The 68,356-nt window shown below is 39.8% G+C and overlaps 1 protein-coding gene across 1 annotated transcript; it reads right to left on the minus strand.

Annotated features, from left to right (window-relative positions):
* Positions 1-35,124: 35,124 nt before the first annotated feature.
* TLNRD1 (talin rod domain containing 1) lies at positions 35,125-38,474 on the minus strand. The gene has a single exon (XM_036736996.1). It carries the CDS (start codon positions 36,961-36,963, stop codon positions 35,854-35,856), a length of 1,110 nt encoding a protein of 369 aa, XP_036592891.1. The 5' UTR covers positions 36,964-38,474; the 3' UTR covers positions 35,125-35,853.
* Positions 38,475-68,356: the final 29,882 nt, after the last annotated feature.

Genomic DNA, 68,356 nt, shown 5'->3' on the forward strand with positions numbered 1-68,356 from the left:
AGCCCAACTACAACTCAGAACTCTCAAGCTCAAGAGACCTACTAGCCCTGAGCCTCTCCAGTATTTGGGCTTACAGGTGTGTTCCACAATGACCAGCTCCCACTGGAGATCTTCAAAAGATTGCTTGATGAGTGAAGTCTCTGGCCTGACATTGACAAGATCCTTTTGGAAATGTGAGCTACAAGAGGCTGTTCCAGGATGGTGGGAACATGGATAGAGAGGACACCACAGTGAGCTTCCCATAGAGTTCCAGGACATTTTATCTTTACCTGACAAAAAACATTACCGCTTGTCCTTTCCAGTTATGCGGAGCTGTGCAAAATCAGTTGTTCTCCAAGGTATTGTCATTTTGGGCAGTTTGGTATAATAGAGTGTTCAACTTGCCTTCAAAAGATTTAGGTTTGAGTCTCAGTTTTGTTATATACTACCTGGGCAACTTTTGATTGGTCAGTTGACCTGTCTAAGCTTCAGTTTCCTTATTAGTGAAATGGAAATTGTAGTAAATGGTGTCTAAGATCCCTTTGACCTAATTATCTTTGTCACCCAACATTGAGTGAGACTGATAAGACAGATGTCAGATAGCAGATATAGGGCCATCATCAAACACAAGGGACAGGGAAGCTCAAAAAGGACAGAAGCCATGTCCTGTATTTCCCTTGCCACCCCCAGGACAAGACTAGGCATAAAGAGGCATAAAGTTAGTGCTTGACACATTCTTCTTTCGTTCATTTTCTTCAACATTTAAGTACCTACTATGTGCAGTGTACCATGCTAGCAGGGGGAAGTTTCAAAGACAAAGAGGACACAACCCTTACTCTTCAAAAGCTGATGGTCTAGTAGATTACAGAGACAAAGATGAGTAAGAATAACAAGTCACATTTCCATACTTCTTCAAGTTTTACAAAGTGCTCTTATCACAAAAAAAAAACCTGATTAACAGTGTGAAGGAGAGGAGGAGCACTAGATCTGGAGTCAGAGGACATGCATTGAAGTTGGCTGACTGTATGACTGTATGACCACGGGCAAATCACTTCATCTCTCTGTGCTTCCATTTGCAAAATGATAGAGTTAAATCCAATCAGATAATCTTCAAGGTCTCTTTAACTCTTTAACCTTTAACTCTTTATATGTAGGATGTTATGGCTGAAGATGGAATTCTAAGAATGTTCAGATTCACTGGCAACAGAGAACCTCTTATGAGAGTGTCCATTAGTTTAATAAATAAACCATTTGGTAGAAAAAGAAAAGAGTCAACACAAACATAATTTCCAGGTCAATATTGGTAATAGCCTAAAAATAGGCATTGTATATATGGTAAGAATATGTGTATTTGCTTTAAAATAGATTTAGGGTTCAAGTCACCATATAATTGGTTACATAGCCACTAGCACACATTCAGCTTTGCTGCTAGGTATTTTGTTTTTCCTATGTGTTCTTGTGCTACATTTGATTGTGTAGGAAGGAAAGAAAAAGATTTTACCACTGAATCTCTGGAAGGTGCTACCCAGACAACTCCAGGCGAAAAAAAATCAAGAAGGAATGAAAAAGATCACAGTTTTATCACAGCCTTTAATGGTATTCTTCATGTAGGATCTTTTGGTTCAAAATATTCTGAACATTTTTCAAAAGCATTCATCACAGGTGCGTTGGTAAGTGGAAGACAAGTGGCATCATCAGTTCCCTTTCAAGAATAGAAAAAAAAGAACTTGAAATGGCACATTCACCCCCTAAACATCAGGATTCTATATTCCTCTAGTTGATTAGCCAAAAAAGGCTGGCTTTAAACAATTGTGGAGGGTAGAGAGAAGAGGTCTCGTAAGGTAATCAATTTAATTCATCAAATATCCATTAAGAAACCACTATGTGTAAGGCATTGTTCTAAGAACTAAGGAAACAAAGACCAAAAATGAAACAAAACAAAACCAAAAGCCCAGGGCCTGTGCCCTCAGAGAGTCGTAATTCTGCTTCTGGACACCAGTTGTAAACAAATAAATGGAAAACATGATAACTTGAAGAGGACAAAAAGCACTAACTACTAGAGGGATGTGTAATTACTCTGGGCACCACAGTTAGGGGCAGCTAGGTGGTGCAGTGGATAGAGTGCCAGGCCTGTGGTCTGGAAGACTCATCTTCCTGAGTTCAAATCTGACCCCAGGCAGTTACTGTGTGACCCTGGACAAGTCACTTAACTCTGGTTGCCTCCATTTTCTCATCTGTAAAATGAGCAGGAGAAGGAAATGGCTAACTCCTCCAGTATCTTTGCCAAGAAAACCCCAAATGGGGTTAAGGAGAGTCAGACAACAAAAGAGGAGACCCAAGAGGAGGGGGTGGTCAACTTCCTTAGCAATACGAAGGATACAGGATAATTACTAGCACAAAGGATCATGGGAAGACAGATTTAGAATTCGAAGGAACCTTAAAAGGGAGGAAACTGAAGTCCAGAGAAGTTAAATGATTTGCCCACAGTGACACTAGTGTAAGTGGCAAAGCTGGGAACTGAACCTAGGTTCTCTAATTTAAGAGCCAACACTCTACTGCGTTGTCTTCAGAGGACTCTGCTCTACAATGATCCACCATCTAATAAATAGATGCCATCGTCATGGAACCTGTATCTCCCTACTTCACCACTGTTGAAAACCATGACTTGCTCAATTTCCGACTTGGGAGGAATCGATCCTCCTTAGGCAGGGGAAATGAAGGATTCATTACCAGACTAACATCTCAAGGACAAACCTTAATGAGTCAATGATCTGCATCTTTGACAATGACAGCGTGGAAGGTTTTCTAAAAGGGGATGCTTAATATGGTAAGCAGGAGGAAGTATCCATTACTGAATTCACTTTTTTAAATATTCCCTATATTCTATGTATCCAAATTCTTCCGCTGAATGAAATCCTATTAAAATAGATAATGTATTTGATTTGAATAATAACAAAAATTAGACAAAAAAAGCAACTTTGGCTTCCCCTGTTCTGATGCCTCACTAAGACATGAAGGTAATTCAAGGTTTTCAAAGGGTATGTCAGGCTATCAAAGGCTTTGACAACCTAAAAAAAGTTTCAAATAAATTCCTAGCAACATTCTACGTTGCTGTCAAAGGACACACCTAGATAGTTCGAAGAGGCCCAGAATTAGCAAATTGACACTACATAATAATTCTACAGACATGGCAACTTGGGAAACAAGTGAAAACAGACTTTAAATGTTTTCTTTTTAGCCACGTATACTTGAATACACATATTATCTCAAACCACAAAGATCTGATGAGTATATTGAAGGAAGTATCCTTGTAGGATCTGAATAGTGGTACACTTGTACAATTTTCAAAGGATATTTATTGATCAAGCCAGGCATGGTGGCGCAGCCCAGTAGTTGCTGTTACTGGAGAGGCTGAGGCTGGTGGATCACTTGAGGTCAGGAGTTCTGAGCTGCAGTAGAGATAAAGTTGACCTTATGGTGAGCCACATTCTTCCTTCCCCCAAGGCACCAGGAAAAGAGTTGGGGGGTAGGGGGGAGGGGCCGGGGAGACAGCTACCAGACTACCTAAGGAGAAGTAAATCAGCTCAGATCAGAAACAAGCAGATCAAAGCTTCCAGAGTGAATGAAATAGAGAAAGAAAAAAAGTACATTAAACAATCTTCGACATGTTAATGTAATCATAAAATGTCTTAAGCCACAAACATGTTTTGCTTTTGTTGCTATTATATGTAAAACCTACTTCAAAATTATTTTTATTCAATGAAAGGAACCGCTCACATAGAATGTGCGGAACACTTTTTTTTAAAGCTGCATTTAATATTCTGAAGACTAATTCTTTTGTTTATATTGCCCTAGAGAATGCTTTCTATACTTAGAAAACGTTTCTTTTGTAGCCAAGACCCTCACTGTTCTAGGTCCCTTCTTTGCATATTGGATATCTGTTGAGTACAGAATCCTGCCTGATTCTATTATGCCTTCAATTGTTCCTCATTCTGAAATGTCCCACAATCCCCTCACCCATCTCTTCATTCTAAAATACTAAAATTATAATAATTAGGTGGATTACTGTAATAAATGCAACTGTGAGAAACTGGTTTGCCTGAAGCAACTTAAATCAAGAGACTTCCAATTTTTGGTGAAGCTTGGGTGGAGCCCTACTTTGCTTATATTCTGGGAAAGGGGGAAAAAAACAAACTTGGCCTGAGAAACATCAATATATATCCATAAATAAAAGCCTGGATCTACTTTCAAAGACTTTTGGCAGTTTTCTAGTGGAAAGTGGTCTGCTTTCTAAAAGTTTCATCACATATCTCTAGGAAAACGTTTTCAAATATGTAACTGACAAACTTCATTTCATGAAAACAAGATGTCACTCCAATTTGAGCATTGCTTGATCCCAACCTATTCCTATGCTCTATTTATCTCCAGCCCTGATTTCTCTCCTCGATTCATATCCTACTTTTCCAATTGCCTACAGGATATCTTCAACGGGATTTTTCTGTCATTATTTCAAACTCAGTCCATCTAAAGCCAAAATCATCATATTCTCCCCAAACCTGTGCCTACCTCCTGACTTCACTATTTCTGTCAGTAGTATCACCTTAGATCTTAGGAGTTTTGCTCTTCCATTTCCACCCATATCTAATGTTTTCAAGTAGTGTTGCTTCTCCTATCCAAAACTTTGTTACATCTGTCTCTTCCTTCCCTTTACTTTGCTACTACCATGTTTAGTCATTTTTCATCTTCATTGACCCCATTTGGGATTTTCTTGGCAAAGATACTGGAGTGGTTTACCATTTCCTTCTCCAGCTCATTTTACAGATGAGGAAAGTGAGGCACAAAGGGTTAAGTGACTTGCCCAGGGTCATACAACTAGAAAGTGTCTGAGGCCAGATTTGAACACAAATTCTAGTGGGGCAAATATCTAGAGGGTCATTATTCTCAGTGCCACAAGATTCTGGTGGTTATTACACCTTTTTCTAGGTGTTATAGGTAAATCAAAGAAGATTCAGAAAAGCTGACTTTCCACTGAAATCTGTAACAAAATGATACGGATAGGAGACAAATTTTCATAAAAGTCTGAGGCACCTGCTGGCCAAATTAAGGCTATTGTAGCCAATAATCTTCTGTCTAACCATGCCCTTTTATAGTAAATAACACACTACTTCCCCCAAGAAAATATCTTCTTATCTGGCAGGAATCCAAGATCTGTTTTCTTTGGTGTTTTATGAAAAGTTCTTCCAGAAGATGAGTCTTTCTGACTCCAGGTCCAGCACTCTATGCACTACACCACCTAGCTGTCTTCCTAGCACCATAACCCTCATTTAGACCTTTGTCAACTCAAGCCTAAACAGCTACATTTGCCTTTGAACTGATCTTCCTACTTCGTTTCCTCTTCCTCCAATACTTGCCCTGCACACCCCTACTGGATTAATCTTTCCAAAACAGCACTTTCACCAAAGCCAGTATGGAATAATGGGGAAAACATTGGTCCTGGAATCAGAGGACATCTGTGTTCACTCCCACAGTTAAACATTTACTACCTATGTGACCCTGAGCAAATCACTTAACCTCCCTGGGCCTTGGTTGTCTCATCTATAAAATGAGGGGTTTAGAGTAGAGAGCCTCTGAGATCACTTTTAGAACTAAGATCTACAATCATGTTACTTTCCTGATCAAACACAATGCCCTCCCCCTCCCCCACTCCACACTGCCTACACCATTGTATTGGGAATCAAGATGAGCTCTTAGCACTTATTCAACCAAGTGCCCTTGAAGAGTTTGGCCTTTGTTTCCTTGATTAAATTAGGAGTCTTTGGTGACCTCCTTGCCTCAAGGGAAAGCCTAGTTACATGGGTTTGAGTGACATGTTTGTGACATCAGAGGCTTTTAGACCACGTGGGTTTAAGTCGCATTTTTGTAACAATGTTAGGTCATGTGGGTGAGTCTCATGTGTGATTCACCTTTGATCCTGAACAAGATATATAAAACCAGGAGTTGGCTTTCTTTTTTCGGAGCTCTGACCTGCAGCAGTAGTGATGCATGACTCTGAGCCAGCTGTTGTCAAGCTCCTGGTTGAACTCAGATGTTGGTAACTATGAATTGTAGTTGGTCTGTTTATAAATGTATGTTTGTAATTTGTTTGTATTTGCTCTGAAGTTCAGGGTGCTGACTTTTTCCCCTGAACTAAGTGAATGATATTCGTATGCTGGATTAAAGTAAGATCGTTAACCCCTTAATGTTGCTTTCTGTAAAGCAGATCAAAAGAACCTGGGCTTGCAGCATTCTGTGAGCTGATTGTTGTTGGTTTTACACCCCCACAGCAGCTACTAGCTGGATTGCTGAAACAAACATAAAGTCCAAATTCCTTAGCTTCTTCAAGGATCTTCACAATCTAGCCCCAATCTTATTTTTCCATCCTTTCTGTCCATTATTCCATTACACAAACCTTCTAGTTCAGTCAAACCTTGACTTTTTTCACTCTTGCATCTTTGCCTGTGATATTCTTCTCCCCTGAAAAGCCTACCTCTTTCCTCTTTAACAAAGTCATACCCATCTTTCAGGACTGGTTTCCTCCATGAAGCCTTTACCAGCCATCCTAGCCTGAATTACCAGCCCTCCTACTGAATCTCAATAGTAATGAGGTACAGCGATAGGACCTCGGGCAAGTCCCAACCTCCCTGTGCCCCAATATCCTTCTCTGTAAAGTGGGGGGTTACCTCTCACCCTTCAATAGTGTTTTGAGGTTCACAAGGTGTTTTCAGCATAACAATGCCAGTTGCTTATAAAACTCATGAGAGGAGGTCTATAAAGCGTTCTGCAACCATGAAGTGTTATTGACTCGGAAGCTTTCTTAATTATTATGAAAAGAATAGTATATAATAATGGCAGTACTATTCATTGGGTGCTTCTTTATTGGTCTTTCCCTTAGTTATCTTTGTTTGTCTATCCTATTTCTCTTACTAGACCAAGAGTCCTTAACCTGGGATCCATAAATTTGTGGACTTTTTTATATTCTTTTTTTTAAAAAATATTTTGATAACTCTATTTCAAAATAATTGGCTTCCCTTGTAATCTCATTTACATTTTACCTTACTTTATGCATTTAAAAGCATTGTTCTGAGAAGTCCACAGGCTTCCAATACTGCCAAAGAGGTCCATAAAACAACATCTGTGACTAGACTATAAGTTTCTTGAGAGCAGGGACCATGTTTCTTTGTATGCACCACAGGGCCTAGCAGGGTGCTTTTCACTATAGTAGGTGCCCAAGACATGCATATTTGATCCATGACACCAGACAGACACGCCCCTCCCACTCTAACAGACCTCCTTTCCAAGGAGGGATGGGAGGAGTGGGGCGGGGGGGGGGGGGGGGGGAGGGAAGGCAGTTTGTGAACAAATGTTTAAGCCCATTTTATCCATATTCAAATTCAGAAAAATTCTTTTTTAATACCAAACACCAAAGCTTCTGTGTCGACAAAACATAAAACAACCGCTTGAAGCCCAAATTGACAGAGGGACTTTTGTTTTTCAGAGATTAAAACACTCAGCTGCTCACTTACTCCTAAAGATGACAAAGCATGACTATCCATTACCTCAGGCTGCACCATGGAGAAGCTGAGTAAGAAATGACCCTCACTCAGTTCTGCGGATTGAGATCACAGGGGTTTTAAGGTCAAGCTGAAACTCTATTTCCATTTTTCCCCCTTTCCTCTTGGGCAAAAACCACTCTGAGAAAATCCTGTGTTCTCCCCTAATCAGGATTTCAGAGAGTCACTGCCACTCACCACAGTTGCCTTTCCTGGCCTGACCGGCTGTGCTGGGAATTTAACTGATGTCTCCACCCTAGCAGCATGTGGAACCAATGTAACAGAGAACAGCTCAGAGATGAAAATGGAGCAACTCTGGCAGTCCTAGCTGCCTGAGGTAGCCAATAAAAATGATCCCTGGTTGCAGCATTAAGCATTAAAGGGAAACAAATTAGCAGAAGCAAGTTCTGGTTTGCATCCAAACAATGCAAGTAAAAGTCATCTTCCTGACAGTTTGTACAGAGGATTACTGCTAGGAAGAGTGTTTGCAGAATATGTAGGGAAGCTGCAAGGGCCCCCAAAAGCCATGTATTGCAACCCCTTCGTTGTACAGATGGACAAGCTGAAGCCTGGGGAAATGAAATTACGTTCTCAAGGTCACACATATAATAAGTATTAAAAGGCAGGCTCCAAAACCTAGAACTCTCACTCAGAATCGATGGGCTTCCTTCTATCCTAAGCTGCTTCCATCTTAAACAAGCTAGGGAAGTGGAAGCAAAATCCTGAACTTTACTTAAACTTTATAAGCTCTATGGATGCGTAGGAAAGCAAGCTTTTGAGAGGGACCACAGCATAGTGGATAGAATGCTGGCCTTGGAATATTGAAGACCTGAGTTTAAATCATAATTAATAATAAATAATTTATAATAATAAGTATATCAATAAATAATAAATTAATAATAAAACTAATAATTAACTGGGGAGGGGGGAAGAGATGGAGCTTGTTTATATTCAGGTGCTTGAAGAACTATATTTCGTGAGAGGGATTAGACTTGGTCACATGGAGCAGAACTAGAAACAATGAGAAGTTACAAAAAGACAGATATAGAACGAACTTCGAGAACAATTTCCCAGCTTTTAATATATCCAGAAAGTGGAATGAGCTCCTCCAGAAGGTGGTAGAGTTCTTCTTACTAGAGGTCTGCAAGGTAGAATGACTACCCACTGAGGCTATTGTAGGGGGGATTCCTGGTCAGGAAGGGGTTGATATTTCCATCTCTCATAACTAGTAATTCTGCCTTCAGTGCACCAGGTTGATCCTTGATGTAGGATTTACGAGAAAAAAAAAGCTGAGAGGGATGCAAAGGCATGGACTGGTTGTTATTTTTCTGGTTGAGGGGGAACACCCAGACCTATGAAATCATCTGCTTAACCAAAAGTTCTAAAGCATTCTAATTCCAACAATTAAAGAATAGTTTTGCTTCTAAAAATGTTTCTAGGAGGACCATAGGATCATAGCTTCAAGGCTGGAAGAGATTCTAGGAGCCTAGATATCTAATCCGATGCCTTCATTTGACAAGTGAGGAAATGAGCCCCAGAGAAGTATAGTAACTTAACCAAGGTCTCACACACACACACACACACACACACACACACACACACACACACACACGGTAGGTAGGAGAGTCCAGATTCGAACCAACAAAATCAGCTGTTTTAAGGGCTTTTATGAAAGAGGAAAGAGGATCAGAGAATGTTTTAGCACAAAGATTATTTTTAGTGCTGCAGTAGGTCTAGGTATGGGCTCAATGGATCCCACAAGGCCAAAGGGTATCTGGGAGCACAAGGAAAGAGGTTCTAGGAAGTAAGAGAGTACCAAAGGAAAACTTCACTTATTTCAAAACTTTGGCTAAGGCTAGCTCTAACTTCCTTTTTCTTATATGTTCACACTGACTATTTGTGCCCAACCTGTGGTAGAGCATTCTGAGCTCGTATTGGTCTGATCAGCCACAGTCAGACACATTGAAACTTAACTCTAGCATAGTGATGTCATTTGGGTCCTCTTTGAGAATGAAGGACAACAACCAACCAACCTGCAATGTCACATAGTCTCTTCTTCCAAGACCCAGAAATCAACTGTTCCTGTAAGTTCTGATCAGTTCCATGACCTCTCAATTTTCTGATATCATATCATGTAGTCCTATTTATGTGTTTATGGTCCTCTATCACATTCAAGTTTGTGTCATATTTATCTGCATAGGAGGCCCAGCTTTTCAATACTAACACTTTACTGGTGTTGCTGTACAACTCTGACACAGGATGCAACCACTGCCTCCAAAGAACTAAAAATGTTCATCACTGAGGGCACTGAAGAGGTACTTCATGGACCTGAGCAGTCTGCAACTTTGCGAGGCACACCAAAGATGAACAAGAGCAAAGAATAACATCAAGAAAGCTTATGATGGAGGAAAAAAAGGACAACCTGGTCATGGGGCCAGAGCAACGGATGACTGGAGGACAACAATAATGTTCCTCTGATTCCATCACCATATTGGGAGAAATTGAGGAAGGCCTCCAGAGTATTGGGTGGACCCCTTGTAGTGAGTTTCTTGGGAGAAGATGGACGGAGGTACATAATAAGATGAGCAGGTACAGAAGGGCAGGTATGGATGGGCAGGTGTTGATGGGTTGGGATCTGTCTTGTTGGAGGGACTCTCAAATGAATAAGATCACAGATCCATTTGAATGTCCTCTCTACACTACTAGATTGAAAACCTTTAACGTCTCATTTATTTTTGTTTCTTCCCGAGGCCAAGCATAGATACGCTGCATAGAACAATGCCTAGAAAGATTTGGTGAATTGATGAATCAACTAATTAATACATAACATTCATAGATTAGGGACTCACTGCCTATTACCCTCTCATTCTTAGATATCCATACTTGTTAGGTACATTAAAACAACACACTTTGAGTGATGAAGAAATGTATTTCTATTTCACTCAAAGAGGTTCTCTTTGATCTTATCTACTTAGTAAACTACTGAATTCCTTGAGTCCTTAAGAGCAGGAACCATATCTTGGGTACCAAGTGTGGCCATCCTCTTGATTAAAGTGATAACACAGAGTTCAGTCCCCAGTACTATGAGTAAGAACCATACTCCCTAATTCAGTAGCATTTCATCCTGGGAGCTCCTCTTTGTGCCCCAGTTCATTATCAAAATGATCTAGGCTGGAACATTTAAAACAGTGGATGGTGATGTTCTACCTTATGTCAATATATGGGAGATAATTTTGGAGCTTAAATTATGCTGGGGCGCACCAGTGCGGGACTTAGAACAACGTGAGAGCGCTGGGATCCTGGAGGCTTGAAGAGAGACACAGAGGAGTGGGAGGATACCCTATTTCCATTTTGAATTCATTACCGAATAAAGGTCTATTATAATACCTCCCCTGCCTGGGATGGAAAATTCTTACCTTAACAATTCTGCATGCCACAAGAAGGGAATTTTTTAGGGGGCAAGAGAACCCACAAAATCCACATCAAGGTGGCCAATCTCTTTAGCATCAGAAAGCTAGGTGACATGATGCATAAAGTACTAGACTTGGAGTCAAGAAGAAGAGTGAATCCTGCCTCTCAGACCCTCAGGTGGGGCTCTGGACAAGTTATTTAACCTGTCAGCCTCAGGTTCCTCATCTGCAAAACCAGAATAATAATTGTACTTACATGGCATAGTTATTGTCAGGATCAAGTGAGATAACATGTAACATCCTTCACAAACCTTAAAGCATTGTATGAATGTTAGTTATTAGCTCTCTGAACCTCTTCTAGGGAACTGCCTGGATCAAGTTTTCAGACTATTCCATGAAACTTTGTTAATGGAAGCAGCCCCAAAAGCAGGGAAGCCACTTCCTGAAAGAGGGTCCTCAAGATAAGTATGGATGCAATTTCTGTAAAATATAATTACTTCAAAAAAAATTGTTTAAGCTACTGAAAAAGCCTATTGAAAGTGCCCATTGCATTAAGTAGGTAGGAGATGCCATAGTACTATAAATGAGTCATCTTTTCCTCTGGCAGATTAAGGGGAAGCAAAATTTATTAGAGTAATTAAACTAGAAGTAATTCTGTTTTAAGAAGCTTATCTAGAAATGGCAACACAGCACACTGAAGTGGAAGGTAACCATAACATTCATGCACAGCTGTATATTCTAGGAGGTGGAAATGTGTCGCTCACATTCTTCTTCAATTGTTGCACAAAAGCGTGTCCATATAATGTGATTTCCTCAGTGTTTTATTTTAAATGGTCATACCCTGTGTAGAAAGGCAGGGCAAGAAACAGAAGTGGTGAATCTCAATTCCTAGGCTTTGTTTTAGCTGAAAATTAACATCACCTAATGGCATTTCAAATAAGATCAAAAAAAGGTTTTCAAATTTCAGCCACAGTTATGACTTTAAGCAATTTGCGTACTCTTCAGTACCAAATTCCTAAAACTCACAATCTTATGTCTTCACTATCTCCTTTTAGGTCTCAAGAGGAAGTTAATTTATTTCAACAGGAAATGAACCCATTTTTCCCTTCAATTATCACTTAATCTTAACAATAACACTACTGAAGCCTCCAACTAATAAAGTCTACCAACAGCAGCCATGTACAAAGATAGAAATAATTCCAAGCATGACTCATCCTCTCCCCTCCCCCTAGAATCTCCCCTTCCCATTGAAAACAGGCCATACAGAGTCATTACACTTGTGTGGGTCGAGCCACCAAGTATAATCTCAATAATTTCTTGTCAAATTCAGTTATGAGCTGGATGGATCGTCAAAAAGCCAAGTATTACATACCCTTTCACAGAATGAATATAGACTAATAACTATACCGGGACTGATTTTACGAGTAGGTGGAGCTGCTTATGTTGTAGGATAAATCCATCAATCAACAAGCATTTATCAGGCACTTACTATATGACTGGCACAGTACTAGGCACTAGGGATACAAATAAAAAGTAAATAATACCTAGTCTCAAGGAATTTACATTCTAATGTTCTATCCCTCAAGTATCTCTCCCACCCTTGCCTCAGAAACTAAAACTCTAAAATTTGAGATCCTTTGAATCTTCAAAACCAAAATAAAACAATCTCAAGGAGAAATTACACTGTAAGCTGGGGGACTAAACATGATTGACCATTCCATCTATAAAGTGGAATAGATTGATCACAGGCTGGCCCTTAATGACATGGTCCCATACCTGTGGTACACAGGAGTTTTTTGTTTTCTTTTTTTTAAAGGCTAGGGTTGGGTTATTGCCATGTCAAATCATATCTCTTCTCCAGTGGTCTTTTCACTTAAGAAAAGTGAAAGGTAGATCTCTTAAAATGTTTGGAGACCTGTCTTAAGTTTTGATTTCATTTTAAATGAAGAAGGTAAGGCCTGATGGTGATATGCATAAGACAGGGAAAGGGTAGGGAGTGCTGACGGGGGTAAAAAAAAATGCTGAAAAAGGAGTCAAGAGGGTGCTCAAGATGAACTTCACCAACTTTTCAGTTATGGCCTGATCGCCTTTCTATTCTCTCTTCGAGATGACAGGATCCTTGGGGTGGGTTTGTGTGTCTGGCACATTTTCATTAGTTGATGATACTTTAAACATTCATTCCATTTATCATCATATAGTGTTTATGATTTTACTGCATGGGTATTATTCTTTTATTTATTCCTCACATATCTTATTAACATTTTAAATCCACTTTTAAAAATGAAAACCACAGAGTCAGAGTCGTCCTTTGTTGGATATCCTATAACAAACCAGCACTATAATTTAGAGAACAGCAAAAATATAGACTCCAAATACCTTGAGGAATGACTAGCAGAATGTCATTCTATGCTCTCTTTTTAGATAGGTCTCATTCAGCAACACAGTTTTATAAATAACTCATTTCTCAGGCTAAGTATTATAAAAAGTCAGAGGTGAAAAGTCATGAATGCTTGTCTTTGTGCCTTCAGTATTTTCAATTTCTTGAAAATGAGAGTTGAGAAAGCTGCTGGTAACATAAGAGAGTAAAGTATTAAACATATTATAAAGTAAGAGTAAGGCCATATTTTATTAAAATTGATAAGAATATATATATATATATACATATAAAACACAACACTTCTATATGCCCTACAAACAGAAACAAAAACAACAGAAATGCACACACACATTCAACTAGTCAGGACTAAATTAGGACTGAAGCCCAGAACTCCTGACTGGCAGTTTGTTGCCAGACAATGCTGCCTCTGAGAATTTCTTAGTTCCACCCTTTGGCCCAATTATGCCTTTTCCTCATTGTCTAATTCTTTGGCTTCCTTCCTTCATTCATATGAACCTGCAGCTAGGAAGGTTAGAATTAGGTTAAGGTGGCTGCTTACCACTGTCGTCTTATTTGCTCCCTACTGGTATGTTATTGAACATTCCACCATAATCGAAATTTGTTTATGGAACAGCAAGAGTGATCTTTGTGTTAAAAACAATGGGATAGATGCCTAGAATTTATCCTCTTAGGCAATTCCCAAGCCAAGTGGTTAAATGGTCATTTTGGTTCTAAACGAACCCAATGGAGTAGCTACAATTCACTATGTGAAGAAAAAAAAATTCCCTCGCCAGGTGGTACATCATTTTGAATCTCCCCACAAGGGTGTAAAAATGCCCTGCCTGCTTGTGTTGCAGAAGATGCTGAAATAAATGATCACTAGTCTTACATGCTCACATCTAATCACAGGGACCTTGTGACTACCAGGAGTCAATCTGATTTTATTGTCCTGAAGAGTCTTAGGTTTAGAGAAGGAGAAAGTAGATCAGCCCAGGGCTCCTCAAGCTCCCTCCTAAGCCAAACCAAATCCTCCAAGTACCTAATTAATCTAGGTCCTCGGAGGCTAGAATTAAAGTCAGCTAGACCTCTTGGAGGCACATCTGGACTGCAACCAGTCCTTTTATGAGACTGTCCTAATATAAAAACATGTTCTTAAGGTAGCTTGAGCCAGACCAAACTCCAGGGATTTGTCAAGTTGTAAGAGCAGACTACCACGTACATCACTCAAAGTGATATCCCCAGGTAATCAATAGTGTATGATATAGATATGTCAACACATTTTTATTGTCCTCAGAGTGGAATTAGAATGTTTGGAAATCTCTTCATTGTTTTAAAGAGGGTAAGGGGATTCTATTTAACCATTATTACCATTTTTACCTGAAAATTTCATATGGTTGCTATTGTGCCCCAAGGCTGTTTTAAAAGACTTAGGGGATGGGGGAAGATTAGCTTTTTCTTTCCTACCCTTCACCTTTGCCACTATTAGATGTCAATTTTAACCCAAATGGGGGTCTGTCAGGCTTTAAGCCAAGCACAAAGAGTGACAAAGTGGTGAGTGGCTAGGTAGAGGCAGTGGGCCTGCTGTTCAGTGGGGCCTATGAGGAAGTTAGAATATTGGGGTGGGGGGAGGGGACAGCTTTATTATGATTCCAACAGATAGGGAATCCTTGTACTTGGGAGTCAAAAAGACCAAAGTTTGCATCAAACCTCTGACCCTTACTAGTTGTATGACCCAGGGCAAGTCACTTAATCTCAGTGAGCCTCTATTTCTTCATCCATAAAAAGAAGGAGCTCTTACTAAGTGGCTTCTAATGTACCTTCTAGCTCTAAATCTATTCTATGCTCTCTGCTATGAATAAATGAACATTTCTTAAAAAACAACTTTGCTAACATTAAACTTAGTTGATATAGTTTGGCATCTTGGGGTGTATGTGCTATGTATTTCTTGTTGGGAGGCAATAGGATGAAACAGCTGGCAATGTATTTGACTTGGAGTCAGAAGACTAGGATTCTCATCTGAATTTGGCCACTTGAACTCCAAGTCTGAGCTTTCTCATCTGTAATTATAATAATACTTGTTCTACCTGCTTCATGGAGTTGTTGATAAGATCAAATGAAATAAAGGACATGAAGTGCTACATGAACCTGAAAGCATGGAGAAGTTAAACTGTTATTACCATTAATTAACTGCCATCCCACCATGAAGATTGCACTTGACATGGGATGTTAGAAATTCAGTACCAGAACACTCCTGCCATTACTAATAAGCAAATAGAAGAAAATTGCTCATATACCATACGTGTGGTATATACACATCCCTAAGTTAATCCATACCTTCTACCTCTACTCAAGACCACCATTTATTTATTTATAGTTTAATAAGATCAGCTTAATAATAATAAAATAACAAAGCACATATCTCATTTTATTTTCACAAAAACTTTGGGAGGTAGGTGCTGTTGTTATCCTCATTTTACAGACAAAGAAACTGAGACAGACAGAGGTTAAATGACTCATCCCAGCTCACACAGCTAGTTAGTGTCAGAGACAGGGTCTGAATTGACTGAATCTGTCTTCAGGTGCAGTGGTATATCTACTGTATGCTACCCAGCCCTAAACCTAGACTACATTGAGTTCAGCCCCCTCATTTTACAAATGAGGACGCAGACCTAGATAGGTTAAGTGACTTGGCCAGGGTCACACAGCTAGTAAATGTCTGAGTAATTTTGTCACTTTCTATATGCCTACCCCTTTCCTATGTGTTTATACTCTAGTAGATGAGGCCTGCCATATGGAACAGATGAGTAACAATACAATGCAGGATGCAGAAAGATGCCAAAATAAATGATAAATATTTTAACTGGTTTAGGACATTCTCAAAACGGAAGGCTGGAGAGAACTGGAAAGGACTTGTGGAAGGATTTAGATAAAAAGGGAGGATGGGAAAAGCCTTCTGGGTGAGAGGGCATAGCTTGAGCAGTCCACTCATAGGTGCCAGAATGGGCAGGGTTTGTTTGTTGAACAAGGGGAAGGCTAGCATGAGCTGAGCAGAGGGCTAGTTTTGGAGGATAATGAGTGATAACAGTGGCTAGGTAATATGGGACCAGAACCCTGAATGCTGGGGTGGAGAATTTCCTCTTTGGAGGACCTTTGGTGATATTTAAGAAGGGAGTGTACCACGATGAAAGGAAGATTAATCTATGGTGAGGTGTAATATGGATTAAAGACAGGAAAATTTAGGAGAGAAAACATTTAGAAAACTATATTCATAATCCAGAACCAAGGCCCTAAACCAAGGGCTTTTTGTATCATAGCCTCCTTTGGCAGACTAGTGAAGCCCATGAATCTCTTCTCAGAATGTTGTTCGATGCATAAAATACATAGGATTGCAAAGGAAACCAATTATATTAAAATGTAATTATTAAAATATTTTTAAACCCATGGATCTGGGTTAAAAACTCCTATCCCAGATTAATGTAGTGGCAGAGAGAGACAAATGGATGTGAAACACATTTCAGAGGAAATATTAATAGAACTTGGTGATGTTGAATAAGGGGATAAAGGAAAAAGAAGGATCAAAAAATATGCGAGTTTTGAATCTGGATAATTAGGATGTCCCCCTTTTCAATGAGGGATTATACTATTAGCTCAACCAGAGTGCTGGAAACTACCAAAAAAAAAAGGCAGTAGAGGTAGGAGGTAGGAAAAAAACAGGGCCTCTGTTCCTCCAAGTGGTAACTAATCTGTATGGGATTGCAGGACCTTAACAAGTGAAGGACGGGACGTATGAAGAAATCTACCCATTTGTTCAATATCAATCAAGATTTTGAAAGAATACGGTGTTTACTTGGGGTCCTGAAACTTGGGGGAGGGGTGGCCAACTTGGAAAAGAACCCCAGCAATTAACCTGAACAAAGGGATAGGTATCATGCAATCTTGGAACCGGAAGGGTCATCGTCAATGAGGAGCCCTATGGGAAATATTAATCATAATAATAACGACACCTACTGTGTGCCAAGCAACGTGCTAAGTGCTTTATAAATATTAACTCACTGTTCCTCACAACAACCCTGGGATGTAGGTGCTAATATCCCCATTTTATAGGGGATAAAACTGAAGTGAAGTGGCTTGCCTAAGGTCACACAGCTAATATCTGAGAGTGGATTTAACCTCCAATCTTTCTGATCTTAGATCCAGAGCTCAATACACTACACTACCTAGGAGCTTTTAATTATTAGTAATTATGGCTATTAATGCTAGAAAATAAAAGATTTGGAGGTAATTTGCAATATAATTGTGTTGGCCAATTCTTAATGGTCTGAGTAAAATGAAAAGGCTGTGAAGCTCATAGTGACAGACTTCCTATTGTAGATTTAGAGCTGGAGGAGGCCCTGGAGGTCATTTTTGTCCAACCCTCTTGTGTGACAGATGAGGAAACTGGAGATCGCACCTAGGGTCACATTGCAAGTAAGCATCAGAAGTAGGATTTGAACCCAAATCCTCTGATTCCAAGTCCATAGTTCTGAATATATAAAGGTAAAGAAGTCAGCTTATTCAAGGACCTTCTAGAAGACTACAGAATAGAAGAAGCTGAATAAAAGACTTGCCAGAGAGCTTGAACTGAGCCCAACTGATAAACAGAAGAGGTCATCCTCTTAGGTGACTCCCGTACCTGCCCCAGAGAGTCTGCTCCAATGCCAGGCTATCCTTGCTCAGGATAAGCACCAGGAAACTGGATAGTTTCAGGAATTATATTTATTAAAGACAAGCTTCTACTCCTTAGTCTCTTTCCCATACACATTTCAGATCCAAAGGTGGCAGCTTAAAGGGAGAGATCTTAAGGAAAGGGAACATTTTCAAACTTTTGAGATAGCTCTTGAAACAATTGAACCTCTGGGCAAATGCAAGACTAGAGAGGCCTCTCAGAAAAGTTCCAGATCATTTTTTTGAAGCCTTACAATAAAGTTAGTATGGACATAACCCCACCCTACTCCACCCTCTGTTCCACTCCCTCCAACCAGAACTATTTGTCTTTGTACCCCTGATGCTTTGCACAGTGACTGGTATATGCCAGGAACTTATAAATGCTTGTTGCTTGATTGAAGGAATGGGAACAGTGGATATAATCATCAGGAGTGATTGCTCTAGACATAGATGAACCACAGAGACCATCTAATCCAACCCTCTCATTTTATAGATAAAGATACTGAGGCTCAGGAAAATGAAGTATCTTGCCCAAAGTCATACAGGTAGTCTTAGAGCTGCACTCTAAAGAAGCTATGGCTTCCTCCAGTATACCATAAATGACCTGCATTTTCTGATTCAAATCTACCAATATACCTTAACCCAAATGCCCTTTTCCCCAGTCAATGATATAAAACTTATAATTAGATCCGGAGGAATATTTTCTAGTGACAAAGTATTCAAAGGTCCAGCAGGTGCTAGGCTGGTATTTATGCTGGGTTGCGTACTACCCTCAAAATTCAAGAAGTCCCAGAACCAGATTGCCAACACCGAAAGAGAAGGGTCACCACAACATTGCACGATGGAAAGGATTTTGAACCAAGTTGGTCAATCAGGCTTAAAGTGTAAGAAGAATGTACTCTAAAAGATATCGGGAAGTACTTTACAACTCTGAGGATTATGAAACACTGAATGAAACTTTCAAAATTGTAAAAATCTCCATGTGAAGCTATTTGAAAGAATATAGCAAGCAGCTATTCATCTTGAAAAATTTAAGAGCAATGCCTCCTAGAATGGACTAGATTAAACATTCTCTAAAGGATTCAGCCCAAGAAGCTATGACAATTTGTAACCATTCTCTATAACATCATGAGTCCTTTTAATTATTGACACACAGGAAGAGACTGGATGTCTCTGATTTATTTCTGCAATTACATGCCTTTTCTCTGTGACGTTCAGAAAGACTTCCAGTGGCCAGGCAATTAATCTCATAATTTTCTAATATAGTATACTAACCTTAAAATAAATCATTGCATAATGTTTAATATATCTAAAGAACAAGCTCCTCTGCCCTTTTTATATTGTCCAGGCAACTACATGCTATGAATTGTTATTTCTTAAACGAAGAATCATCAAAAAATAAGGGTTTTTACAAGATGCAGTTTGTTTTGGTGAAAATATGTCTGTTAACAGACAACAAGTGATATTTAAATGTTTCCTTTACAAGATGAATTTTTTTTCAAAACTGATTTTATTGATAGTGTAAGGCTTTCTATGCTTTATCTTCAGTTTTATTAAGCCCAATAGCATTGTCAACAAAGTGAATTATATTTAGCTGTTGTTGTTAACAAGCTGAAAGTATGATGGAGATAAGTTTCCATTGGCCTGGAAATACCACCAAACCTCCTATGGTTATAGAGTGAAAAGTAAATAGCCTTAGTGGAGGTAAGATCACCAACTCTTTGCCCCCCAAAAGTTTACTCAGCAAAATGTACCAACATTTAAGAAAATATCGTGGGGCAGGAAGCTGAGAAATGGGAGGAGAGAATTTATTCTAATAGTTGATTTACTTATACAGGACTAGTCTGGGAATGGTACAATCTGCAAAAGTACTGTCAATCAACAAGCACTTTTTAAACACTTACTATGTGGAAGGCACTATGCTCTGCCCACAAAGAACTTACTTTTTAATAGGAGAGACAGCCTGTAAACAAATATGTAGATACAAGAGATATACAGGTATATAAATCTTTCTCTTGATATATATATATATATATATATATGTATGTATGTGTATATATGTATACATGTGTATATACATATACATGCATATACATACGCCTATATTTATACATATATATGTTAGATTGGAGGCCATCTCAGAAGGAAGGCACAAGCATTAAGGGGGAATAGTAAAGGATTATAGCAGAAGGTGGAATTTTTGTTGTCTGTTGTCATTCCTCCTTACTAGAAGACAACCAATGACATCATGATGTTAGGGTCAAGGTACAGTGTGTTCAACTGTGGCCGATCAGACCAACATGAATTCAGAAGGTTCTATCACAGGTCAGGCACAAAGAGTCTGTTTGAACATTTGGGACTGGGATGCCTAGATTTTCACAGCTCACATTTCCTTTCTTCAATTTTTAACTAAGACTTGAAGGAAATTAGGAGTAGCCAGGAGGCAGAGGTGAGGAGGGAGAGCATTCTAAGTGTGGGGGACAGCCGGCAAAAATACACAGAAATCAAGAGATGGGAGTTTAAGTAACACCAAGGAAGGAATTAAAGTGTAAGAAGACTTAGAGAGTTAGGATTCAGTCCAAAAATATAATTTTCTTTTCAGTAATGTGGATAATTCATGGAACCCTCTCCCCGTGAATTACTAGGTAAAAAAGGGAGTTAAATTATATTGACCCAAGATACATCTGTTGGATGTTAATAGGGATTTGAAACCTTGCTGCCACCATACTTACTCTCTCTCTCTCTCCACTCTTTGCCTGTGATCCTTGTCAGAGGCCTGTCTTTAACATCAATTATACGTTACATTAAACTGCATAACAGATTTTGTGGATTTTGACATTCTAGGATGGGACATCACCAAAATGGTAACCCAATCTGGAAATCAAACTCATATTTTAGAAATCAATAATAATTTACACTTATATCAGTTTGCAAAACACTTAACATTATCTCACTTGATCCTCTCAGTAATTCTATGAGGTTGTTATAAATACAGTATTCTCCTTAGCCTACAGATGAAAAGAAATCCGCTCCTACCCCCAAATCCTTTACCATGAACAAGAAACTCCATCTCTTGACTGGGCATTTTTTCCTTCATGCCTGAAACGTTGTCCCTCCTAAGCTCTATCTACTGACCTCCCTGACTTCCATTAAGTTACAACTAAAATCTCGCCTTTTCCTGGATGCCTTCTTCAACCTCTACTAATTGTAGTGCCTTCCCCTCTATTTATTAATTATTTCCTATTTATCCCATATAGAGCTTGTTTTGTACATGTGTTTGCATATTGTCTCCCCTACTAGGTTATAAATCGCTTGAAGGTAGGAACTGGTTTTTTTTTTTTTGTCTCTTTTTGTAACTCCAAAGCCTGGCATGTAGTAGGTGCTTAATAAATGTTTACTGGTTGATTGATTGACCTGTGTATGTATATTTCCAAAGATCTTAAGCTCCAAGGGGAAAGAAAAGGTAGATTTGTTCTGCTTGGTCCCAAAAGTTAGAATGAGAAGAGATGGGTGGTTGTTAGAAAGAAACTCTAGGGTTCATGTAAAGAAAAACCTTTTTGTTTTTTAACAATCAAAACTAAAGTGGAATGAGCTACCTCAAGAAGGCACTGGATCACAAAATCATAGGTTCAGCACTAGAAGAGCCTTTAGGGTCATCTGTTCCAACTCTTTAGTTTTAGTTTAGATGAGAGTTTAGATGAGAGAACTGAGATCCAGAAAGGTTAACTGATTTACTAAAGACCCCATGGGTAGTTAAGTGTCAGAGTCTGTATATGAACTTGAGATCTCTGACTCCAAATCCGGTTCCCTCTTATTGGAGGTATTCAAAGTAAAACCTAGGTAACCACTTGTCTGCTATGTTGCAGACAGGCTTCTTTTACAGGAATAAATTGACTAGATGGCCCACTAAAATCCCTTCCAACACTGAAATGCTGTGATTCTTCGTCTTATCTAAGTTGCTTTTTTTTTTCCCAGAACAGACCTTCACAAAAAAAAAATGTGTTGAATTGGAATGTGTTGAATGGAAATATTTAGGATAACTTAAGATAAAAACAGGATGCTGAGAATTATGGATGGAAAGTTAGAATGGAAAGGATCCTTTCATCAAACATTGAAGTGACCTAGAATTCTTATTTTTAATTTCAGTCCTGGGATTTCAGAGTCAAGTCTAGGTCTTCAAGAAAGTCTCCAGAAAATTTAACCAAGGTAACTCATTATTGCCCTTTCAGCTGATCAGTATGTTGAGTAACATTTTAAATTCAAATTAATTAGAACAATGCAAAAAAAAAAAGCCAGTATTTCGATAACAATCTGTGTTCAAGAAAAAAAAAACATATCGTGTTTCATAGGATCATAACTAGTGAGTTTTATACTACCTAAAATAAATAGCTTTTCATTCCATTGTTTTGATATTTTACCTTTATTTTTGGTCTGGATCTGTAATTTCATCTCCAAAGGGTACTCACAGTGTGGAAACTCCCTCCACTGATGTAGCTCAGCAACTACTCTGGAATTTACAGCTCTAAGAGAATTGCCAGGGCACTAAGACTTTAAGTGGCTTGCCTATGATCACATAACTAATATGTATCAGAGGCAAGACTTGAATCCTGACTCCAAGCATTTTACCTGCTGCTCCAAAATACCACCACCATAACTTATAACTATTATATAAAGGGTTCTGAAGAAACATTTTCAACATGATTCTTCATTAATCTTGTTAGTCCTCATATTAGACTATCTCTCAGCATACAGAATAATATTTTATACCACACAGTGGGTAGTGATTTAATATTCCTACCACCCTACCCTCACATTCAAACAGCTGAGGTTTAAAAAATGCACATATTTTGTCCAAAGTAAATTAGAGGCAAAGCCATCACCGAATCAGGGACATTGCAATTATCTGTAGGGTCATTTTATTCTTACTTCTTTAAGTCTACTTTAAACAGTGCATTTTCTTAGAACATGTATTATAAGTTTTAACTGATTTTTCTCTCAAAGAGTTCTGAAATAGTTCTATACAATTTAACTGCAATCGACCACATCTAAAAAGGAAAGTAAAAAGTAAAAGAAACAATGCAGGAATAGTATGTTGCTGGGTTGGGTTTGTTTTTTTGTTGTTGGGTTTTTCTTTTGGGGGGGGCGGGGTTGGGCGTGGCAGGTCAGAGAGTGGAGGACAGCCAAACAACTCAAACGATTAATTGTCTACTCAATAGTCTCTCACTTTTAGAGCATCTGAATAAAAGCTGACCACATTAAAAATGACTGGGAATCTGCACACACACACACACACACACACACACCCCACCGCCACTCCCACCACCACTACCAACAACAACAACCCTACAAGTTACGGCAAGAGTATAGCTTCAGTCACACATATCTATCCAAGCCATACACCCCCACCCAGGAAGGGGGAAAAAAAGAGAAAATGATTGGGACCAACAACACTCTACAAATTTTTTTTTCTACAAATGGAAATTTGTGATTCGTTCTATTAAACATTGTAAAACTTGGGAGACAAAATTAAACATCCCTCACTTACTCCCATGGAGACATGGAGGGAAACAGCCTATAAAAGCTCTGTAGCGGCACTACATATAGCTAGCTATAAACCTACCACAAAAAATGGTACCACTGTTACATGAATTACCAAGCTAGTAATGGTGAAAAAAACTTTGTATAAAGCTTTATGCTTTTGAAAACACTTTTATTTTCCTAAGTTAAGTCAGGCTTTGAATATCCGCTGACAGTCTGTCTATCAGACTTGGGGAACCTCCAGCCTTGAGGCCACAGGTGGCCCGCTAGGTCCTCAAGTGGCAGTCCTTTGCCATACTCGCACCAGAATCCAAGGATTCAGACAAAGGCCTCTACTTGCGGACTTAGTGGACCACACGTTGTCTTGAGGCCTCCAGGTTCCACAGCCCTACACTATTACGGTTTGAAGATTATTAACCCTCTCTGGTAGCGTAGAGCTAGCCTGGGAAAAAATAGCCAGTCAGCCCTTTGGGTTAGTAGCATTTTGTAGCAAAGAGTGTAGAAACAGCTTTATTATATTTAACTAGTGGTGTAGTGGGCAGAGCACTGAGCTTGGAATCAGGAAGACTCATCTTCCTGAGTTCAAATCCAACCTCAGACACTTACTGGCTGGGTGACCCCGGACAAGTCACCTAACCCTGTTTGCCTCATCTGAAGAAGGAAATAGCAAACCACGCCATTATTTTTGCCAAGAAAACCCCAAATGGGGTCACTAAGAGTCAGACACAACTGAAATGACTCAACAACACATGTACAATATTTACTAGAATAGAATATTGCTTTATATGAAATGGCTGGTATCATTAAGTAGGATACTGGACTCATCCACAGTAGAAGAACACATATTTGTTTAGAGGGCATCCCAAAAGTCTTTGTGCAGTTTTAAACTTTGCTTTTTTAAAATAACTTCAGAAGCATAAAAGTTACAAATTTATTTTAAAAATCACTTGAAAGTTTAATTATTTAAATTCCATTTACAATTATATAGTTTTATGAACTTTAAATGATAAATTCAAATGTTTTTTTTAACAATACAGGGCACCCTGTCATTATGCTTCTGGAAGATACTTCCTCCGCCCACCACATCAATATAGAAGGCCCTCTTGGCCATCTATCTCCATTAGACTTTTTCTCGTGGGGTCACATCAAAACTGTCACATATGCATCAAAACCTCATTCCTTGAATGAGGCAAGGATTGCAAATGCAATATTTTCAGTTGCCAATAGCAGCTGATAAAAGTTTTTTTTTTTTAATGAAGTTCAAAAATCAGCTGGAGCAGTTTAGAGAGGAAGATGATCATATTGAATTTTAGTAAGTAGTATATTTAATAAGAAATATTTTTAAATTGTAAATAACCTTTTAAATGTTGTCCTTTGTAAGTTTGTAGCATTCATACCTCTGTAGTTATTAAAGCTTAAGATTTCACTAAGACTTTTTGAAAGCTCTGTATTTTGACAGTTATAGAGGCACCAAGGCTTGTCACTGTTCCCTGGGATCAGGTAAAACCGAAATTAAAACTCGTCATTAACATTTTTCACCTACAGAAACTTACCTTTTGTTGTGTTATCAAATATCCTTTTGGAAATGTCTAAATTTTGTAGGAAGAGGGAAAGGGAATGAGTATTTATTAATCATTTACTATGTATTAGGCACTTTACAAATATTATCTCATTTGATCCTCATAATAACCCTGGGAGGGAGGTGTTATTATGATCCCTATTTTACTGAAGCTGAAGAAACTGAAGCAGACTTGCCTAGGGTCACACATCTAGTAATTGTCTGAGGCCAGATTTGAATTTAGGTCTTCCCGACTCCAGGCCCAGTAGTCTATCCACTGGGCCATGTAGCAGCCTTGTGGTTCTGTCTACAGGTTTAAAAAAAAAACTACATAAACAATAAGTATTTTGATACAACCAATTACTCTAGAATATCCAACTACTCATATAATTTTGTAGGGAATTTTGTTGTTGTTTAGTCCTTTTTTCTGTCATGTCCAACTCTTCATGATCCCATTTGGGGTTTTCTTGGCAAAGATACTGGAGTAATTTGCCATTTCCTTCTCCAGCCCTTTTGACAGATGAGGAAACTGAGACAAACAGGGTTAAGTGACTTGCCCCGGGTTGCACAGCCAGTAAGTATCTGAGGCTGCATTTGAACTCAAGTCTTCCCAGGTCGGCACTCTATCCACTACCCCACCTAGCTGCCCATTTTTGTAGGGCGTATGGGGTTCTGATGAAAGCTGAGTGACACATCTTCCTGAGCTCAAATATGGCCTCAAATATTTACTAGTTATGTGACCCTGGGCAAGTCACTTAATCCTGTTTACCTCCGTTTCCTCATCTGTAAAATGAGTTGGAGAAGGGAATGGCAAACCGCTCCAGTATCTTTGCTAAGAAAACCCCAAATGGGGTCATGAAGAGTCAGACACAACTGAAAAACGACTGACCAACAACCAAAAGGGGCTCTAAATGGAAAAAGTTGTCTTATTTTGTAAATAGACATATGTTGGAAAGGAGAAGAAAATGTGTGTCTATTTCATTTTCAACCAACACAGAAAATTTTTTAAAAAGCAATAGCAATAACAATAACACACACTTCTGTAGTGCTTTAAGGCCAGGTTTATGCAACCAAAAAGTGGCAGTGTGAACTGCCCGATCATTCAGTACAGCAAGATAATGCAGCTCAAAAATCTGTTCTGTTCTCAGTTACCTAGAGTGACTTGATCACATCTATAGTTATGCAAGCCCAGCCATAATGAATTATCTGTCCTAAAAAGTGATCATGAAATACACTCAGTTCTCCCATAGCCAACATTATAATTATGTAGATTTAAGGACATTGGTCCCTGTAGCTGGGGGAGCTCAAGGATTCATTTAAGCCATCATGGTATCTGAAATTCACTTTCAAAGAGTTATTCTTTTAAGAGGCCTTGGATTTATTTTTTTTCTTATTTAGTATTTCATTTTTTCCCCAATTACATGCAAAAACAATTTTAACATTTTTTTTTCAAATTCTGAGTTCCAAATTCTCTCACTCCCTCCCTCTCCCAGCCTCCTGCCCCCATTGAGAAGGCAAGCAATTTGGTATAGGTTATACATGTGTCATGCAAAACACATTTCCATGTAAGTCATCCTGTGAAAGAAAACACAGACCAAAAAAAAAAACCCAAGAAAATTAAAGTAAAGAAAAAGTATCTTTGATCTGCATTCAGGCTCTACCAGTTCTTCCTCTGGAGGTGGACAGCACAAGTCCTCCAGAATTGTCTTGGATCACTGTATTGCTGAGAATAGCTAAGTTATTCATAGTAGATCCTCATACGATATTGCTGTTACTGTGTACGGTGTTCTCCTGGTTCTGCTCATTTCAGTTGGTATCAGTTCATGAACATCTTTACATGTTTTTCTTCCAGCATCCTGCTCATCATTTTTTACAGCAGAGTAGCATTCCATCAGAATCATATGCAACAACTTGTTCAGACGTTCCCCAACTGATGGATATCCCCTCAATTTCTAATTCTTTGCTGCTACTAAAAGAGCTGCTATAAATATTTTTGTACATATAGGTCTTTTTCCTTTTTGTTTTTTATCTCTTTGGGATACAGACCTAGTAGTGGTATTGCTTGGTCACAGAGTATGCATGGTTTTAACAGCCCTTTGGGCATAGTTCCAAATTGCTCTTCAGAATGGTTGAATCAGTATACAACTACACTAATAGTACACTAGTGTTTTCATTTTCCCACATCTTCTCCAATATTTGTAATTTTCCTTTTCTGCCATATAGCCAATCTGACAGGTATGAGGTAGTAGCTCTGAGTTGTTTTAATTTGCATTTCCCTCATTAAAGTGATTTAGAGCATTTTTTCATATGACTATAGATAGCTTTGATTACTTTGTCTGCAAACTGCCTGTTCATATCCTTTGACCAAGTGAGAATGATTCATTTCTATAAATTTGACTCAGTTTTCTGTCTGAGAAATGAAGTCTTTATCAGAGAAACTCACTACAATTTTTTTTCATAGTAGTGATTACCAACCATGTATTTCTCTCCATCCTATTTTCCACATTTGTCCAACTCTCTCTTTTTACCCTGTCCATTCTCAAAAGTGCTTTGCTTCTGACTTTTACTCCCCCAAACTGCCCTCCCTTCTATCAACTCCCCCTACCCTTCTTTTTTCCCCTTCCTTTCATATTTTCCTGTATGGTAAGATAGATTTCTACACCCAATTGAGTATGTATATTATTTCCTCTTTGAGCCAATTCTAATGAGTGTGTGCCCTTCCCACTTCCCCCACTTTCCCTTCCATTGTAAAATCTCTGTCAGGCCTCTTTTACATTAGATAATTTATCCCATTCTAACTCTCCCTTTCCCCTTCTCCTAGAGCATTCTTCTTTCTCATCCCCTAATTTGATTTTTTTTAGATAATCATACCATCAGTCAACTCACACCTCTGCTTTCTGTCTATGTATACCCCTTCTAACTGCCCTAATAATGAGAAAGTTTTTAGGAGTTACAAATATCATTTTCCCATTTAGGAATATAAACAGTTTAACCTATCAAATCTCTTATGATTTCTCTGTTCTCTTTACCTTTTTATGTTTCTTTTGCATCTTGTATTTGAAAGTCAAATTTTCTATTCAGCTCTGGTCTTTTCATCAGGAATGCTTAAAAGTCCTCCATTTCACTGAATGTCAATTTTTCCCCTGCAGGATTATACAGTTTTGCTGGGTAGGTGATTCTTGTAATCCAAGCTCTTTTGCCCTCCAGAATATCCTATTCCAAGCCCTTCACAATCAATCCTTTAATATAGAAGCTGCTAAATCTTGGATCATACTGACTGTGGCTCCATGATATTTGAATTGTTTCTTCTTGGCTGCTTACAGTATTTTCTTTTTGATCTGGGAGATCTGGAATTTGGCTATATGTTGCAACAATTTTGCTAGCAGCTACTGTGGCTGTGTAAAACCAACTAAAACCAGCACACAGAAGGCCACTAACACAGGTTCTTTTGATCTGCTTTACTAAGGAAAGTAATTTTAAGAGGTTAACAATATCACTTTAATCAGACATACATATATAAACTCACTTAGTTCAGGAGGAAAAGCCAGCACCCTGAACTTCAGAGCAAATACAAATAACTTACAAAGATCAACAGACAGACCTTATCTGATTCAAATCTCAATTCATAGTTACCAGGGTTTAACAAAGTCCTAACATCAGGGTTTACAAGGGGGGGGGGGGGGGGGGAGGTGCATGGCTCTTAACCGTGGCTGGCCAGAGTCTCTTCAAGTCACATGGCACTCTTCCAGTGAGCAAGACCCCCAAAACTCAAACACCAATACCAGTCTCAGGGCCCTGGGGCACCTGATTACCTCAGTGCTGAGAAGCTCTCAAAAAAAACAAACAGTGAAAAATCCCATTTTGCTGGCCATTACATTTGAAAAGCAAGACTCATCAAAGGTATTTAATTACCTCAGCATTCCAAAGGAGAAATCAACAAAAAGTCCTGCCCTGATTACCATTACATTGTCTTAGTGCTGAGAAATATTCCAAGTCAAAAAGATCCCATTTTATCTGCCCCATTCAAACAAAGGCCAGAATCATTAAAGGTACTTCAGAGAAGAACAGCAAAAAGTCCCATCCTGATTACCATTACACTATAATATTCCTGGAAGTTTTCATTTTGGGATCTCTTTCAGGAGGTGATTCTTTCAATTTCTATTTCTCTGGTTCCAGAATATCAGGACAGTTTTCCTTTGTAATTTCTGGAAAGATGATGTCTAGGCTCTTTTTTTGATCATGACTTTTAGGTAGTCTAGTAATTCTTAAATTATCTCTATTTTCTAGCCTAGTTGTTTTTCCAATGAGATATTTCTCATTTTCTTCTATTTTTCATTCTTTTGATTTTTTTTTGTTTCGTTTTGTCTCAGAAACTCATTAGCTTTCACTTGCCCAATTCTAAATTTTGAGGAATTATTTTCATTAGCTAACTTTTGTACTTCCTTTTCCATTTGGACAATTCTACTTTTTAAGGAGTTCTTCTCTTCAGTGAATTTTTGTGCCTCTTCTTCCATTTGGCCTATGGTTTTTTAAGGTGTTATTTTCTTTATTTTTTTTGTGTGTCTCCTTTACCAAGCTGTTGACTCTTTTCTCATGATTTTCTTGCATCACTCTCATTTCTCTTCCCAATTTTTCCTCCACCTCTCTTACTTGATTTTTAATATGAATTTATTGACTGTCATCACCTTCTAAGCATATGTTTTGATCTTCCTTGTCACCGTAGTAACTTTTTACGGTCAGAATTTTCTTTCTATTATTTGCTCATTTTCCAGTCTATTTCTTGACTTTTAATTCTATGCTAAAATGGGGCTCTGCTTCCCAAGTGGAGGGGGCACTGTCTCAAGCTTCATGTTTTTTTATGCAGCTGTAATTCTGGGGACCTATAAGTTTTTGGCTCTTCCAAGGTGGCATGATCTAGGAAGAGGTGTATTTACTACTCTCCTGTGCTGTGCACTGGTTTGTGAGCAATCACAAGCACTCTCTTCAACACTTGTGACCAGGGTCCCTGCTCTGCTAAGGCCACATGCTCTACTGTGCTAGTGTTCCTCCTTGCACTGGGACTAAGACCCAGAACTGTCACCCAGACCCAAGTATAGGCAGTACAACAGAGCCCTCCCCCTAGTGCCAGCAAAGGGACCCCTGTAAATCAACTTCAGACCCATTATTCCTCTTGTGAGCTGAGAGGTCTGGAAACTGCCACTGCTGTCAGTCGTTCAGTTTCCTGAGGCCTGCTTCTGGTTTGCTGTGTTGGTATGGCCTGTGTTGCTCCTCTCTCACCCTGGTGCAACAGACCTTTCTTGCTGACCTTCTAAGTTGGCTTGGGCTGGGAAATTGATTCACTCCATCTTTTTGTGGGTTCTGACACACTAGAATTTGTTTAAAGCCATTATTTAAAGGTATTTGGAGGGGTTTAGGGGAGAGCTCAGGCAAATTTCTGCCTTTACTCTGCCATCTTGGCTCTGCCCTGAGACTTTGGATTTAAATCTCTGTCCTGCCATAGCTGTCTGTGTGTCCCCTGGCCTTTGGTCACCTTATCTGCAAAATGAAGGGATTGGATTACAAGAGACACTAAGCCCCTTCCAGCTCTACACCTATAATTCTATTAACTTGTTTGCATTGGTCTTATAATTCTCACTCAGATAATTTTGGTTTTGAGGTGGTGGTGGTCATTTTAAATTCAGGAGTGATGGCAAGGACAATGAAAAACAGAACTAGTGAATGTAGGAGGGCCTGAGACAGGCACATGACTATGGTATTGATGGGGCTATCAATTGGTCTAAGTATTCTGTAAAAGTTTGAAACTCTGTGAGAAGAGTCACTAAATTATTCATGCCCCTTGACCCATAAACCAATTACTAAGAGGTTTGTATCCCAAGGAAGTCAAGGACAAAAAGGCTCCATCGATACAAAAATATCCTCAGTGGCAATTTTGGTGACAACAAAAACTGAAAACAAGGTAGATGACCAGTGTCTAGTCAATGGCTGAACCAACTGTGATCATTAAAGAAATAGAATCTTACTGTGTGATATAAAAAAAAAAAAAAGAATCAAGAGTTCAGAGAAACATGTGTCTGAGAAAGGGGACTCTGGGTGTGGAATGCATAGGTTTGCTTAACTGTTTTTGTTACTAGAGCGCAAAGTGGGAGTGGGGTGGAGGGTGGTGGGGTGTGTATCAGGAAAACAAAGGATAGCAATAAAACAAAAACTCAGGAACAGCTTGAAAAACAAAGTATGCATTCTTTAACTACAGGAGTGAATCTGGAAACAGTCAAATAACAAAAGACTACACACAGGGAGCTTTCTCCTAGCTAAGAAAAGAAGAAAAATAGAAAAATAATTTAGAAATAAACTAGAAAATAGAAATAAAATAGAAATAGAAAATAAAATAGCAATAAGCTTAGAAAAATAACTCACGTTTATATAACAATCTTCAAGGTTTACAAAACCTTTCCTATTCTAAGACAAGGGTAGTAAAAGTACTACCTCTACTTTACAATTCAGGCTCAGAGGGAAAAGTGATTTACTTAGGATCTTACAGAGTATGTATATGGGACAGCATAGCCTATTGGATGGAGAGCTGGCCTTGAAGCTAGGAAAGATCTGGGCTCAGGATGTACCTGACACTGAAGGGATTTGTGACACTGGGCAAGTCACTTAGCTCTAAACAACTCTCCAAGACTCTAAGGTGCAGAGAAGGCGATACCCAGCATTGGCAGAAAGAATTTCCTCACCTGGGAGTTCCCTATGCTAATAGGTCTCGTTCCTATCCCTATTCCATATAGCTAATAATTATTAGATCTGTAATTTGAACCTTGTCCCCTGACTTGGGGATTTCAGGATCTATTCCATCATACCACAGTTGCTTCTGACCACTGAAAGACATGAGCAAATTTCATCCTAAAATACCTGTTGGACTAAAATCCCAGTGAAACAGTGGTACAGCTATCCCAAAGACAGAATTTCAATAAAAGAATCTACTCCAATTCTTCAAAAGAAAAAATTTAATTCAATAGAAGAATCTAAAAATAAGTTTTTTCGGAATCTCTCCAGTATTATCACAATTGGCCATTTTTCCAACTAAAAAGGATGCATGATATGCTTTTTGTTTTGTTCAGATACAAATTTAGGGTTTAAATATATACAAAAATATATTTAGCCTCTCCGTCTCACTTTCTTCATAAATGGGTAAAAACAGGAAGATTAAGCGAAATGTCTGAGTGGTGTAAATCTTAAAGCACTATATAAATGCTGCTTAAAATTTATTTTTATTAGAGACTTTATGAATTCCTAAGAGAAAAATCCTCTATCTGAAACATCTCTAATGGTAAACAATATAATTTGGACAAAATAAAGGAGTTTTTTTTAAGTGTTTGAAAGCTTCAGGTAAACATTTTAAAATAATACAAAGTGAAATGGAAGTTGAGCAATTTTTCTAGTTAATATCAAGGTCCTCAGTAAAGGTAAATTGTTGGAGATGTTGTAATTATAGTGGTAATTGCTTCAAGACTCCTCAGCGTGGCCTATTTAATGCACTGATAACAAGATGCAAAGAGCTGGCAAATGGCTTATTTGATCAATGTAAAGAGTCATTCCATATTGGCTAATGCTACAGCATTGGCTACAGCAGTAGAGGCTTTGGACTTGAAAGCCCTGGTCTTTGCCAGAAGAGCCTAAATTAACCATAATTACTAAATTTGTTTATTTTATGAAGACCTACTCCTAAGCAGAAAGAGTATGTAAACCCTTAGGTGTAGGTAAAACACCAACTTTGAGGCCTATTTTTATACCATATGGAACTGTAATATTTTATAAAGAAAGTTAAATCACTTATCTAAACGTATTTTTGTTTTAAAAAGGTAAATTGTTTCTTTGACCAAACAGAAAATAAAGTAGAAAACCAGTCGGTACTATTGCGAAAAAATGTCACAAACAACTCCCCATATACTCTCTCACCATCACAACCAGTATATATGATCACTATTAATAACAAAAGTCTTTTAAATTCAGGGCAGAAAATCAGCACTATTATTATGTAACCACACAGTTTTAATGAAACTTTATGTATAAAGGGCCTGATTTTCTTGTAATGACAGTACTTACCAAGACCTCATTAGAGAAGAAGGAATACACACATACACACCCTTTTATGGACAGATGGAATGCCTACATACATACATAAATGTAACATATGTATGACCTTTCATAGACAAATACATATATGTGTACATAACCTTTTATGGATCGAAGACATATGTATATCCATAAAAGATATCCATCCATAAAAGATTTTATTTATGTATATAGACATATATATTATTCTTTCTAATGAGCTCTTAGCACTATCAAATACACATGACTTTTCTGTCCTCAATGGCATAACACAGTGGGATCTTTTGAAAGTTTACATCTATAAACATAAGTGGGGTTTTTAATACCACAGAAAATTAAAGGAAAAATAAAAGCAAATATTTGAACAAGCCTAAAATATTGTATTCATGCAATTTTAACTAAAATGTGATAGACTACAAGTACTAAAGGATCAAACTAAACTGAAATTTTTATATATCCAATAAGAAAGTGTTTAAAATAATAACCCAGGTTCACTGAAACTACATAACCTCTTAAGTTCCATAAAACACAGTAATCTCTAAGTTAACAAGGAGGAAAAACATATACTGTATCCATAGCCTTTACTAATTTTGTTCAAGGGTTCCTAGATTTTAACTAGACACTACATCTGCTAAGGACTTTATAAGTCATTTAGTCCAACCTCCTCATTCTGAGGCCTAAAGCTGAAGTGACTCAGCCCAGGTCACACAGGTTGTGAATGGCAGAGTGGAGATTTTTTAATCTGGTGGTCTAACTCCACTAGAACATAATACCACTACCTAGCTATGTGGCTCAATGAATAGAATGCTGGGTCTGGTGTCAGGAAGACTTGAATTCAACTCCAGTCTCAGATATTTACCAACTTTGTGACTCTGGGCAAGTCACTTAACCTGTTTGCCTCAGTTTCTTCACCTATAAAGTGGAGGTGATAATAGCATCTACCTCCCAGGGTTGCTGAGAATGACTGTTTGTGAAATAATAATTTTAAAGCGCTTAGCACAGTGTCTAGCACACAGCTACATAAATGTGAGCTATTATTATTACCCCGGAAGGCATTCTATTAAGTCAGATAAGTCTATTCTGAACAATTTTTTTAGGTCACAACCAAACACTTGACTGCCCGTATGCAGGAATAAGCAGCAAATTCAGGACATTCTGGAACTCGTCCTACTCATAATTAAACAGTTTGCGACATCTAGATTGTTCCCAATTCCCAAGCAATTATGCGTGTACTTATGTACCAAGCACCAAGAATGTCTGTAAGTTTTGTCCGTTTGAACTCTTGTTCAATCTAAGGGTGTCTGTGAGCAAAACACACCCATTTTGACTGAAACACAGGTGCCACACAAGATACACACAATTTGCCTTCATTTGAAAGGGAACAGAAGACAACAGGCTTTAAACATCTAAGACCACCCTTGACCTAAAGCAGATAAGTGTCAGTTATCAATCCTCCCATTATTTCAAATGAGGTGGAAGAAAATGGGGGGTTGGGAGGGATAAAATTACTTTCCCACAGAAATTAGACTTCAAGACAAGACAAAAGCCATTCAGGAGCCATAGAACTAAATGCTGGAATTCAGAAACATTGATCAGTCTCCATTGTTTTGACAAGATGAAGGTCTGTTCTACACAGGCCTTCTGTACACAATTTAGCATTCTAAACAAATCATGTGACATTATTTTCACATAGACTCAAAGGGAAAACTAAAAATTGGATGGGGTAGGATGGAGGCAGAAGAGAAACCAATTCTTCCTGTGCCACTGCAGCTGGTGGTGAGAGAGTAACTTTTAAAGACCTAAACACCTCCACTTAACAAAAACAAAATTATTAAATATGTAACAAGAATGGCCAAGACATCTGAGAAACATAACATTTTAATAGATGAAATAAATACTCCAGTACATGCAAGATAAAAACTGACATTGTGGAAAAAAAATCACTTTTGTTATAGTGTAAATTTTTGAAAACACACTCACAGTAGCTTTCCCCCAATTCGCAAAACACATGGCAAAAAACTCATAACCTTCACTCTTTCCACACCAAGTGTACTTCTAACCCAACATTCAATTAAAAATAAAAACCACATACAAAAAGGTAGCTACATCCATGTCTAATGTGTGAAACTGAGGTAACCTTTAAAACAACAACAAAAAAGGACAAAAAAAAATCTATAATCTCCTTCCCGCACAATTTGACAGTAAGATGTGGATGGGAATTTCCAAAACAATGGTTGTAGAGATGGGAACAGGGGTGGGGGTGACAGAAAAGAAAAGAAACCGCACCCAGCACGGTTAAAGCTCTCCCATTCCCCACTCCCAGGAATTGTATAAAACTTTCCAAGGTTAGACTCTCCCTTCACTTTGTTTCTACTTATGATGATGCTTTTCAAGGTATTTCTCTTGTGAATTTCAAGTGGGGTAGAGGGAAAGGGGAAAGGTGTGTGGGAGGGTGAACCTCATCTAAGCGATTTCTTTGGTATAAATGGGGTGGGGAGGGAAATATTTTCCTGTAGTCACAACCAGGGGCAAGAAGGGGAATAAACTGGAGAACGGGGTGAAGGTGGGTGGGGGGCGGTCGGGACAGGGTTAATTCACAGAATTGGAATTCACTGGCGGTAAAGTCCTGGGCGAAGACCTCTCCCTTAGTGCCTGAGATAGCAGGTTGCAGCCGTCAGAGACGGCGCAGGCTGAATTCCTCAGCCTTTCCCTGTGGTCTGTCATCTTGGCGCCCCCGTCGGGGTGCTGGGCTATATCCCTGAGGCATTGGGTCAGGAGCACGCAGGCCGACACGACGCTCATGGCCCCACCGAGGATGGCGGTTTGCACCGCCTTGCCCTCGGAACTGACGGAGGCGGCTCGACCCAGGAACTGGGGCTCGGTGGCGAAGCCCACCAGGGCGCTGACCGCCTGGACAAGGGGCCCGCTGAAAAGCGCGCAGCGGCTACGGGCCAGCTCGCTGGGCGCCGCCTTCACCTCCCGCACGCAGGCCAGCAGCGCCGACGCGCTGGTGCTCATGCACTTGACGCCCAGTTTGAATTGCTCTCGGGCGAAGCGGTCCCGGGACTTTTCGCTGGCCAGGGCGCAGGCGTCCGTTAGGAACTTGAGATTGCGCGACAGGCTCTGGGACACCTCCAGCAGCAACTGGGGCGTCATGTCCGCCAAGGGGGTTGCTCGCAACACCGCACACCCCTGCTCCACTTCGTGCCGGCAGCGGGTCACTCGGTACCGGTCCACCAAGCCCGGCTGCGCCGGCTGTGCCCCTGGGGTGGCCACCGCGGCTAAGTAGGCGGCATGAGCCGAACATTCGGTGAGGGAGACCACCAGCTCGCCCAGCTCCGCCAGACTGTCCCCAGCCTCGCTGAAACGGCCCATGTTGAGTTGACTTTGTACGTCGTGAGTCAGGATGGAGAGCCCTTTTGTGCGGGCGATGATGGTGTCCCGGCACTTTTCAAAGGACTCACCTCCGGGGCCGGAGGAGGCGGTGGAGCCCTCCAACAGCACCGGTCGCGCCTCGCTAGACAGCAGCAGCAGATCGGCCACCAGCTGCATCTTCACCTTGCAGTGGTCGCAAACCGAGACGAGCCTCTTCCGTGGCTGCGAGCCGCCCCCGACGGCGCTCGAGTGACAAGCACCGCTAGCAGGAGCAGGAGGAGAAGCCGCCTCGCTAGTAGACCTCCCCGAACTCCCGCTAGCCATAGCGCCGGGGGAGCACTGGCATGCCGCTGGGGAGCCCGCTACCGCCGCCGCTGCCGCCCCCGGAGCCGTCCCGACTGAGCTGGGCAGGGCCGCGTTGCCTTCTCCGCACCATCATGCCATCCACCGCCGCGAGCAGATGGCACCGGGGCTGCGGCGGCCGAGACAGGGACAGGGCGGGAAGCGAGCAGAGAGAAAACGGACGACCGGCTTAGTGGTGGAGGGAAGCACTTCAGCGTTTTGCCTCTTTGCCTAGGGGCTGCAAGCACCATGAACCGCCGGAAAAAAAAAATACAAGAAAAACCAAAATTAGCACTCCCCACCAGTCGGGTTCCGGGAAAGTCCACACTGGTCCTGTCTCCGCCGTGGGGCCACCGCCGCCTCCTTCCTGGGCATGGCCCTGCCAAGCCGACTGGGGTGGGGGAGGCTGGGAGTTGTCCTTCCTTCCTTTCTTTGAAATCAAAATCCTTTTTCTTAGGGAGGAGCTCCGGGACTGCGGATGCACAAACCCGCTCCTGTTCTCAGCGCTTAGAGGGCCAAGCTCGGGCACCTAGGCGCACGTGTGTCTCTAGAAACGCAACCGAAAGAGAAGTCACTTTGGAGCGGCAGAGGCGGAGGCACGCACAGGCAGCGACGGGAGCAGCCGTCCCGCATCTCTTTCTGTCTCTTTCTCCAGTCTCCTGCTATCAGGAAGCGGCAGCAGCAGCCACCCAGCGGAGGGTGTGGCTCGCCTCGGTCAGCCAGGCTGCGAGAGTCGAGTCCGGAGGGAGCTGTGCACAGATTTAGCGCTGGCTGGGGCCGGGCGCCCGCGGGCCGCTAGCTAGCACACCACGCCCGGGCGCGCCTCGCCCGGCGCCCTCGGGGCTCGGGCCGTGGTGGCGGGGAGTAGCCTTTCTTCTTCCTCTTCTCTCCACCGCCCCCCACCCACCCAGTCCTTTTCCACCAGGCTTGGATTCACTTTCCGCGGCTGGGCTGGGAAGCGGCTCCCCTTCCCGGACCATGCATCAAACCTCCCCAAGCTTGCTCCCGCTCCGAATCCATCCTCTCCAACGGCTGCTGCTGCTGCGGCTGTGGCGGCTTTCTCCCGAGGCCCCGGCTCAAGCGCATCACCCCCGGCTGCGGGCTCCCTCCGGCAGCGGTGGCCTCTTAGAACTTAGAAGGTCCCCGCACACAAGGGAGGGGTCTCCGGGCTGCTGCGGGCACCAGCTCGGGCCCTGGCTCCTGCCATTTTGGTAAATCACCAACTTCCGAGAGAGGGGAGAAAAGAAAGAAATTGAAGGGGAGAGGAAGACTGGGGGGGAGGGGGCCGCAGAGGTGGAAACAAACAACAAAAAAATGTTTCCTTTCCCAGCGCGTCTTCACCTCCCTGGGAGCAAAGTCGTGGGGGAGCCCCCTCTGCCACTGCCACCCAAACGCTGCATGGGTTGAAGGGAGGTTTTTCCTCTTCCCTTCCCCCTCCCTACCCCGCTCGCCTCGTTGCCTTTGCCGTAACCTCACTTGAGCCTATAGAAATCTTTTGTGTGGCGTCACCGCCCTTCGTTTAAATCCTGCTTCCTCCTCTACCCTTTCCTCCCGCCCCTCTCGGCATCTCCCGGACGCTTGCGCGATTAGCTGCTCCTCCCCTGGAAACGGGGCGGGCGGCTCTAAGTAGTCGTGGGAGCGCCAGCGCCTTGCTGCGGTCAGCCCTGTCCCATTCATCTTCGGCTCACCCCGATCCTCGTCTTAAGCTCTAAGGGGGATAAGCCTTGAGGCAATCGGTTCTGCCTTTTTTTTTATCCTTTCTTCCATCCCCTCCGCCCCCCACCGTGAGCCTCTCCCATCCAGAAGAAGGGAGAGAAAAAAGGGATGGGGACAGTCGTCAGGTTCTGTAAGACTGCTTTCCGCAGGAAGGGCTACAGTATGCCCAGTACCGGAGCACTGCTTCAGCGTCCTGCTTTAAGTAAGCGGTTTGCAAGAGTCAAAAGGAGAGGGTCCCGCGCTTCCTTCAGGCAAAGGGAAAAGGAGAGGGTGTCTCAAATGCGACGCTTTGTAGGGGAGGAGCTGGGGGAGGGACAGGAAGACCGCATCAGGTATTCTGCTCTCTGTTCCACTGTGGCCCAAGTCTGCAACATCCCAGGCGTTCCCTGGGTTTGAAATGATCTAATCAGACTCGAGGTACTGACTGATGCTCAGTTACAGCGTTATGAGGAAACCTGCGTTTCTCTAGAAGTTCCAGAGCTTCCTCCCTTACTCATAGTTGGTGTTTAATAAATGATAATGATTTTAATTCCTAATACTCAACTGCCATTGGAAATAGCCTGTATACTGAGGTCTAAACAGTGAAACAAGAGGCCAGGGAGGAAGGGATCTGGGTACTTTACAAACAAGCAACTATATTGCAGAATTAGCCAAAGTCTTGAATGAAATGAAACTACTATCGGATGAATTAATACCTTAGTAGTCATTCTTAGATTAAAAGATTGTCCCTAGGGGACATTTCCCCCTCCCAGATCTCACCCCTAAAATTTCTTCAGCGGCCACCCCTTAGTGGGAGGATTTTTCCAAAACTAGAGCCTGCTATTCATGACCTTTCTTTTCCTCTTTCACTTCTAAGATGCAACTGTTCTTGCACTGTCCCCTGCAGTAAGCATAGTCTGCAGTATATATGGTCAAGAGCACTTGTGCTCTATCTCATGCATCTCTCTCATATTATACACATTTATATCACACATATACACATATATATCACATACACACACACAGGATTTTTATACCTACGTATGCTATATCATATTGATATATTTTACAATCTGCAGAATATAAAAACTTTTATATATAGAAATGATATGTGTAAAGTTTGAATTCAATATATTAAGTTACTGTATACATTGAATCATATATTGAGCCAATATCGCAGTTATATGTATATATAGAGAATATGGTGAACTATATTTTTCAGTTTCGTGTGTGTGTGTGTGTGTATGGGGTGAGGTAGATGTTACAGGTAGACGGCTTCTCCTTATTCTATTATCTTGCTTTGGTAAACGTATGGAACTCTTTCTCAGATCCCACCACCACCATTTGATTCACTCTTTAAGTAGAACATCCCTCCGGTTGCCTAATCTCTTGGATCATGATCCCCACCTACCCTCTTTTGCTAATTCACCCTTACTTTTTAATCTCAGCCCAGACGAGCTCCCCCTGCCCCCGCCCCAGCTTTCCCCGGTGCTGGGATAGTAAGGGGACTTTTCTCCTTGACTAAAATACAAAAACTTAAGGTCAAAATTCCTCTCCTTGAAGCACTTGAACTCTGGAACTGTGCAGATAGAAACTCTCCGAACTAGTTTTTCCCCTCTATTCTGGTCTGTTTGGGCTATTAACAACCAGAGCTGTAGGGGAATTCTTACTCCTACCAGCAAATTCGTTTTGTAGGGTAAGGGACAATCCATACCCCCTAAGAATCAAGTAGGATCCTTTAGGCACCGCCCCTCCCCAGCTCTGCAGATCTAACTTGGTTCTCATTCTCTCATCTCTTTCCTAAATACACATTTATATTGAGTTGATTACCACCAGCCTCTCCCGTTACTCTTCACCTTGGTTGGTTAGTTTCCCTGGGGGTTTTCTATTCTACTCTAGAAATTCCAAGGTCTTTTACAACTCTGCCCCCAGGGTCACCACGCAGGGCTCCCAGCTTCCTATCCTAGATCACCACACCCGACCCTCAGGGAGTCACCTCTCAAGGCCCACACCTCCCGGCCATTGTCTCTTTACCGACCTTGAACAACAACACATCTCCCATTCAATTACACTTAATTCCTCTGACCCCACCCAAAATGAGAATGATTCAAATCAACGTAAAATTTTCTGTATGGGTTGTGGGATTGTCCTTACCTTTCTAGTACCTTTCCCACCCCTCTATTAAAGCTTTAATTTATTATTTGTAGTTAGACACATACACATATAAATTATGGTTTTGTACCGTTCAAGTAGCCACAGTGTATCATGTGATGCTGTGTGGTTAGGAAACCAATATTCTAACCTTAGCTCTGCCACTAAAAAAACTGTGACTCTGGGCAAATTAGCCCTCCTCTTTGTGTTTCAATTTCCTCATGTGTAGTATGAGGGGACTGGATTAGATAATTTCTATAAATTCCTTTCTGGCCCTAACCTTCTATAACTCTGTAACCGTTAAATGGTTTAATGAAATATCTACACTTCGAATGCCATTAACTTAAAATAATTCACATTAGCGAAAGGGATTAGAACCCCAAAAAACCAACAATCCAAAAATCCTTTATATTTGGCTCTGCAGTGTGTTTCACAATATGGCAATACCCAATGATGTAGACATTTATTTTTAAGCTTCTTGAACAAAGCAAATGGAAGGGAAAACCTATTAATGAAAACATGATTCAGAAAGAATAGAGAAGCTGTCAGATTTCCCTATCAAGGTCTCATTCTTTCTGTAACCACTCTATATTGGGCATGTGCAAAGAAATCAACCTAAATAAAGCTGCATTCTGTCAGAACTTCTCTTGAGCTGGGGAGGCGGTAAAATATTTAGATGAACAAGGGTTGCTATCATCACTCTACTCAGTTGGATGCAGGCCTGAAGAACCAGGAGGAACTAATAGCACCACATGGAGTGCCCTGCCATCCACTTTTCACTGGGATTATGGTAGAAGGTGACATTGTAATGAAGTGGCAGTGTGCTTCCTGGAACCAAAGGTCCCTACCACAAGACCTTTCCCAATTCTCTTAAAATCAAAGCCATAACAAGAGTGAGACAGCAAAAGCTTTACCCAAGGTTGTTGAGTTTAGAGGACCCCAACAGCAATTTCAGTCCTTCAGAAGTATAGAAACAACAGAGTCTAACATCTGGGTAGCAGGCATAAATTGTTCAAATGCCAGGCTACTAGATGCCAGCATGATAAGCTCCTCTGCTCTTTAAGTGTCTTCACCATCTAGCTCATACCCAGGGTCCCAGGATCTGTTTCCCTACCAAACAGCAATGCCCCACTGCCTTTTCCTACTGCTATCCCCTTTGCCCAACTCAATTCAAGACAGTTGCCCTAGGGGTGATCTTTGGTGTCCTGAACACAAAAATTCCCTTTTTTTGGTTCTGATTGTTTTTGTTGTTTGTCCTTCTTTCTGAAGAGGACCAATGACATCACAGGTGATGACTTAGTTTGTGCATGAATTGGATTTCTGTAAAGCTGAGTTGCACACAGTCATCAGCCTCATTCTTCCAGAGTCCCTGAAGTCCAGTGGCAAGACAAAAATTAAGAGCACTGGTGATGGCCCAGAATGCCATGGATGATCTTGATGTCATCCATGTCTGACCACATTCTAAGTGCTGCACAGCAACTGCTTTAGCCACCTTCATGGTCAGTGGAACAAGTTGTTCTCATTTGCCCATTCACATGCTTGGGGTAGGCATCCCCCTGAATCACTAATAGATTTGAGGCCTATCAGTTAGCCTCAACCTGGTCTAGCCCATCTGCCTAGAGTCCTAGATAGTTTTACTGGAGTGTGGCCACTATGTGTGCTACAGCTTCGTGGAGCCACAAGTGAGAGTTGGGTGAAGGTAGACAAGCAGCCCTGAAAAAGGTTCAGCAATGGGGCAGCTAGGTGGTGCAGTGAGTAGAGCACTGGCCCTGGGGTCAGGAGGACCTGAGTTCAAATCCGAATTCAGACACTTGACACACTTTATTAGCTATGTGACCTTGGGCAAGTCACTTAACCCCAATTGTGCTGCCTTCCCCGCCTCCAAAAAAAAAAAAAAAGAAAAAGATGTCATACCCCATACACCTTGGTTCTGATTACAATCGATCCTAACAGCCCTTCACAAAGATTGTTCAGTCCCCTTGTTTAATCAGTAAGTAAATAGAAACCCAAAGAAATTAAGTGATTTGTTAAAGACCACACAGATAGCAAGTAGCAGAGTAGGAGTGTTGTACACACACACACACACGTATACATATATATATATATGTATATATATATATATATATCTACCTAGATATGCACAAATATATCCCTTAAAGCAGGTCCAGTAAGACTTGTATTACTTTGTGGCCATTGTGTTGTTACTACATATACTTAACTATTCTACAATTTGGTTTCCTTAATTAACCTAATCTTTCCACCACTCTCTCCCCATTAGCTGAGTTAAAATCCCAACAGACTATGCTGGAACCATGGTAACACTTTATATTTTTTAGAAAAGTAGGAATTAGCTAACAAAGCAGAAAATTGTAGGCACGAAAAGCTTAGCAGCATGTTTTGAGGGTAGTTCGGATTGAATAATCAATGGGGCTGATAAGAAATAAGCTAAGACCAGATGTGAAAATACTGAATAAAATATTAGCAAAGAGGCTGCAGTAACATATTAAAAATGTTATATACTATAACTAGATTGATTTTATACAAGCTTTGGCTTTTAAATAACCAAGGTTATTTAAAAAAACTATAAATATAATTAACCATCTTAATAACAAAAACAAAAACCACATGATTATATATCAATAGATGCAGAAAAACTTTTAACAAAGTATGATTTTGTTAAAGATCTTTTTATGCTAAGAAATTAAAAATCATAGACTAGATGGATCCTTCTTTAATACGTGGTAAATGCTTTCTAAAACTAAGAGCTAACATTATCTGTATTGGAAAAACATGGGAGGCCTTTCCAATAACATTGGGGGTAGAGAGAGTTTTCAATGTAACCACTATTAGGTGATATAAGTCTGAACATACTAGGCACAACAATAAGATATGAACAAGAAAATGAGAAAATGAACACTGACAAAAAGGAAATAATATTTTGCAAATGTTTATTTCCTTAACTGTATTTTATTTAAATGCCAATGTTATAAGAATATTGGGGTTTTTTAAACTTTTCATTGCCAACATACAGTATTTCTACTTTATTCCTAGAAAAGGAAGTGAGCCATATGTGTAGTGAGAGAGAGCAAAATAGAACTGATGGATGGCCTCAGTGGTGCAGTGTTGTTTCAACAATCCGGCTAAACAGCTGCTGGGGGTGGGGTGTAAAATCAACAACAACCAGCTCACAGAAGGCTGCAAAAGCCCAGGTTCTTTTGATCTGCTTTGCTAAGGAAAGCAACGTTAAAGGGTTAACAAGCTTACTTTAATTCGGCATACAAATACCATTCACTTAGTTCAGGGGAAAAATCCAGCACCCTGAACTTCAGAGCAAATACAAACAAATTACAAACATTGAAAGACAGGTCAAATACAATTCATAGTTACCAACATCTAAGTTCAGCCTGGGAGCTCATGACAAGGGCTGGCCCACAGTCAGGCACGCCACCGCTGCTGTGGGTCAAAGCTTCGAAAAAGAGAAAGCCAACCCCTGGTTTTATATCTTTTTCAGGGTCAAGGGTGCGACTCACCCACATGACCTAAAATTGTCACAAAGAGGCAACTTAAACCCACGTGGTCTAAAAGCCTCTGATGTCACAAACGTCACTCAAACCCATGTAAACTAGGCTTTCTCTTGAGGCAAGGAGGTCAGCAAGTACTCCTAATTTAATCAAGGAAATAAAGGCCAAACTCTTCAAGGACACTTGGTAGAACTAAGTGCTAAGAGCCCATTTTGATTGCCAACACGAGCGTATCCACACAAGAGTAAAAGACTCTCTAGGAAGGCCTTCAGTGTTAGATGGACCCTCTCAAGGATTTATGGAAGGAAGTAGGCAAAGATCAAACAGGATGAGAAAGTATAGATTGCTTGTAAAAGTCTAAATTTACCCTGGTGAAAGGTATACCCACATCTGATAAAGTCAGTAATCCATTAAAATATCAAAGAAGGATGAGTAAACCAGGCCTTTTTTTTTTTAAAAAATATACTGGTCTATGCACTTAGCTTCTTTTCCTAAACTTTTGGAATGCAAAGTGTTTATAAATTGGGTAATTTCTATATGGAGTTAAACTCTTATAAGTTACCTTAATAAAACAGTATTTCTAATAACCTATTCTGTACTAACAACAATCCATACTTACATAGTACTTTCAGATTTACAAAAAAAACTTTCCCCAGAGTCCCATGGGACATACATAGTATAATTATTATTAATTCTCTTTTTTAAGCTGGGATTCATTATCCAGGCTTATGTTTGTCCTTTGTTCTCAAAGAGGACCATGACATCTGGGAATTTATAAGGTGACTTGCAGTTGACTTTGATTTGAGAGAGGGAGGGCTGTGCAAAGTCACCAGCCTCACTTTCTCCTCCGCAACCATCTGGGTCCAGTGACCGGATATTCACCGGGACGACTGGAAACGTCCCAGGATGCCTTGGGAGACCCTGGGAGACCTTTCAGGCTAAGGTCTTTTCACATTCTCACTTTGAGTGAGGTAACTTGGGTAATGCCCATTCAGTGAATAGGCCTCTTTAAGAAGTTAATCAAGGGATGACCCCTTTAATGAAAACAAACAAAAAAAAAATCGAACCCGGTAGGGAAGACCCTCAGGGTTCCTGGCCAAAACAGAAACAGTTACTATTTAGTATTTACATTCACTCTGTGCTAATAGGGCAGGGACCTATTGTCCAATCTATAAGCTCCAGAGTGGATTGGGTTTACTGTCTGGGGTAGAAGTACAAGGGCTACTCACAGACCTGGGTCCTACTCTGTCACTGGAGCTTTGACCTGCTCTATTTCCCACCTGAATGGGTTCGACCTTTTTTAGGTTTAGGTTTCTTATTAATTTTGAACTTAGTGGCTTAATTTGTTACAGCTCAGAATTCTCAAGTTCAAGAGATGAGCCTTGATGGTAGCTAGGATCACATGCATGTACATAATTTTCCCTATTTTATACATGAGGAAACTGAGGATAAGAGGGGTAAAGTGACCTGAACATCATACAGCTAGTAAGTATTCAAACTTTGTTTTGGACCTAAAATTATCTATTCCAGTGCTTTCAACTATGTCAGACTGCCTTCTCATTATAACTATGGCAATATTTTACTGTACCAAATATTGTGTGACCTTAGAAACAATACTCATCTTTGTTTAACATCCACAACTCAAACTGTTAAGTGTCTTTATTTTCCACTGATCCTGCAAGCAGAGATACTATGAAAAGGGTGGAGTTTTGTTCACTTTTTTGATCTCTTGGGGGTCCATAGTTACAGGAGACAGATGAGCCAAACACTTGGGTACAGGAAGGGTGGAACCCAGCTCACATTTTATGCAGTACACCATGCTTTCTTCTGATGTGCTCCAGACAAGGGGTTGGAGGGAAGATCTAGGAGACCATTTGTTTATGTTGAGCCATCCTTATCAATTTGGTTCACCTTAGCTCCTCTCTGGTTTGTTGTAGTTGCAAGCCAAATGAAGTTAGACAGAGACATTATCTTCGGCAAGCACAGAAACAGAGTTCTAATGTGCCTTCGTTATTTTCTCTCTGTAGCCAAAACCTGCTCTGGTAAAGCAAAAGTAATTTTCCAGGTACCTCAGGCAATAGATGCATTTTTCCTCTTAAAGAAATTCAGATCTCTTTTCTGAATTGTGGAGGCAATTCAGTATGGAAGATAATTAACCTATTCTATTCACTACAACTAGACTCACACCTTTCACTAGAGTCAGCTTTCTTTTCCTGTAGGAGAAAAGAAAATGAGTGAAAATATTTTTTGATTATCAGTGTGCTTTAGGCAATATCTAATTCCCTCGTCAGTTTTTGGATCTGTTTCTCTTTTGATCTACTTAGAAATCAAAATGAAAAGGTAAAAAAGAGAATTAACCCTCTTTTAGACAAAGCCTGGGTCTAACAAATCCTAGAAAATGGAATGCTTCATAAATAAAATCATCCACACAAGAAGCTCACCAAACCAACTTGAATTTTAAAAGACATTTAAAGAAAGTGGAAGTAAGGACAAGTAGTAAGATGAATATGAAAGCGTGGCATGGACATTTAATAATAGTGTCAGGAGAGTTAAAGGCTAAAATGAACCTCAGGATTGGCAGGAAAAATCAAGGATAGAAAATCAATTTTCATTATATATGTGTGTTCATATATGTGTATGTACATGTATATACACACAGATTATGTACATATATGTGTGTGTTATATGTATGTGTAAATTTTGTTATATATGCATATATTTCTATAAATACACAGAGAGAAGAGGATCGAAGAAGAAATAGGATGGAAGGCTGGGCTAGATAAGATGCTAAAATACAAAGATGAGTGTAGAGATAATGAAAGAACATCTAGGTAGCCTTTTAAGTCTCATTCGCCAGGCCCAGACTAACTATGTCTCCATGGGACTGAAAAAGCTGATGGATTTAACTGATGATTCAGTGTCAGTGATTTTTGAAGCATCAGGAATAATGGGAACATTGCTGCAGGGCTGAAGAAGGGAAAGTGGCCTGGATTTGGATTTAGAGCAGGGCTGTCCAAAATGCGTCCCGTAAATCAAAGTATATTATCTATTGTTTCAATAAAAGCCTGAGGTTGGACAGCCCTGATTTAGAGGATCTGGCCACCACTTACTACTTCTAACTTGTATCAAGTCACTTAACTGTCAGTCTCACTTTCTGTCATCTGTAAAATGAAAGTGTTAGGTTAGGTGATCTCTAAGGTCTCTTGTAAATCCATATCTCCTATATAAGACAATGTTGGTAAGGCATTTAGCACAGTACTTGGCACATAGTAGGCACATATGCTTCTATGAACCTATGACCGCTGGGGTCCGGAATGACCAGTGTGGATTTATCTTTTGGCTGACTGGCCATCCTAACAATGAAAACTGACAAAAGCCCATGCTATAGTTGCCACCTTAAGCCATGGATAAACAATCTCTCTCTAAAGGTAAAGCCAAACACAAAACAGAAATCATAGGATCAAGAGGTGGGAAGAGCCTTACTAATTATCTAACTCCCTTTTTTTGTTTGAGGAAATGTGAAGTACCCTAACTTAATAGTCGATATTAAGAGTTTCTTGTTCAAATTATGTGAATCATTGCCCAGATTCTTCACTTTACCATGGCAGATCCCCAAATTAAACCTTTTATTGCCTTCTTGAATCTTTACTATTCTCGTTGATTAAAATAGAAAAATAATCATCTAAATACACAAAATATTTGTATGTATTAATTAATTTAAAAACTTGTTTGTTTGTTTTAACGGGCCTTTGTATTCAGGGGAATTTAGGGTCATTAAGTGAATTTTGCAATTTTCTAAAGGCAATTCAGCCTGCTCTCTTTCTCCCATTCAACCTCTGGGTCCAACTTGTTGTCCATAAGCACTGTTTTTCCTAGGTGGACATTCTGAGGGGAAAGCTCTACAGGTTGTCCATCCAAAGGCATGTTGAAATATAAGCAATAGACATTTTCATCCACTTAGTGTTTTCTGTGTAGAGGGTGAGGTAGTGCCCCTTTGAGTGATTACAGATATCTTCTATGAGGCTCTACAGTGTTCTGGGGTTTGCTGCAGACCACCATCCATAAGAAATTGTTCTTTGACCTGGACTTTGCAATGGCTCTTCTCCAGCACAACAACATACATTCATTTCTGTCTTATGCCTCAACTTACTATCAGAAAGTCATTATTCAGGTTTATTTTCTGTAGTTATATATTCCAAAGATAGTGTTTTCTTAGGGTCCTGACAGTTTCAACCATCCAACCTGCTTTTCTGGGCCTTATACACTTTTAGTCTCACATAGTAGCTATCCAGCTTAAAAAAAAAGTTTCAGCTAGTTTCATTCGAACTACTCTTTAGTTTTGGTCCTTTAGTTTGGACCTAAGTTTACTCCTGGCCTTCAGTGTTCATGGTTGGGGCAGGAGAAATAATATGTTCACACAGTGAAGTGCATGATGCCAGTATTAAAGGTTTTTTGTTCCTTGAAGAGGTGTTTTTGTTTTGTTTTGTTTGCTTGGGTTTCTAATAGCTTCTACTCTTCTGTCTATGGAGTGAGAGTACACAGCCATATTTATGTGGCTACTAAACTAAATAGCAACACAACTGATTGAGTTATTTTGTTGGGCTGCATGGTCAGTAACCTCTTTCAGGGATGTCACAGAATCAAAGAATTCAGGAATTAAAAGAGACCTCAGTAGCTATCTAATCCAACCCCTCCAGGAAAGGATCACTACCATGATCTACTTGACAAACAATGACCTTCAAGGAGGGGGAATTCATCACCTTTCAAGACAGGTCATTCATTCCACTTTTGGATAGCCCAAATTGTTAGCAAGTTTTGTCTTTTTTTTCCTAACTTTAATACTAAATTATTCTCTTTGCAGCTTCCACCTCTTATTCCTGGGTTTGCCTACTGGAGCTGAACAGAGCAAGCATGACACCTTCTAATTGAGCCAGCCCTCCAAATAACTGAAGACAGCTATCATATATCTATTTCCCCACACACATATATACACACCAGTCCTTCTTTCCTCCAAGCTAAACTTGCTGACAACCAAACCCTATGTCATGGCATCAAGGATCTCTACCATCCAGATTACCTTCCTCAGGACACTCTCCAATTCATTAAAGTCCTTAAACCATGGTAAACAGTACTCCAGATGAGGGCATATCATGCAGTAGAACGATGACTTCCCTATTCCTGGAAGCTGCGCCCCTCTTGATGGAATGAAAGATCATATTAACTTTTCTGGCTACCATAACACATCGCTAATTCATATTGAGCACATAGTTCACTGAAACTTCCAGTTCTTTTTCAGAGCAATTGCTAGAATATGCCCTAGATCAGAGGTGGGGAACCTGTGGCCTCAAGGCTACATGTGGCCCTCTAGGTCCTCAAGTGTGACACTTTGACTGAATCCAAACTTCACAGAACAAATCCCCTTAAATAAAAGGATTTGTTCTGTAAAACTTGGACTCAGTCAAAAGGCTGCACCCAAGGACCTAGAAGGCTACATGTGGCCTCAAGGCTGCAGGTTCCCCACTCCTGTCCAAGATGATCCCTGACATAGATCTTTCTCATTAGAGAATGCTGCACCATCACTCAGGGCCAGGCAAATACTTACTGAGTCCCTTCTTCCAGCCGAAAGCATATCTAATTATGTCATTTCCACCATTTTCATAATGCCAAATAGACAATGCTTCTCACCTTGGCTGCTTACATTACCCCGCAAAGCAGCCTTGAGATTTTATAGTTATCATAGTAAGACTCAGTAGAGCCATGGTGAAGTACAAAGTAAGTAATTGCCCACCTAGTTCTTTCAAAGTGATTGGTATACTGTATCAGATTGCATACTATCTCAGAAAGGGAGTTGAGGATGGAGGAGAAAAAAGAATTTGGAACTCAAAACTTAAAAGAATGTTTTGTTTTTACATGTAATTAGGGGGAAAATAAAATATTATTTTAAAAATGATTGGTCTAAACCATTTAAAACTCACCCTATATATAGATATCTCTGCTTATAGCAGTGAAAAGCAAACTATTTCAATTTCCACAGCTGTTCTGTCTGCATTCCAATGGTCCCTAGGCTTAGTATTAATAAATGATAATAATAGATTGCATTTATATAGTTTTTTATGGTTTCCAAAAGACTTCTATTTCACATGTCTATTTCAGAGTAGGGGACTGTGGTTGTGAAGTCCGGGAGATAAATTTGATGGGCTAATAAATGTTCATTGAATTGAATGGAATGGAATTAATTCTCCTTAAAAGATGGGTTTAACAAGAATCTGAGGGGAAAATCTTGGCAGCAAGTTTCTTTCATTTCTCAAATATGTAGGGAACTGAGTCAAATTACAAGAGTCAGAGCTATTCCCCAATTGGTCAATGATCAAAGGATAACAGGCAGTTTCAGGAGAAGAAACCAGTAAGCCATACAAAAAAAATTCTTTGAATCAATAATAATTAGAGAAATTCAATTAAAAAAAAAACAACTCTGAGGTACCACCTCATATCCATCAGATTGGCTAACATGAGAAAAGAAGAAAGTGACAAATGCTAGAAGGGATGTGAGAAAATAATGCACTGTTGGTAGAGCTATGAACTGGTAGTTCAACCATTCTGGAAAACAATTTAGAACTATACCCCAAAAGCTATTGAATGGTAACTTATTATACTGCTGCTAGGTCTGTACCCCAAAGAGATTTCTTAAAAAAGAGGAAAGAATACATATGTACAAAAATATTTATAGCAGCTCTTTTGATGATAGCAAAAGATCAGAAACTGAGGGAATGCCCATTACTTGGGGAATGGATGAACAAATTATGGTATATGAATGTAATTATTGTGTTGTAAGAAATGAAGAAGGAGACAGTTTCAGAAAAACCTGGGGAGACCTGTATGAATATACAAAGTGAACTGAGTAAAATTTAGGGAACAATCTACACAGTTAAAGCAATATTGTAATCATAATCATCTTTGAAAGACTTAGCAACTTGAGCAACACAATGATCCACAACAATTCCAAAGAACTTATACAATCCATTAGAGTGCAGATTGAAGCATATTTCTTTTTCTTTCCTTTTTTATGGCGAATATGGAAATTTGTTTTGCATGACTATACATGTTTGTATATACATGTATATTTGGATATATACTATTTTGTTTTTCTTGCCTTCTTAATAGATGGGGGAAGGAGATAATTTGGAACTAAAAAAAAATTTTAAAGTCTCCACATTAAAAAAAAACACCAAAGGTAGGCTTAAGATAGTTTCAAGATATAGGTTAATACACTGAATTCCTTTCCTGGGTATATCAGATCTTTGACGTGAAGCCAAAAAAAAAAGTTTCTTACATTTGCAGACATTTGTGTACAAATGGGTTGGCATGTGTTTTGCCTTTCTCAGAAAACTTATATATTACTTCAGCTAAACCTAAAACCTGTGTTATATAGGCATATAAGTTGTCATAGAAAGGCATCACTCCTTCAAGTGATCTTATTCTTTGCTATGTATATTTTTTCAGATTTAGTTATTATCCTAATGATCTTAAAAGGTTTCACACTGTAGAACTGGCTTTATGAAAGGAGCAATATAATAATGGAGAATCAAGGATAGTCTGTAGAATATTGCAGGTGTTTCATTATGCTAATGATTCATTAGGACTAGGCAAATCAGTTAACCTATTTGTATCCTTTTACCAATGTCTTAGTTAGGTACAACTCATTAGGAACAGTATCTCTTTTCTCTCTCCTAGCACCAGAAGGGAGGATTTAAGGTGATAAAATGAAAAGTGAAGAAGGGGAGAAGTAATGCTAGACATCAATGGGCTAACAGGTCAGAGTCAGCTCTCCCTCCTCCCCTCACAATGACAAACCCACCTGGGGTCTCTGTTTCATTGCTTTCCTATATATTCTTGCTTTTCCTCTTGTCCCTATTATTCTATCTTTGTTATTTGAAAAGCTATCCATCTTCCCAGAAAGGAATTGTGGCTGGCCACAATGTGGATAAGTAAATCTACATTCATAATCAAAATGAACACCTCTTTAGGGTAGGGACTGTTTTTTTGTTTTATCTTTTTAACCTTAGTTCCTAGCATAGTGCCTTAGATGATACTTCATAAATTCTAGATGGATTGATTTGGACTGTAGAAAGCCAAAAATGAAAGCCTTTTGAATTATCCACCACAGAGCTCTTAAATTAACATAGATACAGACTAAAAAGCATTTTATTACTACTATATGTACTTGGCTATTCTTGTCACCAGGCTGGGGCAGGCTTCTAGGATCACAAGACTCTATAATAGTCATAGTAAGGGGAATTGAGAAGAGAGGCGAGGTCTTTTTCTAACCCTTTCTTTTGCATACCCAATTCTTCTTACTTCACCTGTTTCTTCTGTAATTCAAGATCTGCAAGTCAGTTTAAGCACCCTTAGCCTTGGCCAAAGCAGCCATCCAGACTGAGGAAGATGCTGAGGAACGTGGATGGCCAGTTTGATTGTTTGTACATGAACAGCCTGTAAAACTTCTGCTCTCCAAGATTCTGGAGCATGTAAGAAAAAAGTTAATATTAGAACTCAGAGAAATTCAAGTCCCAGTAGACAAAGATAACATGAATGATTAGCCTTCATTTTGCTATGTCTACACGATGCCAAATGTCCAGATAAAAGTGAAAACTTAGTCAATCCAGATGTTCTCAGATATTCATAAACTTGAATGATAGACTAAATCTATTTTTTAAAAAAGTCCAGATGAAAGACAGTTCTGGGCGTTTCACACAATTCTGAAATTCTCTGTAACATCATTAGATGACTTCTGCTTTATACAAGCAGGTGCAGTAGCCTAGCAGTTCCAGTAAATCTGTACCTTAACTTGGAGGCCAGCAAAATGGATTACAAATATGACCTCTTCCAGCAGTACAGATGATCAGCCACAGCTGTACATGTTTTCTAGTATGACTGCAACTGGATAGGGCTTGGAGCCATTGGGTGGAGCATTGAACTCAGGGGAGAGAATGTGATATTTTTCCCTATGGTTTCAGTAAAAGTCTCTCATTTCCTTATTAGATGATTCTGCCCTGCACTAGAAATGGTACAATTAGAAAATGTGACTGCTGATGAATTCTTTTTTTTAAAAAAACAGCAAAAAATGTTCCATCATTCTGAACAAACCAGACTCTCTTGGATTTAAAAAAAAGTTTCTGAATCAAAATTCAAAGCATACAGTTGGAGGGGATTTAAATCAGTGGGTTCTAATAAAACAGGGTATCCTGCAAGTTTTAGAGCAATGTTGAAGCTACTAAAGCTTAGAAACTGCACTAAGACTTTTGAGCTTTCCCACATAATATTCTTGACATTATAAACCCAGTGTGTTAGAAATCTATATAACAATCAGCATTTAAGTTTGTTGGTGTTTTTGAATTGCTATCTTTCGCATTACACATTTCACATGAGGAGTATTAAGAGAGAAGTATATTGGAAACATAGTTTTAAAAATTAGGTAAGCAACAACCGATTTACAGAAAAAAAATGAGAAGCAAAGGAAAATCATGGATGAAGAAGAAAAATACATTGAATAATCCAGAAGTTGATGGGGATGCATTGTTGTGGCCAGCTAAACCAGAAGGAAAAATTCAGCCAGATTAGTAGTAACCCCACTTAGATATGAGTTGTTTGTTCAAATATATTATGATATATGAAATCCAATATAGTTGTTCTCTTACACACATTGAAGGGAGAGCAAATTATTTCTAGAAAGCAAAATAGAGTGAATGATAATTAGTTTTTGAAGATTGCTGCCTCCATTATAATTTTAAGAATAAAAGTGTTAGTAGGTGCATCTGCACTCTTGACCAGATTAATTGATCCAGGGTTAATGAAATGGGTTAACGAACAGTGCATTCAGAGAATAATTACCCATGGCCCACAACTGTAGCTTTGAGTTTATATGTTGGGGCTTAATCTTGAGTAAGCCACTATTTGTCTTATTTCGACACTGATTGTTTGCCCTGGAAACATCTGACTTTTGCTCATTTTGCCCCCACCAGTGGTTTCCTTTGGGAACATCAGAATTTTGACTAGTATTTAAGTTTTTATAGAGAAGGGAAAAATGTGTAGGATTCTATAGAGATAAGTTATATGGAGGTAAAGGACCTAGAAGCATCTAAAGTAGGTACAAGTTCATATAGGGATTACAAATTAGTCTGAGGGCAGGTTAGTGAGATGTCCCATATGAGCACTCTGGCTAACAGTTCTTCAAATAAAAGGCAGCTTTACTTAATCCAACCAAAAAAAAAAGTAGAAAATACAAGAGACTCAAATTCTCCCTCCCTCTCTTGTGGGACTCAGTTTCTCTCAGAGCCTGCCCTAGGAGAATACCACCTTTCTCTTCTAGTAAGGAAAAAATATTCAGAGTTGCCAGAGAATAAAGTAACTCTATAGTGAGTTCCACCCCCACGGAGCACCAAAGAGGTTAAGTGATTTGCCCAAAATATACAAACAGTAAATAGGGATTGAAACCCAAGTCCCCTTTCTCCAAATTCAGTGATCATTCCATTGCTTGTCCAAGAATTTCCTACTGTCAATTACCCACAACCGTCATGAATATTTCTGGGTTTACTCTTTTCTTTTGTTGTTTCTTTTATTGTTGTTCAGTTGTTTCAGACTATCTGACTTTTGGCAAAGATACTAGAGTAGTTTGACATTTCCTTCTCCAACTCATTTGACAGATAAGGAAACTGAGGCAAACAAGGTTAAGTGACTTGTCCAAGGTCACATAGCTAGTAAGTATCTGAGGTCAGATTTGAAGAGGAAGTCTGAAGTAGGTACAAGTTCATATAAGGATCACAAGGAAGAAGAAGAATCTTCCTGACTCCAGCACCCTATCCACTGTACCATCTCACTGTCTCTGTTGAAGTCCTTGCCCCTGGAGAAAGCCCAGAGGCGGGGGTGAGGGAGCAATAGCAGATTTGTTGCCTTTTTGCCCTTCTCACCCACAGTGTACATTGTCCACATATTTCACAATACTAGTGGTGATCAAGGTTGGGATTCACTTAGCTCCCTTTCTTTCTATTCCATACCTCTGGTTCCTGCTCCCTGGTCTAGTTTCTCTTCTATTTGGTTCAAAAATTTGATATTGTCTAGGAACTCCTCTTGTAATCTTTAAGAGGTCTGTTCTAGTAACGTCTCTTCTATGTCATCAAGGCTTGGTCCTGGGATTCTCCTGCTTGTGCTGGAATTCCTCCACATACCACCATTGTCTCTCTCCACTAATATCTATGGGGCTATGTGATCCCTCTTCTCCAGGGGACTATGTATCTATGTGTTACCTGTCTTCAGTCATATCTTCTTCCTGTCTTTAGCTTTTCTTTTAAAGGATATAGTCCAAGTTCTCTGCAGTTGATTGAATTAATCATTTATCCTTAATGAATCAGTGGGCCAATGAGTAACCCAAGTGAAGAGAGTTCACACTCTATCAAGGAAAAATCACCAATGCCGAGATTATGTGTAGGAATGAATAGGGAGAAGGCTTCAGTTCAAGAACCAAGGCCTCACCTTGTAATCCTGGCAACTTTGACCAGGGTCCTGTAGCAACCTGATCTCTAGAGATAGCTTACACTATTCCACCACCACTCTTGACCCATTAAGAGCTGCAATTGATTGGAATCTGTGGTCCTGACAAAACCTTCCCTGATCACAAAGTGAGAGGAACATTTCAGATGAGAAGGTCCTATCCAGAGAGGGGTCAGAATCAATGGGAAAAAGCCAAGATTAAGAACTGGACAGAGAAGTCTCAGAGACGAAGGGTCTAAAGTTGTTGGAAGTGGGAGTAAATTCAAACAGGAATTGCATACATTAAGGAAAGAGAGGAGGTTAGAGAGAGATGGACACAGGGCTTAGGCTGTGAGATAACTGGGGACTAGGCAGTTAGTGTATTGAGCTATTTATCTTAATTTGTCACAACACAATTCAGTTCAACAAGAATGTATTATGTGCTTACAATGAACAAGGATCTCTGCTGAATGTGGGTGATACAAAGATAAAAATTAAATAGTCCTTGCCCTCAAGGAGCTTATAGTCTACTGATGGAAACACATATACACAGATAATACAAAATATAAACAAAGTAAAGCAAATGTGGAGGTGAGAGCACTAATCTCAGGTATTGGGAAAGGTGTCTTGTAGGAAGTGGCAGAGTTAAAGAGGAAAGACAACTTGTGCAAAAATTACATCTAGTTGGTGGTCAGGTATGTGATTTTATTCCCAGTCATGTGTTACTTGAACCTCATGTCTCTTAAGTTGGAGAGCATTTGTTGCTGCCCTCATTCTCCATAGAATAATGGGGAATATGTGGGGTCTGGGGTGCACCTAGCTATTCACCAGACATTTATTAAGATATAAGGCCGAGTTATAGCATTTTAGAGCTGCTATCAAAGAATCTCAGGGTTGGAAAGTATCTCAGGGATCATCTACATTTGAATTTTCTACACTTAGCTACCTAATGCCTACTTCCAGACCTTTGGTGATAAGGAACCCACCACTCAGAGGAAACACATCCTGCTTTTGGACAGTTCTATGTTTTTGTTTACATCAAATCTTAATTTTCTTCTCTACAAATTTCATCCGTTGCTCTGAATTCTGCCTTCTGGATCCATGCAGGAAAAAATCTCCCATGTCTTCTGCAGGAGAGTTCCTCAAATACTTGAAGATAACCACCAAGTCTGTGCTAAATCTTCCGTGCTCCAGGCTAAACCCTGGGCAAGTCACTCCAACTCTCTGGGCCTCAGTCTGCTTATCTGTAAAATGATAACTTTGGACTAGAGAAGCCCTCGGAAAGCATGATGGCCTGTAATATTCCCGGGTGCAACTTGAGCCATGTTAAAATGTAATTTGTAAATATTTGATAAAGTAAATAAAATACAATAGATAATATTAATATGTGATTTTCTAATTCAATATGCAGCCCAGCCTGTAAAGATCCATTTTTGTGGTTTAGTGGCTCTGTTTCTTTTTTTAATTTGATACCACTGCACTAGAGGGCCTTCTAACGTTCCTTCAGTATCTGATATTATAATGCTTCATTTTAAAAGTAAGAAAGCTCAAGAAAGTCAATTGAATTGCCCATGGTTCCCCTGGCCAAGGCATTTTATTCATCATATCATATCCTAGAACTATTAGTTGATTCATGTAGCCCAGTTAGGTAATAATCTTCTTAAGGGCAAAGATAATGCCTTATTTATTGTTTTTGAGTCATTTTTTCAGTCCTCTCCAACTTTTTTGTGATTCAATTTGGGGTTTTCTTAGCAAAGATACTGGAGTGGTTTGCCATTTCCTTCTCCATCTCATTTTATAGATGAGGAAACTGGGGCAAACCAGGCAAAGTGACTTGCCCGGGGTCACATATCTAGTAAGTATCTGAGGCTGGATTTAAACTCACGAAAAAGAGTTTTCCTGACTTCAGGTCTGATGCTCTACTGTGACACCTAGGTGCCCTATAGTTCTTATATATCCTCACAACATTTATTATGGCTGGAGCTCTCCACAGTATCCCATGATAAATACCACTGCTCTTCTTTCCTGCCTCCATTCCCTCTGGGCTCAGGTCTTGATCTATCCACAAAGTTTATATCTCATTTAATTCCCTCAGCCTGTTCTGCTTTACCCCAGAAGGCAGAACCAAGAGTACCAGTTAAAAGTTAAAGAGGTAGATTTACTATTGATGTAGGGGAAAACTTCACTATCATTTGGAGCTATCCAAAGTAGAATGTGTTACCTAAGGAGGGAGGGAGTTCCGTCTCACTAGAGGTTCAAGTAAAGACTGAGGGATCACTTGTCTGTTGTTGGGGAACAATAGTTTTGCTGGGGAACAATAGACATGGAGTCATAGGACCTGGGTTCATGTCCTGGTTCTACTCTGCATGACCAAAAGCAAGTCATGTAACCTCCTAGGGCCTCCAATATCCTTATTTGTAAAATTAACAGAATGGACTGCATGATTTCTGAGGGTCCTTCTAGATCTGTATCTATGATCCCATGTCATGTACAGAGGATTCTCTCAAGTCTTCTCACTCCTCTCCTGGCTCCTTCCCAGAAGCCTTCTCACCTGGAAGATGCCTCCACTACTATAGCCCTTCCTCCAATTGGTGAGTTCCTCGCCTCCACTCTCCATTTGAGGAAGTGCCCAAACCAGCCACCCTTCTAATGACTTGAAGCCTGATTGTCAGGACTTCACCTTACCACTACCACTTTTCACTCCCACTCCCATTTATTTGTTGCCTTCTCTCATTAGGATGTAAGCTCCTTGGGGGCAGGGACTGTCTTTCTTTTTGCTTGTATTTGTAGCACCAGCAGTTAACATAGTGCCTGGCACAGAGGATATAGTCAATAAATGCTTTATCTATCAGATGTGGTTTGGATTAGATGGTCTCTGAAGTCCAGACCAACCAAGATGCTTTGTGATTCTGAGTAGAGGGTGCCCTCTATGGCTACGGGAAGAGAGATGAACTGCTCTCATACTCCTGTCTTGGGACTGGACCCTGCAAAGTTTCTGCTGCATAGACATAAGACAGAATAAGCACTGGGGAAGGGAAAGATGTTCATAGAAACACAGAGATGAAAGAGATCTCTGAGTCTCTAAGTGCAAGTCCTTCATTCTACAGATGAGGAAATGTTCAGAGAAGTGATTTGTTCAAGGTCACATATTTGGTTAGTGAAAGAATTAAAGTTGGAGTCCAGGTCTCTTGATTCTCAGATCAGTGTTCTTTCAAGCTCTTAGCTCGGTGAACCCCCCAGGGATGGAAACCAAAAGTATATTAGTAAACTCAAAAGTATATTAGTAACTTCTCAGCTCTGTAAGCTGAACAGAGGAATAAAATAAGTGTGATAGATTTTTTCCCTTAAATTAATTGAAATAGACAATCTAAACCTGATTATATGTTACAGCTGATGGCATAAACCTACATAAAATATCATTGTTTAAGAAACTGAGTATGCTCTATATAAATATGCTCTTTAAAGCTGTCCTGGTGAACTTGGATTTTTATTTGCAAATTTACTAAAATAAGAAAACTCCATATCAGAGAATAGTATGTCACCCAGCTAAAAACAAAACGCTAATGTCTCCAGAAAGAACTAATGTCAAATTCACTAATTAAGTTCTTGTTTATATGTGCTATTAAGACTAAATTACTTTACAAATGAAGTATAGTCTCTTTTTCAGTTAAACTGCTCATAATTTCATGATCATCTCTACACCTGTTGTGTGACAACTTCAGAATGAGTTAACTCATTTTGACTTAATTTAGTAAAAATGAATGGCAAAGCATTTATGAAATGCTTACACAGTGCAAAGCACTCTACCAAGTCGTGGGTATTCAAATGCAAAAGTAAGACAATCTCTGCTGTTGAGCAGCTCATACTCTGAAAGAGAAATGACACATAGAATTTCCTTTGAAAGTGAGATGGAAAGGTCCTATGGTTCTTAAGCTATAGCAGCAAAGATAATGGTAATGCACATTCTTTAATGCTATTTCTGCTGGTGATCTTACTAGTTTCCAAAGTTGAACCATTTGACAAGGCCAAGAATTTTGATGGTGAGAACTCTATTTTCCATATATTTAGTAGCTGGGGCTGCTGGGGAGGCAGGGTCTCTATTACCACCACTGTTCCCAAGCACTTCCCAGGACACATCTCCATAGGGGTTATTTCCTAAAGTGTTGGCTCAGGGGGGCTGAAGTTGAAACAAGGCTAGAAGTTTGGGGATGGAGGAAGGATGTTGCCATTTCTGGGGCTTTTGGGCTTACCTGCCCAGTCATAGTAGTTGATCAGCAGTTGGTAATTGGTGTTAGCAAGGAAAGTGGGCTCCTTCTCCACAATGACTGCTCTCCTCAGTGATAGAATCCTGGGGCCCTAGATGGAAGCAGGGCAAATGGACTTAGGAACCCTACTGTTCCCAGTGGGTTTTGGGTTTAGGATCCTGAGATTTCTCCATCAGGGTCTGCAGTGAGGTGATGGTGGTGATAGCAGCAGTGGTTTGAGTTGCCTGGCACATGTCACCTTCTTTCTCTTTCTTCACTTTTCACTTCAGCTAGGCTGGCTTGTCTGCCCTCTAGGTAGCAACTACCTGGTAGTTGGTAGGGATGGCTAGTCCCTTCTCCACAGGGGTTATTTCCCAAGATAATGGCTACAAGGCCAGACTGAAAGTTAGAGAAATTGTTTGAGTGGTGGGAATGCTGGTTCTATGCCCAGAGTCCTTTGGCTGACTCATATAATGACAGATGCCTTAAGAAGGATGCCTCAGTTGACCTCCAGAGCTAAATTGAGGAGAAAACCCTCCAACTACACTTCTTTTGTCTCTATACTAACACTTTGCTTATATCGGCTTTGAGCAGACGACTTGCTTTTCTGTAGCCAGTGGCCTATGTGACCAATAGCCCTCTTTGCTTTTCAAGAGAATTGCAAAGACCAAGAAAGGGGATCATGGAGAAGCCAAGAACAGAACCCTTCCTAGACAATCATATTACCTAAGATTTTACAGGATTAAGAGCTGGAAGGCACCTGAGAGATCACTGAGACTAATCCCCATTCACCCCGCCCCCTCCCCACACACACAGAGACACTTTTTTTTTTCAGGTTAAGAAACTAAGGCCCAGAGAAGTTATGTACTAGTAGTACTAGCAGATCCTTGAAAAGCCAGGATTCAAGCCCAGTCATCTAACTTGAAATCTATTGTTCCTTCAGAGCAATCCACATTGGAGAACTTGGCTCTAAACTGCTTATATGTTATTATGAATTTAGAGCATTGCTGCATTTAGTTCTAGAGTTGGGTCCATTTAACTGGTGGCTACACTATCCCTGTGGATAGCCTGCATACAATTATTATTAAACTTATGATGTATAGTACAGCCCTAAAGGGCGGAAAATGTAACCAATGCTGTCATTTATTGAAAGGAGCTATTATTGTTCCTTGGAAGGGGAAAAAATCTTTTTTTTTAAATAGTATATAGGAAATGTTAAACAAATTCAAGCATTGGTTAGGGATAGAACAGCATATTCATGAAGATGTTAATGGGATATTTTGCCATTTATGAGTATAAGCACTTACAGAACAGAAAAACAAACCAACTTTAGAAATCTATAAAGGTTTCTAAGCTGTTCCACAACTTTCTTTGTCAGATCTTCTGGACTGAATTCAAAGTAAGTATGATTGAAATGCCAAAGCTATGTAACTATAACTGATAGAAATGTCACCAACTTAGTATTATCAGACATGCAGTTATATTACATTTCTACAAGGGAGGGATGAGGATCAACTAAAAAAAAAGTGTGGGAATGTGGCCTAAACAAGCAATTTGCACATAGTCTCCTGGAAAAAATGAGCAAATGCCAAATAAAAAAAAAAAGTTTAAGCAAGGAAAAGCTGACCCTAGTAAACTTAAAATGATGCAATCTCTAGTCTGTCCTGGATAATGCCAGAGAAAGGGTTGTTTGTTTGGGTTTTTCTTCATGTTTGTCACCCCTGTTAAAATAGGATATCCACAGAAGCATGCATAAGTAGGTATCACAACAATTGAAAGAACACTAGTACTAAATTTTATAAATAACAGCATAGTATCTTTCTTCTAGCTAGATTCTCTCTCTATGTTGTGTGAAAAACTCTTTGATAAAGGGTGGGAGAGGGAGGAAAGGAACAAGAATTTATTAAGCAAGTACTATGTGCCAGGCACTGTGCTAAGGGCTTTACAAATGTTATTTCATTTGATAAAGACATACAATATTCAAGACCGACTAGGAGCCATTAGATCCTCCAGTCTAGTCCAATCTTCTTGTCTTATAAATAAAGATCTCTCGACCCAGAGAGGTTACACAGCTGGTTAATGACAAAGTCAGAACTAGAACTCAGTCCCCGCCCCACCCCCATCCTGTTCAATATTTCCACTTAATCATGCTGCCTTTTCTCTTTTAACAAAGACCCAGCTGGAGGTTGGCTTTTTTTTTTTTTTGCTGTTGTTTTTTTTTTCAAAAGGAATTTTTACAAATGAAAAAAACAAAGATGTTGAAAGAGGCAACTTAACAGAATATAGTTTGTAATCCCTAACTCCATTACATCTTGTTACTGATTGGCTCAGGGAACCATCCAGACCCACAGTTCCTTTCCCTCATGGATGCCAGTCTTCTCCTGGGACCTATCTCCCCAGGTACAGGAATGGTTTCCCCTCCTCATAGTTTCTCTGTAGTCTTAGACAGCCACCGTTTTTTTTGCCAGACTACTTTCTCCTTGGTTGAAATACAGCCATACAATATACATGTGAAATGCCTACTATGTGCACTCACTGTACTGGGTATTGTTGTGGAGACTAGAGAATAGGAATAGGAATACAGCCCCTGCCCTCCATTCTTTGCTTTAGGGTGGAGATATTCCTGTGAGAAGGACCTAGGGACATACTGATTCATCCTTCTGGTCAGCTACTACCCCCTTGGGACTTCTTCCTGGCCAAGTCTATGGGTGATTTGGCTCAATAACCTACTGGGTCCCAGCCAGGCAGGCTTCTGACCAGTTCAAAGAGCCCATCCCTTCCTCCCTCATGTGAAAGTGCAGGAATTCTGGGGAGTGAGCTATCCCACCATCACACTTCCCTTCCAGGATGTTAGGTGGATTCTAATCCCCCAGCATTCCCTGATAAGTGACAAGTGAACAGAAATGCCACCAGGCCCTTTGAGGTCCCCCCAAAAGCATCTGGCTCATCCCCATCTGGTCCAGTGGCTAACCTCCCACAAGTCTATCTGTTCTATAGTTTCTTAGATTCCTACAGACAGACTTTCTGCTCCTCAGTAAAGGACTACCTCATTTGTCTTCCTAGGCTTGTTTGCAGCTCATTAAAAGGTGCCTCCCTTTCATTGTTTATTCGGCTGGATGACTTAACCTATTCTTCATCTCCTTTAATACTCTGACACCCAAGTTTGTTCTCACAGCCAAACTTACTGTTTATATCACAGAATCTCAGCCTTGGAAGGCACCTCAGAAGCCTTGAAGACCAAACTGTAACTTGATAAACATCCTCTCTACCGGACACCTAACAATCCTTTGTTTAAATGCTTCCATTAAGTGCAGAAGAATCTACTGTTCTCCCAGGAAGTCCATTCCAGTTTGGGGTAACTCTCATGATTGGGAAGCTTGTCCTTGCCTCAGGTCTAAATCTGCTCCTTCCCAAGTTATATCTGTTCAATGTTTCTTGCTGATGTGAAATTCCTGACTTCCAACACAAACACTTCCTTTATATTGCTCCAAGTATTTAACACTGTGCCCTACGCGTAGTAGGCACTTAATAAGGCATTCAAAATAACCATAAGATAGACTCTTTAAAATATATTCATTTTTAATTTGAAAACTGTGCTTACTGTGACAAATATTTTAACATCATTTTTATTTTGAATATTGCCAAAATAGTTGTTGCCATTTATCCATCCATCAGGCACTGAGTAGCGGTACAGGATCCTGGATCACAGACTTATTACTGCCCTTCATTTCAATGCAAATCAACAAACCATTATTAAGAGTACTCACACTGGAAAAGAGAGGTAGGTGTTCATCCATCAAAGGCAGATACTCAACTTTCACCAAAATTGTTTTAATAGCTGCTCATGCTGGTAAGTGTTTAACAACCAGCTCTCTGAGAGGAAAAAAAAAATTCCTTCCATAAACTTTTAAATTGTCTGCATTATTTACATTTTTCTACCACTTTCCTAAGTCTCTACAATCAACAAAACAATAAATCAAGCCCTGATTTGTAGCATGTGCTGATTTCTGATATGTAAATGCTCACACTGAAAATTTAACAATCAGTCCTCCTGAGCTGATATGAACTGGTTTCAGCACACCTCCATCATAAATGATAATTAGCTTGCTTCCCACTAGATCAGAGGCTCCCAGCCTTTTTGGGGATCAGGACCCCTTTTTAATAAAAAAAAAAGTCTTGACTTCCATGCAGTAACAGTAGTACTACATGTTCCTTTTGATTGAAAAAAACCCACATATAATGACTAATGAATTCAGCAATACTTTTTAAATAAACCAATATTACTTTAATTACAAAAGTATTTACACATATGTTTGAAAAATCAATCAACAAACGTTTATTAAGCACCTTTGTGTATCAAGCATTGTACTGAGTTCTGGGGAATACAAAGATAAAAACAGTCAATGGCCTCAAGGAGCTTACATTCTAATAAGAGAAATAACATGTATACAGATGAGAAAGTATGAAATGTATGTATATGTACTATATGTATAACACACACACATATTTTTCAACAGCAAAGGGAAGGGAAGGCACAAGGTGCCAGGAGAATTGAGAAGCTAAAAAGGCATTACATAGAAAGTAGGAAAAATATTTGAAATATGGGAAGAAAATGTATTAAGTCCTCTTAATTCTAGTGTCTTTCCTCTGTTAATTACTTCCTAGTTTTCCTGTACATGGCTTACTTTGTGTGTATATGTATGTATACATATACATGTACATATAACATGTTATCTCCCCATTAGATTGTAAGCTCCTGGAGGGCAGAGACTGTATTTTGCCTCTTTTTGTATCCCCAGTGCTTAGTATATTGCCTGGCACATAGTAGCTGAATTTAAAAAGTTGATTGATTGATAAGTCTTTGAAGATAAAATGAATAAGTCCAGGAATGGGAATGTTATGGGTTGTTTATTACTAAATGCTACAGTTTAAAGGGAAACACTCCCCCATAAGGAGATGACTATATTTTTTACCATAATAAAAAACAAAAAAAACTATGTAGCACTTTTATTTAGTTAAATAGCTACAATTGTAGTTAGATTTTTTGAGATGTCTGTTTTATGCTTTTTAATAAAGAATCAGTTCTGCTGGGAGACACATACTTTGAAGAAACCTACTTCATTCACGTTTTTCAACAATTACACTTAGCAAACACAGCTAGGTTCTGATTAATGCAAATGAGTCCCTTGAAGTGGTTCTATGTCTTTAAATGCATACTATTTGAAGTTATAATTATGTAAAATGTGGTAACTGATTCCAGCCCAACAGAAATATGCAGTGGGAATTCAAATAATGCAACTACTTCATGGGATTCATTATTCCCACAATAATTGAGAACTGGCTGCATTTATTATTTTTGCATAACTTTCCTTTTGGACAAGACAAAAGTAGAACCACCAGAGGACACAGTTGGTATCACACACTATCATTTCCTCCCTCCTCCATTTCCGCCACCACCACCACCCCATTCTGAGTAATCCAGTTCTATTATTAGAGATGGGATAAAAGCTCTAGAGCTGTATCACTTGGAGGATCCCAAACAACCTTACTTTGAAATGACTGCTTTAAGTGTGTTACCTCTCCTCATCACATCTAATACATATTTTGTCCACAATATATTTAGTAGACTATGGCTAGTTCTTAATAATCTGAGTGAAGTAGAGAGTGGAAGGCATTATCTGGAATTTGTCAGTGTAGGTTCAGACACTTAAGGTCAAATGCTTAGGGTTTAAACTTATTGGAACTACATAATTTCCCAGGCTAGGCAGATTTTCATTGTATTTTGGGTGCATCAATGCAATGTGGCCCCTTCTTATCTTCTCATACATCTTCCAGGCTGCAACAACAATGCTGCTTGCCACTCCTGTGGCTGCGTAAGGCCAATAACACCAGCCCACAGGAGGGCTACTAGCACAAATTCTTTGATCTGCTTTTCTAAGGAAAGCAACTTTAAGGGGTTAACAATCTTACTTTAATTAAACATACGTATATCATTCACTTAGTTCAGGGGGAAAAGTCAGCACCCTGAACTTCAGAGAAAATACAAACAGAAATCACAAGTAGAGAAAAATAACAAAAATCAACAGACAGGCTTCTAAGCATCTGACCATAGCAATACATACATAGTTACCAGAGAGAAGCACCAACATTTGGGTTTTCAAAGCTGGGAGGCTCCTTAATGACTACCAAGGTTTCATGTGTTCAAATCACACAGACACTCTTCCAGTGAGTGAGCCTCCAAGCAAAACCTCTCCTCCTGCAGTTCTGAGAGTTCTCAATTCTCAATTCTGAGTTCAGTGGCTCTCCTCTGGGTATATATGCCCTTTTTCAGGGCCCGAGAGCTTCATACCTCTGTAGCGCTTCACACCTCTCATGACTTAAATAGCAAGAGGGTATGGGCCTTCCTACAAACAAAGACAAGACTCAATCAAAGGCACTTGATTGCCTTGGTGCTGAGAAGCACTCCAAAAGAAAAAACAGTAAAAAGTCCCACTTTGCTTGCCCTTACACAGGCATACAAGACCGCTTGTATTCCTCATGTGTCCCTGGGCTCGGTGACTTTAACACGTTAACATACCTAGAATGCTTCCCTCTTCATCTCCAGCATGTGGAACCCTGAGTTTCCTTCAAAGCTCAGCTGATGTCACCTTCCACATGAAGTCTTTTCTGATCTTCCCTAGCTGCTAGTGCCTTCCTTCCCCAAACTACTTTGCATTCATTTTGTATATATTCTGATAAATATTTTGTATGTTTATGCTGTCTTCCCCTGTATAATGTATCAGACTTTGCAGTGTCCTTCTATGTTTTCTTTCGGTATCCTCACTGCTCCCCCAGAGCAAATTACCTGTTGGCGAAGTCTCTCAGCTAGTCTCCCTGGGCCTACCCTTTTCTTGACACTCAACTTGACTCTGCTCTTGACTCTGGGCCTGCCTTCTGCTGGTTATTGTGTGCTTTCTACTGGGCAAATTACTTTGCTGAATAAACCCATAATGATAGAATAAATGGGAGAGAAATTCTCTCCCCTTCCGCATCCCACCCAACCCCTATCCCACTGTACTCTGGCACAGAGAAAAGGCAAAGAATGACAAAATGATTCTTTCCAAAGGAAGAAATTTTTCTTCGATACCTGGCTCTTCTGCTAAAGATGAATCCTTTGTCAGACCTTTTTTGTTTTGTTTAAGGACTTTGGGTATGGGGTGGAAAGACTAGAAATTCATGCTTTCTAAAGAAGTATTAATTTCCTTTAAAAGACTTATCTAAATCTGAAACAACTGAACCATTTATGAGGTATGAATGGGCAATTTTTGGTTTCAATCAGGACAGCTAGGCGACAAAGTAGATAGAAGGCCTGGCCTGGAGTCAAAAACACCCCAGATCTAAATCTATACTGAGATACTTACTAGCTATGTCACTTGACCCTGTTTGCATCAGTTTCCTCATCTGTAAAAATGAGCTAGAAAAGGAAATGGCAAGTCGTTCCATTATCTTTGCCAAGAAAACGCCAAATGGGGTCACCTTAAAAAGTCAGACGCAACAGAACAACCACAAAAAAGTTTTACATTACAATCTGCAATTGATTGGTCAGTGTGTGAGCAATTCAAGATTTCACTCCTTTATAATCTATGAATCTAATTATTCAAAGTCATCTCATTTTCTTTGTTACCTGCCCCTTTCATCATATAATTTGATGAAGGGATTTGGGGAGACTCAATTGATGAGCAGACCCCAGATCAACTCAGCTATTTTCAAGATTCAAAGGTTCCTAACCCTATAACATAGAAATATTAGGTGTTATTGGTCATTGAACAACAAATGGGATTTGAGAGGTATATTAATATATTTATGCTTTTAACCTTTTCCACAGTGTTGCCCATGGGACAATTTTATTGTGTGTCGTGGAAAGTAGAACTTTCTTTGAATTGTCCTAAATTAACCTCTCATTCCAATGGGTGCACACTGATTCTAGAATTCTTGAATTTGAGGAATAAACCCAATTCATCCAATTGAAATAAAATGGACTCATAAGCATTTATTGTTCATACCACTCATGAATTATAAACATCAATTATATTCCTTTATATTATTGCCTTTGTCTTTTCTTATTAAAGAATCTCAATATCTCTTCAGATGGAGATCCCCTTCCCTCTAATCCTCTTGATTAATGCAGTTATATCCCAGTGCCTTCCCCAATTTCATTATTTCTTTCTTATAGCCTAGTCAGCTATGTTTTTCAAAGCATAC

Source organism: Trichosurus vulpecula, chromosome 8 (assembly GCF_011100635.1).
Source record: "Trichosurus vulpecula isolate mTriVul1 chromosome 8, mTriVul1.pri, whole genome shotgun sequence".
Classification (NCBI taxonomy): Eukaryota; Metazoa; Chordata; class Mammalia; order Diprotodontia; family Phalangeridae; genus Trichosurus; species Trichosurus vulpecula.

What these genes read in the sequence shown, in the direction of transcription:
- TLNRD1 (XM_036736996.1), bottom strand. Translation starts at nt 36,963, where the DNA reads ATGGCTAGCGGGAGTTCGGGGAGGTCTACTAGCGAGGCGGCTTCTCCT.